The following is a 72089-nucleotide window of genomic DNA, read 5'->3' on the forward strand; positions in this document are numbered from 1 at the left end:
GCTTGTACACTGAGAGAGCAGTTTCAATACGGTCTCCTGATACCGCGCACACTTCTGAATGACCTGGAACTTCGGCCAGTCAGCCTTGCTGACGCCTGCTCTTGAATCACCGACCACCAAGTCCGGTGGTAGTCTGACCTTCGCCAGACTTTCGCGAATGCTCTTAAAGTCTGTCTGCAGATCACTGCTCGCGCCCACTTCAGACTCACCGAGCGGCTGCGGCTGAGTGTCTGCGCATTCTTGAGTGTCGACCAGCCGACGACCGGCGGTGTCGGTCTTCAAATGCTCACTGATTGCAGCCACTGAGCTTTCCAACTTGTCAAACCTCTCAAGAAGGTTGTTGAACCGTTCCTCCATGAGGAAACAAGCCGCCTCGAAATACCGGCGGCTCGCGCAACACGGAGCGTCGCGGCTCGTGCGGAGCACCAACGCAGACTGACCCCGCCCGCGACCTCGGTCACGGGCCGGGGTCAGCCCCTGGCGGCGAATGTCTGTAACGTTGGTTTTAAGAAACATTTCAATACTGTCCCAAAATATATTTCAAAACACTTATTGCATGGCTATACACACCAGCTTACTCGGTCACCACACTCAAACCAAGGCCATATAAGTATACTCATACAAACGTCACTGGTCTCAAGTCTGTGCTCAATGCACCAGCTGTACACTACTCACAATACGTAAGGACTCAACGTCAGCCACCAATTTTCTACATCAAATTCACATCAGGTTTTCAAAGTAACAATGTATGTGCCACTTCTGTACTTTGTGCTACAAACACAGAATAAATGATATCAGTCAGCAATGCATTGCTCATTGTCAGCCAGTCTGCAAAGTCAGTCCGCAGGCTTTGCAAGTAAGTGCAAAGTCTGCGGAGATCAGTTGATTTACACACCACCAATATCATGCTGCAATGTGCTCAAAATATGCCCATACACCAACAACAAAGCACAACCATGAAGCACCACTGATAACACTTAACCTCAAAGCACACAACATGATAATTTATTTATTTTGAGTACCTACAGAAACAGAATGTCTCAAGGCCACTCGTGCTCACTCCGAAATCTGCCAGTCGCTCAGCCTTGAACATTGACATTATTTCATCTGAAATATATTTTCTTCACTTGATCAAAGTTGATCTGCGTCATACATCTTACAACGGATGTCTCGAATTATTGGTAACGTTCAGCACTTAGCATTAACATTACAAATGATAGGTAACTTTGGTTCAACGTTCCATCCAATTGCTTCTTCATTGCTGGAGCTATATCACTTTCAAGTTTAATTGCTTGAACTAAGACATTCTTGAATTACACTCGGGATGAGCTTAGTTTGAAAGCACACAACATAATTTTTTAATTATTTTGATTTTTGATAACCCACAGGATATCTAGAAGCTACACGCACTGGCTACAAACAGGGGCGGCGCCACGGGTTTTCGATAGGGGGGGGGGACGGGGACCTGCCTGACCGAAAATCCCAAAAGTAGATACTGATCGTGTATGCAAAAAAAAACGAGGCACGTAACGCCGCGAAACTTGGTAAAGCCCAAAACACATCGAATGGTGCATCCCGTTTCCAAACTTATCCTAGCCCGGCAGTTGCTGGGGTATTTCGCCACCCACCGTTTGCTGGGAGGGGGGGGGGGGCGTTAAACGCCCCCAGCCGATATCTCGAGAACCAATAGGCGCAGCGAAACGCACGAGGCGGCAAACGAAAGAACGCGACGAGACGCTTCAGATGAGTACTTTAAAGTTGAATTTTGAGGTCACAGGTCGGGTCAAGGTCAGGTCAAACACCTGAAATCGGGCTTTCAGTAGCATGGATTTGAGGACTTCGTAATGGGCGCCTCTCGTCATAAACTCTGTCAAAACGGTGCACAAGCCATCATATAAGGTCTACAAGAGTGTCAGCTCCATGTAGGGGTCAATCAAACATAGGTCAGGGTCAAGGTCAGGTCAACCGGGTAGGCACATATCCCCGAAAATCAAAACTGATATTCGCAGCCTGTGACACATGTTTTATGGGTAATTTGGGGCGTAGAACACGATGGTGACATTCATTTTATCATATGTGTACGTGTTTGGCTCAAAAAGTTCAATTTAAGAAATGCATGTATCATTGTCGTGAAGTAGTCACGAGAAATTGCCAAGATTTAGTTCAAGATTTTGGAAAATGCGGAACGATAATCAATAATCGAAGATAGCCATCTGATTGTGCATGGTATTTGCAGTCTAATGGCGTTTACGGCATGTCTGTATGTCTATTCTGTGATTTTATATGATTTTTTGAACATATGCCGTTTTTGGTCGAAAACTCAGAAATCATGACGTCACTAAAACCTCGATATCTCAAAAATTTTCCGATCGATTTTTTTGAAACTTTGGCACAATAAACTTCAATTAATTCCCTACAGGTAGCCAAAATTTGGCGTGCCTGCGGCGCGCCGTTTTTATGCTATGGCCCGGCGAAAAAAGTGGGGGCGTTTAACGCCCCCCCCCCAGCAACTCGCGGGCTAGGACACCTAAGAGCGATCACCTTTTCAAGCATAAATCAAAATTTGCAGTCTTGCCAACTCAAAGCTGGTTTCCTACAAGCTGCGAATTACTTAGGTATGATGAGTAGCAGTGCCAACCATTCTTACGTTTCGTACTTTCAAATTTTCAATCTTACGTCTGGTCAGCTTCATGGCTTCACCATCATATACAGTCATGGAGGAAGTCATATGTAGTCATGGAGGAAAAGTGGGAATGTCTTCGGCTCTGACAAGTGCACCAAAACTGCAATATAATTTCAGAATCATGACATCACCACCACCACCTGATCCATATGCAACGGGCAGGGTGCAGCTAATGGCTAGCCGTCAGTGGTCATGTCATCGGTGGTCACTCAAAAGGTCATGCTAGGTCATGGAAGGTCACCAGCCATTATTTGATCACACTTTCTGATGGATTTTACTTACCAAGAGCTTCGCGGGAAAAACGAGCGCATGCATCGTTGAAAAAAAAATGAGTGAAAGGGTCTCAGGTCCGGCGACCTCTGCAGGTGAAATGCCCCAGGGTAGGATTCCGATTTTCACAGCCGCTGACGTAAGAAGGGGAGTGGGGGGGGGGGTTGGCTCGATTAGACCCCCAGCCGTTCGGCCGCCGACCGAACTTAGTTTTGCAGAAAAAAAAACGAGTGCTATCGAACCCCTTGACGAGAGGGAGCCGATGCTACCCAATTATAAGGTCTTGGGCTACTGCGTGCTTTTTTTTTGGTCCTGCCTGTGATCTATCCGAACACTTCTCCCCACAAGTGCTGGGGTTAAATGGCATAGATTTCAAATGGTTCCTGTGGTAGAACTGCCATGCTTGAATTCGACTAATTAGGAATGGAAAATATCCATATAGTAGCGGAAATCTATGGAATTTCAGTAAACTTGGTTTTGTCGGCAATGGGGTCTGGCAGTGGGGTGGGGAGGTAATAACCCTGCCTGGCGCCCAAAAAAGGGGGCACGATCCCCGAGGCCCTGCCGATCACCTTATAACTACAGGCATCACAGCTCCACACCTTTTGCAGATGGCCAGGACCCCCTGCGATACATCACAACAGCAATCTTTATTCAGAACCTGCCTTGATTAACCAACGATGCATTAAATGCGACGGATAACTCTACAATGCATTATTATCAACTATTGAACGGGCCTCGCCGATAGGGGGGTACTGTACCCCCTAACTTTCGATAGCGGGGGACCTGTCCCCCCCGTCCCCCCCGGTGGCGCCGCCCATGGCTACAAAGCCCACAAGTCTTGAACATTCAAATATGAATAGGAACAGCTTTGTTTCGCACAGATTTCGCACATGGCGGGATGGCGCCATTCCGTCCAACTCATACAGCCTCAGAAATTACAACAACACACTCAACTTACGGAATATCCGTCAAACAAATCTTATTTACGACGACACGAGCCAATGCTAACAACGCTTGCCAGTTGCGCTAGAGATATTGGAGTGGAGACGTCAGAGAAAAAAAGTCTTTAGATTTCTCCCATTTCCCCACGTAACGTTGAACGGCCGTTGCGGCCTTATCTGGTATGCGACGGCCTTATCTGGCATAAAAATATCTCTAGAAGTCTCTAGCTAGTGTTAAGCCTATGGACTTATAGGGAAATGTATCCGAGTACTTGGTACTGCCTCCTCCAGGTTCTGGCTGGCAGACGGATCAACTTTGGAGGCCCACCATTTGGAAATTAGGCAATTTTGAGACGAATGACTTTGGATTGGGGCCTCAGCCACCTTCTTCTACACGTTTCACTGAGTAACTCCGAAATTTCGGAAAAAAAAACCCTGATAATACCTTTAACAAAGTTGAAGTTTTAACAGCTTCGCCACTGTATCCATCGTTACTACCTTTTTACTTATAGGCTAAGCACATTTTTTTCATGAAAATATTACATATTGTTAACGGTACTGCCGATTGCGTAACCCATTGTCTCAGAACCCCGATGATGCCCACCTGGTCAAACTTCAACGGATATGCCAAATAGCTGATGATAACGGTGATGCGATGCACCCGAGAAGACCTACCGCCATCTACTTGCAGTGCATTGACCGTTCGACATAAGCAACACCGGTGAATCGGTCGTGGTCATAAACGTGCAGTGGGTTCATGGTATAGGTACTTTTAGCAGCAAGCAATATTTACATGTTCGTAGTGTAACATAATAACCCTTTAGCTGGTGACCAAACTAGTTATTCTGATGAATATGTGCTAAAAATGTGCTTCATCAGTCACTGACTCATTCGACAATCAACATATGTCTACCTTGGTTGACCAAAAAACACCATTGAATGTTACTTAATTAACACATGAACGTACTGTTAGGTGAGCCTATCCAAGTACATACACATGATGTGGTAGGGCAACCGGCCAATTGATACAACATGCAGCGATCGAGGAAAATCGGCATAAAAAAAATCGGCAATCGTCTGCGCCGCAGTGGCACTTGCACGAACCGAGCTCCTTTCCAGTTACTGGTCTATGGCGAGATCATGTTCCATGCGTCAACTTCCAAATCCATAAGCACCAACGCAGACTGACCCCGCCCGCGACCTCGGTCACGGGCCGGGGTCAGCCCCCGGCGGCGAATGTCGTAGCTACGGTCTATTACAGTGGCGACGAGGGAACTGCCGCGGGCCTTTCGGGGTCATGGCAGCGCTGTGGGGCCGTGCCCCGGAATTTGACCCGACAGTGGAGGGCTCAAAGTGGTGTTTTGTGCGTCGATTGGAGCAGTATTTCATCGCCTGTGATGTGGCAGACACGGACGCGGTGAAGCGGCGTGCTATACTGCTGAGTGTTTTGCGACCTCAGTGTTATGGGCTGCTCGAGGATTTGGTTTCGCCGAGGAAGCCAAGTGATTGCAAGTATGCAGAGTTAGTGGAGGTACTGTCCAATCATTTTGAGCCCACCGAGTCGGTGATAGTGGAACGGTTTCGGTTTCACTCGTGCCGCAGGGCTGACGGCGAGTCGGTGACTGAGTTTCTCGCCCGGCTGCGATGTCTGGCAAAGCGGTGCTCGTTTACACCGGAGGCGCTGGATGACAACCTGCGGGACAGATTTGTTTGTGGCATCGGTGACGGTTTAAGCCGGCTGCCGCTACCATCGGTGACGGACGGCTCGTCACCGACTCCTGCAGAGGTGGTAAACATGTTGCAGTTTCTAGACGCAACGCCTGTCACGGCAGCTCAGATTCGTTTGTGGACGAGCCGAGACCCAGTACGATCAGCGGTTTTGCGTTATACGCAGCACGGTTGGCCGCGTGACGCGGCACTACCTGCCGAGTTTCGGCCGTACCAGCAGCGTATTGGGGAGTTGAGTTGTCAGGATGGCTGTGTGATGTGGGGCGGACGCATGGTCATCCCGCCGCAGGCCCGGGAGAAACTGCTCAAATTGTTGCATGATGGACATGTGTGGGAGAGTCGAATAAAATCTCTGGCTCGAGCGTATATGTGGTGGCCACGAATGGACGACGATATCGTGCGCGTAGTGAGCGGTTGTCGAGCGTGCAATGAGCGACGAAACCAGTCCGCCAACGTCCCCATTCACCCTTGGGAATGGCCTGTTCGTCCGTGGGATCGTGTGCATATAGATTTCTGTGGTCCTCTGGAAGGGATGATGTTTTTAGTTACGGAGCGAGCGAAGCGAGCGTAGTCTTTCCTTAGATTAACGGAAATTTCTGAGTATGAGCGGCCGGCCGTGGTCACGCTTTTGCGAGGCTTATATCTCAGCAACCACTTGACCGATTTACACGCGGTAATTTTTGTAGGGTAGCTTCATTCCTTCTACCAAGTATTGGACTATTCCTGATGCATGTGGGTGACCCCTTATGCACGTGCCACGTGCAAAACGAAGAGGTGTCCGTTTTGTAATTGTTGCAATATCTCGGTAACTACTTGACCGATTGCGCTGAAAGTTGGCATGTAGGTAGGCACTCACTAGGCACTGCATATCCATGTGCCAGAGTTGGGGTGCTGCTGCACGTGCGCACGTGCAGGGGTCGTTTCCAGATCTCGAGAACGGCTCGACCGATTGCGCTCAAATTTGGTACACAGTTAGGGACCGGTTAGTAGGGTGCCATGCACAAGCCAGTTGGGACCCATTTTGCACGTGCGCACGTGCAGGGTGCCGCTTCCAGATCTCAAGAACGGCTGGGCCGATTGTGCCCAAATTTGGCACGTCGCTAGAGACCGGTTAGTAGGGTGCCGTGCACAAGTCAGTTTGAGGTACCCCCTCGCAATTTCGCACGTGCAAGGCCCACCCTCTCGCTCGCTCCGTTAGTCGCCCCAAAAGGCGTTATGCTGGTTATTATTGATGCGCATTCCAAGTGGCTTGATGTTTATCCAACTAAAGTAGCGACCACCGCTGTGACATTGGATAAACTGCGAATGCCGTTTGCGTCTTGGGGTCTGCCACGTGTACTCTGTTCTGACAACGCGGCATGTTTTACTTCTCCTGTTTTTGAACAGTTCTGCGTTATGAATGGTATCCGACACGTCACGTCACCGCCATATGCCCCCAAATCGAATGGTCTGGCTGAACGATGTGTGCAGACCTTCAAACGGGGCTTTAGAATGTACAAGGGTTCCGTATCAACCAGAGTGGCTCGTTTTCTGTTTCAGTACCGTGCTACGCCGCACACGACCACTCAGAAGTCGCCAGCGGAATTGTTTTTGAACCGGCCGCTTCGTACCCATTTTGATGGACTACGGCCGGATCTCTCTTTCGAGATGCAAAGTCGACAACGGTCCCAAAAACTATATCGAGATAGAGGTTCCCGATCCCGACATGTGAATGTTCGGGACGCAGTGTGGGTGACGGCAGTAACCAGGTTACAGGGGACGGGCGGCGCTTCCTGGTTGCCGGGTGTTGTGTTAGAGGTGACAAGTGTGAAGGTGACGGTTTTGTTAGACTGCGGTAGAGTGGTGCAGCCGCATCTCGACCATGTTCGCCGTGATTGTTCGGGTGTGCGCCGGCGGCCGGGTGCGGATGAGGTGTCGCTGGCTGATCCTCTGCCGGTGGTCGCTCCGGCCGCGGCGGCGGCTCCGGTGGAGTCCGAGCGGCCAGCCGGCGGGCCGGGCCATTCTTACAACTTGAGGCCACGGCCTACTCAGGGACCGCAGCGGCTGTGAGAAGGATGTTTAGTGCGCTCTGTTTTTGTTATGCCAATGCTTGTTTGGTTCGTTCCGGAGGTACCCCTAGTCCGGAACGGAGGGGGAAGTGTTATAGGGGAAGCTCCCTTCGTATGGCAGCCGTTGTACCGCTGCCATATCTGTGCCCGCTCCGTTGGTCAAGGCTGCCAACAGGGCCTATTTTAACATGTTAACAGGGGGGCTCAACAGAATTGCCCCCCTAGTCGTCGAGATTTGCCCACTATAAAAATGGGCATAAAGGAACAGGGTGACAAACATACTACGTAACTACTGTGACTTGTTTTGCAATGGATGTCAAATGAGTCAGTCTGTAAGTAATGACCAGTGGTGTATCTAAGGGTGGGTCATATGGGTCATGACCCCCCACCCTCTTGGGGCCCGGGGACACCACAGGCCTGCCAGGGGCACCACCGGCCTGTCAGGGGCACCACAGGCCTGTTGGGAGCACCATCAACCTAGCAAGAGCACCATAGGTCTGCCAGGGGCACCGCAGACCTGCCAGGGGCCCCACCGGCCTCGCAGGGGCACCACCTTGGGCCTGTCAGGGGTACCACCACAGGCCCGCCAGGGGCACCATAGGCCTGCCAGAGGCACCATAGGCCTAGCAAGGGCGCCACGGACCTGTCGGGGACACTCCAGGCTTGTCAGGAGCACCACAGTCCTGTCAGGGCCCAGGGGCACCACCGGCCTCACGTGGACACCACCGGCCTCGCAAAGGCATCATGGGCCTGTCAGGGGCACCACGGGCCTGTCGTTGGAACTTCAGGCTTGTCAGGGGCACCACAGTTCTTTCAGATGCACCGGCGGCCTAGCACCATGGCACCATGTTTGGCCGAGGTCGCGATTCGGCGTATGTCGCCTCGCATTAGCCGCGCGTTTGCAGTCTTTTCGTGGTTTCAAACGTTCAAACATGGGATATGATGTTGCTCCCATGCATTAGGGTGGGTGTCAAGATCACCGGAAGGTCAGGTCAGATCATTTACCTTTGATGACCTCGGTTCACATTTTCGAGTTTTATATGTTTCTAGGCTAGTTTTTGGAGCTGAATTCGAATTAAGCAACAATTTGACCATTTACGAAGTAGTTTTGGTGCCTTCGTAACATGTTACGAAGCTGTCAGAGGCGGTTGCCACCTACTACGAATACCCGGCAAAACCCTTACTGGTTGACCTGACCTGACCTGACCTGGCCTAAATGCATGAAGACATCATCTATGATCATAATTAACATGATATTCGTGATCAGCATCCCGAAAAACCATGGCAGCCACTCTTTACGACGCTCTAACAGGTCCCGATTTTCCCGACTTTTGGGTCAATGACCTGACCTGGAAGGTCAACCGATGACCTAGGACCTTAAAATTGGGTATAATCGGCTTCCTTTCATCACGGGCAACACGGTCGTTTTTTCCGCGAAGCTCTAGCTCGATCAGGGGCGAAACGGCAAGGGGGAGGGTCCAACGGACCCCCCCCCCTATACGCTCGCTACTGGAAACACCAATACGGGCGAGGGTTAATGGATTATTAAAGACAATTTTCCAGGTTGCCCCCCCCCCCAGTCAAATTCCCTTAAAATAGGCTCTGGCCGCCAATAAACAGTTCGTGCCCAGAGCCCGTCTCTGATCTATTACAATCAGCATATAAATTTGTACCTGTGTGCAAAATTTGAGGTAATTCGAAGGGGTTCGCTCTGAATGACCTTGAACTTTGACCCCCTAATATCACAGCCCACGGGGTTTACCGAGCTTAGATAATTAAGACGCGCAGTGGAAACTGGAAGGGGGGCGGATTTCGCCCACCCCTCCTGTTTTTCGCCAATAACTCGCGCCGCAAACATAGTATTAATTTGAAATTTTGGCTACCTGTCCAGAACTGAATTGCGGATCTTCTCGTGCAAGAAATAAGAAAATAAGTTCACAACTTTTCTAGAAATAGCGGTGTAAAGTCAAACATCTCGCCGCCGCGGCAGTGCGGCGCGGCGCGCGGCGGCCCGCGGCGCTAGCCGTTACGCGCCGCCTGAATTGTAGACTGCGCCGGGGCGGGACGGTTCCGTCTTTACATCGCGCTCCTTACCACTGATTATATTCGATTCGTGTCAGATCATGGGTGTAACTTTGTATACTTTCGAGGTCCCATGTGGGACCCCAATGCGAACATTTGGGACCCCAATTGTCATTTTGGGACCCCAATAGTGGAGGCCCCCGAGACGCATCAGCTTCTTTGCAAACGGAGGTCCGATATTCATATAAAAGGTTCTCTGTTTAAATAGGAGGCCCCTTGGATAAATCGGAGGCCCTGTTGGACAAATAGGAGGCCCCCTGAACAAGTAGGAGGCCCCCTGAACAAGTAGGAGGCCCCCTGAACAAGTAGGAGGCCCCCGGAAAACAGGAAGTCCCCTGGAGAAATAGGAGGCTCTCTGGACAAGTAGGAGGCCTCCTGGACAAATAGGAGGCCCTAGACAAATAAGAGGCCCCTAGACAAATAGTAAGCCCCATGGACAAGTAGGAGGCCCTCTGTACAAATAGGAGGCCCCCCTGCAAAAATAGGAGGCCCCCTGGACAAATAGGAGGTCCTAGACCTAGACAAACAGGAGGCCCCTTTCACAAAAGGAGGCCCCTGGACAAATAGGAGGCCCCATGGACAAGTAGGAGGCCCTCTGTACAAATAGGAGGCCCCTGCAAAAATAGGAGGCCCCCTGGACAAATAGAAGGTCCTAGACCTAGACAAAAAGGAGGCCCCTTTCACAAAAGGAGGCCCCCTGGACAAATAGGAGGCCCCTTTCACAAAAGGAGGCCCCTGGACAATTAAGAGGCCCCCTGAACAAGGAGGCCCCCTGGATAAAGAGGAAGCCCCCTAAAAATAGGAGCCCTCTGGATAAATAGGAGGCCGCTTGGAAAATAAGAGGCTACTTTAACCAATAGGAGGCCCCTTGGACAAATAGGAGTCCCCCTGAACATGTAGGAGGCACGCTGGACAAATAGGAGGCCTCTTGGGCAAAGAGGCCCCCTAGAAAAATAACAGGTCCCTTGGACAAATAGGAGGCCCCCTGGACAAATAGGGGACCTCTTGAACAAATAGGAGGCTCCATGGACAAGTAGGAGCTAGAGGCTCTCTGTTCGAATAGGAGGCCCCCTGGACAAATAGAAGGCTCCCTTAACAAAAAGGAGTCCCTTCAAAAAAAAGGAGGCCCCGGGACAAGTAGGAGACCCTTGGACAAATAGGAGGCCCCTGCACAAATATGAGACTCCTAGTCGAATAAAAGACCCCTGGATAAATAGGAGGCCCCTGGACAAATAGGAGGCCCCTGAACACGTAGGAGGCCCCCTAGATAAAGAGGAGGCCCCCTGGAAAATAGAAGCCCCCTGGATAAATAGGGGACCTTCTGGAGAAACAGGAGGCCTCCTGGACAAATAGGAGGTCCCATAGACGAATAGGAGGCCGCTTGGACAAATAGGAGGCGCCGTTAACCAATAGGAGGCCCCCTAGACAAACAGGAGGCCCTCTGTAACAGTAGGAGGCTCTCTGTACGTACAAGAGACCGGCGCTCGACCTGTAGAAGCTTAGCCGTATGTACGCTAGGAGGCTCTCTGTGCAAGTAGTCGAAGTAGGAGGCTCTCTGTACTGTACCTACAATTACAAATAAGAGGCCCCCTGGGTAACTTAGATGCAACACAAATCGGAGGTCACCTATAAAAAAGCGGGACTCTGTTGGAATACCTGATTTAATAAATTATTTTCCTGATATTCAAATTACTTAGGTAATCCTCGTCCGCACATGGGGGGGGGGGGGGGGCAGTGGTTGCCACACCCCCCACCCCGACCTAGGTAGTTTTTTCTGCTCTGCACTAAACATTTTGATTGCTAGAAGTCGGATATTTCGTATAGCTGCTGCTCTATCCTTTTTTAGCGTCCACTGAAAATTTCAAGTTTCTGTGGTTTTTGGTTTCGGAGATATGACCTTATTCTTCAGGTAATGTCATAACCCAAATGACAAATACCCAATATCTTGCGTTGGCGTTGGGTCTTGTGAGCTTTTGACACCTTGATTTCGGCCTTTTTTGTCAGTCTTACCTCCCACCTATCATGGAACATGTTGTTCAATGATGTAGAGATGCCAGGGTCAGGGTCAAGGTCAACCTAGGTCGTCTAAAAATATTGCGTTTTAGGCAAGCTGAATTTACTTTCGTGAAGTTTCTTTGACTGTATTTTTGGCAAAAGCTTCTCAGTTCATGATCTCATGTAATATGGACACATTCACAGTCGGTGCACACATCAGTATACTCGTACACACAGACACACACAGACATACAAACACATGTCATTGACCTTGAGCTAACTTGACCTGAAATGACCACAGCCAGCAAAAACCTAGTCGGATAGTGTGACAAAGAGGTTCTAGCTGGCTTGGCACCACAATACGGCAGCGTCATCGGTACATGATGAGCAGCGCACGTGATATTCCAACGGGCAACGGTGACCCCAAACAGCAACATTCTTTAGTTTGACCTGACCTGGAAGGTCAATGACTGACCTGATGAGGTAAAATTGGTATCATTGGATTCGTCACTTCCCAAAGAATCTGTTGCTCTTGACCGCAAGGCTTAAAATCTTGTAAGAAAAAATTGTGGTGATGTCGAATAAGATACCTACACAAGGAGCGGGCCAACCCATCATATACCGATGACGCTGCCGTATTAGTGCCAAGCGAGCTAGAACAGCTCTTTGTCACACTATCCGACTAATTTGCTGGCTGTGGTCATTTCACGTCAAGTTAGGTCAAGGTCAATGATATGTGTTTGTATGTCTGTGTATGTCTGTGTATGTACTGATGTGTGCACAGATCGGTTTGTGTGTCCCTATTACACTTGATCATGAAGTGAGAAGCTTTTACTAAACATACAGTCAAAGAAACTTCACGAAAAGTAAATTCCTGAAGCGCAATAATTTTAGATGACCTAGGTTGACCTTGACCCTGACTCTGACATCTGTACATCGCAGAACAACATGTTCAATGATAGGTGGGAGGTAAGACTGGCAAAAAAAAAGCCGAAATCAGCGTGTCAAAAGCTCACAAGGCCCATAGCCATCGCAAGATATTGGGTATTCGTCATTTAGGACATGACATGACCTGAAGAACAAGGTCATATCTCCAAACCCAAATGCCGCAGAAGCTTGAAATTTTCAATGGACGCTGAGAAAAGATAGAAAAGCAGCTATACAAAGAAAATCAGGTTTCTAGCTTTAAAAATGTTAAGTGTAGAGCAGAAAAACTAACTTGGGGGTGGCGACCCTCCCCCCAGGTGCCGGCGAAGGTTAACCCTCACACTTTCTGGGGTCGGCTTACGGCTAGATTCCTTGCGCAATGCTGTGCCGTTAATTTTTTTTCTATTATAAAGGCATTGTGTTTTAATGTCAAAAGTGAAAAAGCCAGAAATTTTCGTCGATTTCGGATGCCGCGGGGGATATTTACATACAATGTCACCCTGCTGGCCTGGATCCACCAGTAGGGTCAGGTGACCTACCATTTCTTTATCGATATTAAAAAAAAAATCATGGCATCAGAGCTGTGACGAAAAATAAGTGGCCTAAATCCGATGAGAAAACTGGATTTGGGGGTACCCCATGTTTGGCTTCTGAGCCTCTGGTCCCCCAATGAAAATTTCTTAGAGGAGGCCCTGGCGTGGCTCGTAAATTACCGCTTCCGCAATTGGAGGCCCCTAATTGCTTGGAGGCCCCCACTAAATGGAGGCCCCCTTGGACGTTTGGGACCCCAATGGTGATGTCAAAGTTTCACCCATGTGTCAGATTTTGTGAGAAGGCTGAGAAATGTACAGGCAATCATATGATCAAAGAATTTTGAAAATCGACCGATAACTTGAGCTATGAGTGTGTAAACACAAAATTGTGATTGCCGCGTTTCCCGCGTCGGCCGATCCGGCTTCAGTCGGCGACATCTTACCCCTAGCAGGCTTCTAACTGCCATATTTGTTGTTGAATTAATTAAAAATTCACCATACATTCTCAAAATATATGTTCTTTCGTAAAGTGAAAGAAAAAAGAAAATCGGCCGGTAACTTTTTGAGTTATCGGCGTGTAAACGCAAAAAAGTCGCTCATATGGCAAAATTTGACTACATTTGACCTCATTTGACCTTGAAGATATTGACCTAGGGTCATGAAATTCACACACAACAGAGCTCCCCAGGGCCCACACCTACCCTCCAAATTTCGTCTTTCTAGCCCCAGTGGGAGCTATCTTAGGGGGGGGGCGACATCCGCCCCCCCCCCCTTCCACTGGGCGTAGTGCTCGAAACCCTCCCACTGCGCGTGTTAAGCATAATGACCAGTGCATCTAGATGTATCAACTCACAGAATTTCATTAAAATCTGAGGGGTCCGCTGCGAATGGGTCACGTGACCGCCACGTGGCTGCAACATTTGACCTGCCCGATCTCCGAAGTGAGGGCTTGCCGAGCTAAGTTTTATGGACAAGAGACTGAGGAGGTCAATGCCTATCTGCATTTAATTTTTTTTTAAAGGAATTTGAAAAGGTCCACTACCAATGACCTTGAACTTTGACCCGTCATATATCCGTAAGTAAGGCTTGCCGAGATTACATTTTGTGCTTATCGTACTCAGCAGGTCAGATCTATCATTTTTCAGCCAGACCGAAGGGGTCCTCTGAATGACGCTTGTTCAAACTGATGCCGAAACGGTTATAACGATTGGCCATCGAACAACGCAAAAAGGCGCATTGTTGTAGCGTCACGGCGGTAGCGACACGACGTTCTTGCTGGACGCACTGCGCTGAATCTCTGAGCTGCCGCGCCCTTCCAAATGTGATGAGCAGGCAACAGGCCAGTGTGTCTCACTGCATATATTATGAATCTGTTGGGCGTTGGCAGAGGCGCTGGGAGCCCCGCCGTCACAGCCTCTGTCTCATTGGCTCCCTGGGGCCGGCCGGCCGCGACACTGGACCGTGCCGGCCCAGACACTGGACCGAGCCGGCCCAGAGACTGGACCGAGCCGGCCCCGACACTGGACCGAGCCGGCCCAGACACTGGACCGAGCCGGCCCAGACACTGGACCGAGCCGGCCCCGACACTGGACCGAGCCGGCCCAGACACTGGACCGAGCCGGCCCAGAGACTGGACCGAGCCGGCCCAGACACTGGACCGAGCCGGCCCAGACACTGGACCGAGCCGGCCCCGACACTGGACCGAGCCGGCCCAGACACTGGACCGAGCCGGCCCCGGCACTGGACCGAGCCGGCCCCGACACTGGACCGAGCCGGCTCAGACACGCGCACCAGCGCGGGCGCCTATAGCGGAGCTCGGGCGCAGCGGCCGAGCGGCGCCGACCGGTCCGCGGCGGCACAACAGCACGCAGGTGGAGACAGCGCTATGATGCACAACGCTCGGCTTACAAAATGAGATTACAATAGACGCGTTTATGGACAAGAAGAGGCATACAAACTGGCTTCAAAACAACCCGCTCTACCATTCATAATTGCATGATGCATTCGGATATCAAATTGCTCCGCCAATAACTGCAACATGGCGATGAAAATATATGTTTGACACAGTATATACGTAACGATACAGGCAAAGCATATCCACAAATTCTACAAGTACGCTGAGCCGCAGCCGTGGCGCTCGGCTGAAGTATGGGTGCCGTGCGTCTCTCGGCAGTCACCGAGTGGGCGGACTCGTGCCGAAGGATCGGCTGACAGGGGTCGGCTCGGCTGCGCGCCGCGCCGCCACTCGCTCCACTGCCGCCACTCGGCCGCTCACAGCGGCGGCGCCGGCGGCGGCGGCACCGCGTGCGCGTGCGCCGCCTGCTTGTTGGAGCGCAGCCGGTCCAGTCCGTGCTTGGAGCGCGCGCCGGCGGCGGCGGCGGCGGCCGCCGGCTCGTCGTCGTCGCTGGTGCAGCCGAAGGCGGCTGCCGGCCGGCGCGCGGTGGCCTGCATCAGCTCGGCGTCCGGCGAGTCGCACGCCTCGTACAGCATAATGTTCAGCGTCTCCTCGTAGATGCGCGCCTCGTGGCACTCCACCTGCGCGCGCACGGTCAGACGGGTCGCAGTGTCAGACGGGTCACTGGGTCAGAAGGGTCGCAGTGTCACAGTGTCAGACGGGTCAGTGTCACTGGGTCAGACGGGTCACAGTGTCAGACGGGTCGCAGTGTCACAGTGTCAGACGGGTCGCAGTGTCACAGTGTCAGACGGGTCGCAGTGTCACAGTGTCAGACGGGCCACAGTGCCACAGTGTCAGACGGGTCAGTGTCACAGTGTCGGGTCACTGGGTCAGAAGGGTCATTGGGTTCACATGACAAGGTAGCTCCAATCGATTCAACACATGAATGGAGTTTTCTTGAGTCGATTTAACCTTGGACTCAAACTGCTTATACGTGTAGGGTAGACCGGGGCAAGTCGCCCCGCCGAGGTAAAACGCCTCACCGATGTTTCTCGGAACTGACAAGGTTCTGGGGAAACATCCTCTCTTCTATAAAACGTGCACTATATGATCATTATATGAGCAGACTGGAAAGAAATTGTGATGACTCTTTACGGAGATATAGCCAAAAATGTGTTTTTGGAGTGATTTTTATGTTTTGTTGTCAAATTATGCATCATGGCGTTCTTTTACAGTCCACATCAGGTTAACAACTTTTATGTATTTTGAACAACTATTGTCTAACGCTTAGAATGCCGGGTTGGTTCGTGTTAAATTATGTCTTGCTGGAGTGCAATGCGTTGTTCTCTGACCGAACTACGTGATGGGGTAAAACGCCCCAGTAGGTCGCGGGGCAAAAAGCCCCATGGGGCGTTTTACCTCATGTGTTGTTCGGACTACCCACTTCCTAATGTTCGGTAGCTGGCGGACAGTAAGTTTCTGTGCATTTATATGTACTTTTCTCAGCAACGGAATGGCAAAGGAAGTTTTTGTTAACATTTGCGTTGCAATAATTTCTTAATTTGCCTTATGAGGCAGGTGAAAAACCTGTTCATACAATAGTGTCATAGCTGAACTCCTGATAGGATGGAAGCTGTTAACGTCAGTGCCGTGCCTCCCGAGGTCTAACGGACCTCTGATATAGGATTTAGTCAACTAGCATGTTTAATCATTAATCTAGAGTATGGGGCTTCTTGCCCCAGGCCGTGGGGCGTTTTGCCCTGGGGTTGGGGCAAAATGCCCCATTTGCAGTTGCTTCACAAATCAATTCCTAGCTGGGAGTCCGATCATAAGTGAATGAATTTGAGGGGTGGAATTTAAAGTAAAATGTCCAAAGAACGCATTGAGCACAAATTTGGCCCTCCAGGTAATGTGGGACAAAAGTTATGTAGCAAAATAAATTATCTGGGGCGTCTTGCCCCAGGCTACCCTACATAGGGGAGACCGGGACAAAGCGGCCACCCTAATGTCTGTTTCTAAGCCGACGCTTCATTTTCAAACTTGGGAAGATTCTTCATTAAATTGCCTTTCATTTTAACTTCTTTTTATTTCTAAAGGCGTTCACATTAGGAGATATTGGCAATACTTTACACCTATGCATTTTGGCCACTTTGCTCCACCCCGCGGGGCAAAGTGGACACCAGCGATTTATTTGCCCCGACATGAGCAATAGGATAGTTGCCTCATACACGACTAGACTTGTTGAAGCTTGATTTAAACGAGGATGGATGTTTATTTTGTCATCTTCCCATCTTAGTTAAACAATGCAAGGGCATATTAGAAAAAAACAGTGCATTTTTTTTAACTGATGTAACCGAAAAATTGCCGAAATAAACGCATGACGATAGATTTAAATATTAATAACGTTTTATGTCCAGATGGAAACAACTTATGGCCAACTGTGGGCTGGCCACTTTGCCCCGTCCACTTTGGCCCGCGCATACCGTCCGAGACAAAAATATTTAAGCTCAGCTATTAGAGGGGGCAAAAAGCATTAAAATTGGTAGAAGATGATAGGTACGATAACCAAACAATGCATGAACGAGATCGCTTAAATAAAATTCCACACGGTTGTGGAATAAAATAACATTTAAAAATAGTAAAAATAGAACGACACCAGGGAAGAAATACCTACTTTTCCGTGTATCACAGAACAGTGGCGATGGGCCGGAAACCACAGCTTATCCGAACGACCATGAAGCGAACTATAATTGGCAACCAATAACTGGTGTTGACACCAGTTGTGAAACTGAAAGCTTCAAATACGGGGTGGCCGCTGTGCCCCGGGTGGCCACTGTGCCCCGTTCTCCCCTATGTGAATCAAATCGACTTATGACTCATTCAGCTTTCAAAGCATTTGATTCGATCCGACTCATGACTCAAAGTAAAATGAATGATTCTCAAATCGACTCATGATTTGACTTGTATAGTCGTACAAAGTGTGGAAAGAAATTACGCGAATACACTGTTCTCGTAACAATAAAAAAAAAAACGATGGTGACATGACGACTTCATCGTCTACTATATCCTCATCTCAGTGGCGGCGGAACACCTTCAAGGGAGGGGGGGGAGGGCACTGCCGATTTTTGGTCCCATTCTTTCCATGCAACGCCCATAGGGCTAATGTTAACCCTAGAACGCCTAGGGGGGGGGGGGGTTGTATCACCCCCCCCTGAGGTTTTTTCGAAGTGCACGCTAAACGGCTTGTCGTAGCGGGCTGAAATTTTCAATACCCTCTGGGGCAACCTTTGCGCATCTTCTGCCGAAAAAAATTGATCGGGTCATGTCAGGTCACGGAGTTATGACGTCATAAGAGGTACAGCCTCCGGCCGACAGTTACCAAACGTGTGCGCCGAATCCCTAGGTTTTCTGCCGGTGATACCCACATTGTTTGATGGATCATGATGAAACTTCCCATGCATGTTGGGGCAAGCATTGGCTATCGTGTGGTGCAAGAAAATTGACCGGGTCAGGTCAGGTCACGGAGTTATGACGTCATAAGAGGAACAGCATCCGGTACTATTTTTGAAAAGCGCCCGAACCACTATTTTTGCTAATTCTTGTCACCTCAATGGGAATATGCAGCAATATTAGCTTCTATAGGGAGCAAATGGACCTCCCAAATCCGAAAACACAATCAGATTTCAAAAATTTAAATTTTGATTTTTCGAATTTCTGCCGCCGACTGTGACCTTGCCGACTTCCGGCGCTCCCAACGCGCCATTTTTAGAGCTAGGGAAACGAAATACATACCAAACGATAGAGAATTGATCAAGGAACACGATAGTGAAGGTTTCAAGTCGATATCTCTCACCGTTTTGCCGCAATCGCCGCGGAAAGTTGAAAAGTCTATTTTTCCGAAAATTTGACCTTTGACCGGTCAAAAGTAGGTCAAATGTTGACCTAGGACCAAAAAAATATACCACCAATCGCGAGATCTCGTTGAGAGCAATCCGTTGGTTTTTTCCGCTAAGCTCTACGACCTTCCGTTTCGAAACGCCAGGGGGGGGGGTCGTAACAACCCCCCCCCCTGGTCGTTCGTGTTATGAGAAATGGCCTGGTCGTGCGAGGGTTAAATTGCCAAAATCAAAGGGGGGCACGGTGGCACGGTGTCCCGGTGCCCCCCCCCCCCTCCCCCTGTTTCGCCGCCTATGCCTCATCTGTGTGCGATACACTGATTAAGTGTTCCAGCACAATTGACATCAGGATCTGAAGCAATGCTGATGAAAGCTTAGCCCACGCCTTCTCGAGCTGTCTGGTGAGGCAATCGGTGCTGGTGGCTCCTAGCAGATCTCTGACGTTATCCTGACGAATCATCCCTATATTTTTGATCGAATTAAGCTCTGGGCTATTCCCAGATACGACATTGTATGCTCAGAAGGACAGGTTCCCACAGCACCAGTCTTTCATCTTTTGGCGGTGTGAGGAAGGACTTCAGCAATCATGAAGAAGATTTTCTTTGCGTCGGGCACAAAAATGGCATTAATCATCTGGCCGGTTTTTCCCATCGGTGGACTAGACTAGAGACTAGAGAGACTCGTCTGGAATGATGTTCCACTGGTTGCACCCTTTATTTTTGGTTACCTTTTGTCGCGCTATGTACAATTTTATTGACTCAGCAGTCGGGCGCTCATAAGCCCTTGGTGTGCACCTTTGCCGGATGGTGGACGGCTGAGACGGGCGGGACATCGGATGCATCAGCAGCCTCCACGCAGTTGTTATGCCGTTTTGACGGAAGAAACAGCACAAAAGATGTCTCACCCAACCACAACACCAGCTGCCGGTCCTCCTCTGTCCAGGTTTGGCGCTCTTTGGAAAACTTCATGCGACAATCCTACTGCTATTTCGTGAATGTTGGTCATATCGAGGGTATGTACAGTTAAATTTTCGAATTTGAATTGATATATGTGCGATTCGTGAGATGTTACATCGGGTACCCGGCCGCAGTAAGCCATTTAGCTGGTTTTGGGTCGACTGCCGCCGTTTTGTCACCGACTTGGCGCCCAGCCAGTCGGTGACCCGGTCCCGGTGAACCCTGTTCGCCGAGGGTTTGCTGCGGCAGACAGAGGCAGCTTTTTAACCGGCGCCGGGCCGGTGCTCGAAGCGAACCGCGCCGGGCCCGGGAGGGTGGAACACCCCGTCTAACTTCGCTCCTGGGCCACGTATAGCGACATGCGGTAAACAAGCGGCAATCGAAATCGAGCGTCAAAAATCATTCTTCGGTCATTTTTTACGGCGGGTCAAAGGTACGGTCACCAGAGGTCATTAAAGGTAAAATGTTACCTATTTAAACGTTTTTCATAAAAAAAAACCGGCGCGTAACTCGGGAACTGATAGAGCTAAGACGCCACGGAAAAGCGCATTCGATAGCCCTTTTAGGGCTTTCTGATCAAGTTCTTTAGATGTGACCATTTGACCTAGGACCAACGGTTTAGCCTCCAGAGGGTTAAAGCTGGAAAAATAACAATTTTTACAAAAAAAAAATGTAATACTATTGACTCAGGAAAAACACAACATTGATTTTGCCCGCATCGTGTTTCCCCCGTCAAGACGCGTCGAATGAGCTGTAATCTAAAAATGAGCATTTTCAAAACTTAACCTAACATCAAAGTCATGACCTGACTGGAAATGTTAATGTCGCATATCAGTCGATCCGTATCGTCGACCTGAACAAATTTAAGGTATTTTCATCGCTCTAGCATCTGTTTGTCAAAAACTATTGCCAAACAAAGTATTTGGGACATTTTATGGTCAGATATGACCTCGGGAACATAAGGAGGAGTGACGGGCGCTATTTTCCTATTGGCTATTAGGTGTTATGTTTACATGAATCACCATGTTTGAGAATGTCTAGAATGGCGTTGGTCCAAAAGAGATGCCGTTAAATTTTCTCTTATTGATTTATAATGGAGAAGGCGCAAAATTGACCTGACCCTAGGTCACCGATATCAAAATTCCGAGACGCATTTCATACATATGTTACTTTTATAAATCGCTGAAATTTTCAAGGCGATCGTTCAGTCGGTGTAGCTATGACGAGCATTCTAACCTTTTCTGAGGTAATGTTACTTGACGTGAGCTGGTGACCTGACCTTGAGCGACCTGGGTCTGAAACTTTCACAACATGTGCGGAAAAGATGCATGAACAGGTGTGCTCAAAACGACTTATCTCCGAAAGACCGCGATAGGGATGTCTAAACTCCCCCCCCCCCCGGCCCGGCGCGGGTTAAATCCTCTCAAGTCGTATTATGCTTTAACCAAATGCATGTCTGAGTATGGCTGCTGCTGCTGAGACCGTTGCCATTCCCTTCCGCTCCAGCCCAGCCAAAACCATCTCCAACGCTTTCTCTGGCAACTCCATATCGTGCTCTTTAGTATTTGCCGATTTTGGTCTTGCGCAGCGTACGACGTGTGTACCATTCAAAATCGAGACGTCCTTTCAGGTCATCGTCCAAAGTCAAATCACTTTTGGTAGATAAGGCGACAACAAACACGACCAATCAGTTCCATGACAGCCGGCGTTCATACAAATATCCACAGACGGGCAGCATTGTAAGAAAGTACATGTTCTCGTAATTGCTTTCCACTCTGTACAACCCTGCCGGATACACGGCAGCCATGGCCGCCCGGACCGTCTGTATCAGAGGCCAGTCTCGCTGAGTGGGGCCGTCTGTATCAGAGGCCAGTCTCGCTGAGTGGGGCCGTCTGTGTCAGAGGTCAGTCTCGCTGAGTGGGACCGTCTGTGTCAGAGACCAGTCTCGCTGAGTGGGGCCGTCTGTGTCAGAGGCCAGTCTCGCTGAGTGGGGCCGTCTGTGTCAGAGGCCAGTCTCGCTGAGTGGGGCCGTCTGTGTCAGAGGCCAGTCTCGCTGAATGGGACCGTCTGTGTCAGAGGCCAGTCTCGCTGAGTGGGGCCGTCTGTATCAGAGGCCAGTCTCGCTGAGTGGGGCCGTCTGTATCAGAGGCCAGTCTCGCTGAGTGGGGCAGGGGCCAGTCTCGCTGAGTGGGGCCGCCCGCGGGCCAGATGAGCGAGTAATAGGGCTGCTATAAATCACAACCCTACTACTGACTCGTCGCGCTCGCGGGCGCCCGAGCCGAGTCCTGGCGAGTCCACCGGTCCCGGTGAGCCGAGTCCTGGCGAGTCCACCGGTCCCGGTGAGCCGAGTCCACAATGCCTGGTTAGCCGAGTCCTGGTGAGTCCGGCCGTCTGGGAGCCAGCATAACGACTCTCTTCTCTGTGCGCTTAGCGGGCGGTACCTGGCGCCAGCGTACACGATGTCCAGAAATTATTTGCCTCTTGATCATTCAGCTATAATCCCACCGTGCGCTTTAAGAACTGTTGAAAATTTGCTAAGACCGTGCCTCAGGCTATCCACAGCTGTCCGTTAGTCACATGACCTAAGTCGGTCACCTGAGCTTGACACTTGCGAGGCGCCAGGGGCCAGTGTTTGATAGGCGTAACTCGCACCTGAACGTGGTATCTACTTTGACGAAAGGAACTCTTTGACAGAGCGTCCTGAAGTTATGGTGAAGACTGGAATGAAGTAGAAAGTCAAATCGAATCCTCTATCCTAATCCCAGTCGAAAACCTATGGGGAATCATGAAGGAGGAGTTCAGCAAGATTGAACCAGCTCCCATAGAAAACGGACTTTAGAAAGGTGTGGCATAACATCATAACCTGTGAAAGGTGTGGCTGAACATCAGCGCGGATACGCTGGACATCTTGATCTATGGAATGCCAAAGCGGATGAGGGAATGGGTAGGGCAGGACAGGAGATAAATCGGTAAATGACCCGGGGGTAAAACCATGACCCGGGGGCTCTTTGTTTATTTATTATGGCGGCGATTTGATGGAGGGGCAGATAATTTCCGGACACCCTGTATAGCTCGACAGCAATGGACAGCTCTGTCGCCGGTCGGGGGGGCTGTCAGCTTCGCATAGTGCAGCACGAGCACGGGTGGCAGATATTTAACTGAAGCACCTGATCTAAAGCTACAATAGACGGCCAATAACTGTCCGGCTGATGACATAGGCACTGGACGACCAGTCAATGAGGACTGTGAGGACCAGTAAATGAGGGCCAGTGCACGGCGACTGTGAGGACTGTCGCTCCGCTCCATACCTTGGTGTGCTTCTTGTCGGTGGCGTACACGATGGAGGTGCAGCAGACCTCGGCCACCTTCTGACCGCGGCCGTAGAAGGTCCACATGCAGATCTCGTTGGTGGCCGTCACGTCCTTGATGAAGAGCACGCGATGGCTGAAGCGAAGGCTCAGCTTGTCGAACATCTCCAGGTTCTTCAGCATGTTGTCGTCGGACGCGCTGTAGGACACGGGGCCGGTCAAAGGGGCGCGGCGGGACACGGGGCCGGTCAAAGGGGCGCGGCGGGCGCGGCGGGACATGGGGCCGGTCAAAGGGGCGCGGCGGGACACGGGACCGGTCAAAGGCGCGCGGCAGGCGCGGCGGGACACGGGGCCGGTCGGTCAGAGGGGCGCGGCGGGACACGGGGCCGGTCGGTCAAAGGGGCGCGGCGGGCGCGGCGGGACATGGGGCCGGTCAAAGGGGCGCGGCGGGACACGGGACCGGTCAAAGGCGCGCGGCGGGCGCGGCGGGACACGGGGCCGGTCGGTCAAAGGGGCGCGGCGGGACACAGGGCTGAGGGCCGGTCAGACGGAGTGCAGGTCCGTGACGCGGCGACGGCAAGTCACGCGCAGAGCGGTTCAACAGGCGTTCGCTACTGCCGACCGCCGATCGCTGTCTGGAGTCGAGTGTAGGTCCAACCCGCCTCTGCAGCGGCCAGCCGCGGCGCTGGGCGGCGGACCGCGCACCGCACCCACCTGGTGTACGAGTACTTGTTGTTGTGCCGGTTGATGAGCAGCTTGACCACGGGCTTGGTGCTCTGGCTGATGAGCTGGTGCTCCTCGCGCGAGCTGGTGATGAGCGGGATCCGACAGATGGGCTGCACGTCTCGGTCGGTGAGCTTCTTCAGTGCGCTGTCGCACGCCTCGCCTGCAGCAGAGGGCGGCACGGGACACCCAGTGACCGACAGGCAGCGCGCGCAGAGCCCGGCCAGAACCCACTTCAGTCGACTTATTGCATTCGGTGCCCGGTAAGGGGTTTTCAGAAGAAGGAAAAAGCATAACAATGCGTAATTAAGAACTAAATATTCCATAATCGAAGAACAGGTTGTTTACGGGCGTGCGGAGACAAGGCGGGCGTTTTTCATTGTTGTTTTTTTCCGCGGCGTTTGTGTTGTCAATGTTGCCGGCGTGCGTGCGGACGTTTCTTTGTATATATTTACATACTTTAATTTATAAGTTCTTTTTCCTTTCTTTCAAACCTTCGGTCCGGCGATGCTTAGTATTGCATTGTTATCGAAGTACAGGTTATGAGCATATTGAATTGACCGAATACTCAATATAATCTGAATAAAATGACAAAATAGCAAAAAATTCGGGTATATCCAAGATCGGCTGACAAAGATATGTGATCGATTATACCCGAATTTTTGCTATTTTGTCATTTTATTCAGATTATATTGAGGACTAGGTCACTCCGTAGCGCCTACCGGCGTTTATTCTAGGTCACCCCGTACCGTCTTCCTCCGCTATGTATTGATATACCTACTCGTGAGTAAATGAGTGAGTGAGTGAGTGAGTGAGTGAGTGAGTGAGTGAGTGAGTGAGTGAGTGAGTGAGTGAGTGAGTGAGTGAGTGAGTGAGTGAGTGAGTGAGTGAGTGAGTGAGTGAGTGAGTGAGTGAGTGAGTGAGTGAGTGAGTGAGAGAGAGAGAGAGAGAGAGAGAGAGAGAGAGAGAGAGAGAGAGAGAGAGAGAGAGAGAGAGAGAGAGAGAGAGAGAGAGAGAGAGAGAGAGAGAGAGAGAGAGCGACAAACAGCAAGCTGATCTCGGGCGGGTGAGGCGTAGGCGGGTTTAGTCTGTGTGTGCGTGTAACCCGGTCTGGTGGGGGTGGCCGTGGGGAGTGAAGCTGGATTCTGGAGTGAATTGTGAGAAGTGACAATAAATAACCAGTGGTTGAACTCAGTGGCTGTGAGAGAAGTGAGAGACGGAAGTGACGGAAGTGCGAGGACTGACGGCAGGCCACAAACGCGTGGACTGTGACCCGTCCCGTCCTACTTCCGGGGACCTCGGCTCTTCTCACCTCGTTGGGGTGTGCGAGGGGGCGGCCACCGGTGTGTCGCCAGCGAAAACCGAGGGCTTAACTCTTTTCCCGTGTTTCGCCATCGAGACCGGGGAAAGGGGCCTCTTTCCATACAAGGGGTGCGGCCAGTCGGCTTCGGCCAACCTCGCTATCGAGGCGTCGAAGTATCGGTAGATCCGTCTGCTCACAGCGCCCTCGCCACTGAGGAGCCTTGATCAGGCAGCGACTGTCGCCCTTCTCACCGATCCTGTCCCAATTTCCGACCCCCTAATCCCCCTCAGCCAGTCACAAAACACAAGTGTCGTCCGTGCATGTAAATCAGAGGATATCGTGGCGACAGTCAGGTCATCACAGGTCACGGAAATATTATATCATGCGTCGGTCACGTGACACATGTTTTATGGTCCATTTAGGCCATAGATTTCGAATTTGATGTCATTTGTGTCATTAGAGGTCAGTTTAAGTTGAATAGCTTAGGTCAGGTCACTTTCAGGTCAAAAAAGGTCAAATTTTTAAGTTGAAATTTTTCAACAAAAAAGGTGTCTATTGGATGAAGTTGGAGCTCAGGAACACGATGGTGCTATTTATATTGATGAAAACGTACTGAAAAATTAATTTCAAAAATTTATAATTATGAATTGTTTGCTATAATGCGTATGACTTGGCCATTTTTGAAGATATTTAGCTAAAACTTGCTACAGTAAGTCATAAGCATGTGTTCTATCACACATTCCGTTTTTTCTTCGATAAGTCAAAAAGTTTTTGTAAAAAATATAAAAATATAAATTTTGAATTTTATCATATATTTTCAAAATTTTAAAAATCCGAGATAGCAGTTTGATAGAGGAGTATATTCTGAGTCCTTTCATGGAAAGAAATTGGATCTAGCTTAAAAACTGAGCTCTTGGGAGCGATTGCCGTGGTTCAATGTTTCGCGTCGAAATCGGCCGAACATGACGTCATTTCCGGCCGACCTATGGTAGCTACGAAGTTGATATTTTGACACAAGCTTAAACGGGAGAAGGGCTATGAAACGGGGGGGGGGGGCTCAGTGGGGCGCGGGTTACCGCGCAATGTGACGGTGGATCCATCAAGCTTGACCGAGGAAGGGCCTGCTATAATTTGAAAGTCACGGAACCAACTGAACTGGGGAATGGACGAAGACAGTGTGGCCAAATTGGCAATAGTGCGGGAAAATCATCCCCTAATGAAAAGGATGGCATCCTCAAAATTGGGGAAAAGACATCCTCACGACTTTTTCGCTGAAATATGTCATACCTACTGTTCTGCAAGGCATCAATGTGTTTGGCAACTTCTTGCTAGGTCATAAAATACTTCTGTCTGAATAAGCACCCACTTAAATATAGGGATACACAACGTTAAAGGGACCCTCCCACCTTAACATTAGATTTGAGTTGAGATAGCCAAAATGGGGTCCCTGGCTCACAATTACCGGTTTCGGCACTCACAACATCGATAAATGCCTTAAATCGGAAATATTGAATTTCAAAATTGCAGCATTTTGATTCAGAGGGGCTAATGCATAGGAATACCCCTCTGAATGTGTGACGTCAGCGCAGATATCTAACGATTTTTAAATGTTTGACTAAAACGTTTTGTAGCACGCGGTGGTATATGCTGCTTTGCGCGCAACAAGTGCCGCACTTTCAGCTGCCAAACTATTGCTTCCAAATAAAGTCGCTAGGAACAGCGGAGATCCCAAAAAGTAAACAAAAGTAAAAGTCTAATATCTTGAAAACCGGTGAATATTTTTCGGTGAAATTTGGTAGATATTCGTTTCCGCTCTTTCTGAACCGAGCGACATCACTTTCATGCCAATTCATAAACTTTTTTGAAGGTGGGAGGGTCCCTTTAAGCAATATTCATATTCCTATGTTCTGGCAATATTGATATAAAATATAGGTTGAGGTATGTATGCAGCAAATGCAAGACGTATGGAAGAACACAAATGCAAGACCAGAGACAGCATGACATCATGCGCCTCGATAACATCTTTCGAATGTTATCCAAATTTTTCTGATCTGACTATTGGTTCCGGGAATACGTGGGCCTTTGCCCCCCCCCCCCCAACAGGACCTGGGGGCTGCCAGACCTTAACGGGGCGCGGGTTTAATATGACAACACAGACTACGTCTGACTGATATCAAACCTGAGCCTGTGTGTTCAGAACATGGCATTTATCTGAAAATATATTGTCAGGCTAACCAGGCGTTAATAGCAAGTTCATTTGATAAGACTCAATGAAACAAAGCGATTCTAAAACACCTAATTAGCATGCTACACTGTATCAAAGACTATTACAGGATAATGTGTCCTGTAACGTTTATTTTGGAGCGTGTTGTTGACGTACCGAGCTCCTGTATGCAGTAGTACTTGGCCTCCGTGTATAGTTCGGCCAGCTCGCGGGCAGTGTCCGGCAAAGTCACAGTGCCGTCCCTCAGGTAGTTGAGCACTGTGCCAAAATGCTTGCCACAACGGTCAACCAGAATCCAGCCTGTCAATGACAGCAAACAAGAGTCATCAGACATATGTCATGCCATTTTTGGGTAGGGGCTCCATCGGCATGGGTATGAGGGGTGGGGGGAGGGGAATCTGCATGAGGGGGCCAGTCTGGAGCCCCTTCCATTCATTAGCCTTCCACTCCAGACGGTGGGTGGGGGACATTTTTTTGCCCTCCCCTTTAGTCTTTTTTTCGATATATCTCCAGAACCACTGCGCCGATCGTCACCAAACTTTCAGTACCCTCTCGTGAATAGCTATTGCAGATTGTGACAAAAAATCCAAAGGCTATGATAGGTTGGCCGCTAATGACGTCGGAGTGACGTCATTAGCCTACAGCTTTGGAGATACAGAAAAATGTTTCAGACATAAACAGTGCAAAATTAATAGGGCTACAAAACTGCCATCTCGGATTTTTACATTTTGGATTTTGACCCACAAAAATCAAATAAATAGATTTTTTGAATTTAATACCTAGCTGAAAAATCCACAAAAAAACGAATTTCGAAAAAATACGGAATATGTGATAGTCCTTACCGCCTTTTATCCACATACCAAATTTGAGATCGATACGTCTTTTTTTAAACTGTTCAAATTGATGACGTCAAATTTTCAAACTCAATTTTTAGCAATTCTAGACCACGTAGCGCAAAACAACGACCACCATTAGACTCCCCGTGACGAGCTGCATCAAATCAATGCCCATTTTATGCATAAATATCAACTTTGAAATTGGACCTTTTTTACCTGACCTTGGCCTGACCTCCATCCAGAAGGTGACCTAAACCGTACCTGATGGTCTTAAAACCAACATCATTAAGTTGGAAATGAAAAATTGGCCATAAAACATGCATCGCATAACCTCAGTAAGGTTGGGTTCATGTGCTGACCCTTGGTGACCTGGTATTGTCAGTGACCTCTAATAGCAACATATGTGCTAGGCAACTGACGCCCTATCGCTGATTTTCGACAAAATGCGTTTTCCTCGGTGTTATAGCGTATTACCTAGAAGACCCGTGAACGGTGAAACATTTTATCTTTGACCTGACCTGTGACGTCATCAGTGACCCCAAGGTCAATGAAATTTGGTTTCCATCGACAAATTTGACAGGGCTATCGAACACCGTTTAAATTTTACGGATCCGTCCAGTAGTTTCGGAGATACGGGGGGGGGGGGGCAAAAAATGCCCCCCCCCCCACCGCGCGGAAGGTGGCCGGGAGGCCCACCGCCTGCCGGGTTAATCCTGTGCCCAACTCATAGGCGTCGTCAGACATTTTGGGTTAAGGGGGGGGGGCAAAATAAATTTGGTGCTGCTGTTTCAGCGGCCAGCGCAAGATATTTTGAAATATCATTCCATGACGCATGCGCAGTAGGCATCAGGGGCGGAGCAAGGGGCCAAGCTTCCAACATGATGTCACGGCAGAATAGCATGACAGATTTTCATGATGCCAATTGTCTTAAGCTACTAAATGATGCCTAAATTGTTTTGCTTCTCAATGAGAGATTGAATTGTGGTGCATTTCTTTCTTACATGGATGTGGAAGCTGTAATAGCATGAATTGGTGAGTAACTACCCTACAGAATATGTAAGAAACACAGTAATATGTTGTTTTCTATTCTTTTGTATGAAATCGTTTGGCATTGATGGTAGGCGATTACCACATATTGCTGGCCATGTTTCACAAAATATTTTGCATCAAAAGTCTGCAAGGTCATTTCTTTCTTGCGGTCCCGTAGCTCAGTTGGTAGACCATTGGACTCCGCGTGGTGAGAGCACTTGTTCCTTTCGAACTTCGAAGCGCGACAGGCGCTTGACAACTATGGGCCTCCTGACAGGTATGGTTGTGGTTGGTGGCAGGCCGTAGCCAGGCGAAGTCAGTGAGGGGACCGGCCGTGGGCGGCTATGTGCGCACGTTAAACTTTGGACTCTAAATTCTGCCATAGAACTGGAATTGCACGATCGAGGGTAGGTAGTGGGCAGGGTCACCGCAACAAGCTTCGCTTAGCGGTGGCTCTTTCCTTGTGAATCCTTCTTATCAAAAGGTTCGGACTAAATTTATAAAAAAAGCTCACCAGACGTGTGATGTCATCACACCCAGCAGAATATTCTGCCAGCCACGTTGGTGTCCCAGCAAACTATTTTGCAGTGTGAAGTCATTGCATGCGATGATTTCAGCCGCCTCGCTCCGCCCTCTCTCTGCCGGCCCGCAAAGCCGAGGGCCATGTCAGCATTATTTGACACACAGCGAACCGTGGTGCGAATTAACTGATGGTTTTTGTTCAACAATTGAGTAAAATGTGTTCAAATGTGGTTAATAGCAATGTGTCATTGAAAAGAAAGAGAATAATGCCCAAAAAACAACATACTAACCACTTACAATAAGCAATACAGGAAGGTTAACTTAAATCTGCACCACTTTCGCCTCCTGCAGCTATTTTGTCCTTGTGCAAAACTTGAGTTTGCACGAGCCTACGTCACATGTGACATGTGTGACATCATACACCAACACCGAAGGGCGGAGCTTGGCAACCGATGGACCCCAACTGTGCATAAGTGGTGCAAAAATTTTCAATGGTATGTGCTCCCTGACCACAGCTCAGGCCTGAACTGGTCCTCAGAGCAGATTCACCACAGAGCCAATTGTGTAGGAACCCCACTGCATTGTCCAAATGTCTCTGCATCCCATGCCTACAAGACTTTGCAAGATTGCCATGTTCTGCAGTCTGGGGCATATGAAAGGTCTAGAATGTTACAACTTAGGGGAAATAAGACAATGTAGGTAGGTACCTACCTAGGTACGGCCCTCCAGGTATTACATGGTTGGTTGCCGACATCACATTAATCGATCTACATTGACGAATACATCTAATGGCTGTTGAAAACCATTGCCGAAGTGTGTGCACGAACCCTCTTCTCAGTTCTATTGAGTCATATTACAGGTGTGTCTCTGTCATTCAAAGTTATTACACCAAAAGCACATAGGCTAACCACCCACTCTTTTGCTGAAGGGCCGTACCTACATGTCTATAGATAGCGAAGAAAATACCAACCTTCTGAATCTGTAAGAACCTCCATTCTTCCACTAAACATTGCCTTCAACATGTTATCATATTTTGTAAGAGTTGCTATGGTTGCGTAATATAACGTCCCTCCAACATTGAGCTTCACATATTGGGAGGGACTACCTTTGATCATAGTCCTTTGGTCCCCAGACATTTGATGACACGAAACACAAAACGACGTAGATAATTAATTTCCAGCGATATTGAAGTCTAAGCAGCTACATCTAATAACCGCGCGGCATAAAATAGTGAACGACTAGTCTCCACCGATCCACACCACACGCAGCGATCAATACAGACAGATACTCTGATTCATCCACCGCCCTAGGCTTTCAGCAAAATCAATACACAAGAGCATCAAGAGTTAAATAAATTCGTACTTCATGTTCGGAAACACTGCATTGTTGTTTTGAAAAGGTTGGTATTTTCAAACAAATAATAAAGAATACTTAGCTTTTGAAATCTAAAAAATCGACAAAAAACTTCCATAATTGGTATAACCCTCGCCGGACCTATTGGTTTTCTACATACGCGCCGGCCGAAGGGGGGGGGGGCGGGTACGACCCCCCTCGCCGTTTCGCCCCTGGTGGAGCTAGCGCATCGCGGAAAAACGAGCGTGTGCGCCGTTACGAGACGCAGAGATTGGTAACCGATTTTAAGGTCCTAGGTCAGCCGGTGACCTCTGAGGTCAGGTCAAGTGCCCCAGGGTACGGCTCAGTTTTGATGAATAACTTCGCAAAAAACGGCCGCAGAGCCGCGATTTTGGCAGCATCGTGTTCGCCTCGCTCAGGCGCGTCGAATGATATACTTTTTCAGGGTCAGGTCAACTTAGGGTGTTGACCTCCCCAGCAAACATGCCCACATGGTTCCCATATGGGGCCCACATGGGCCCCCCACCTCTTACATATGGGTCCCACGTGGGCCACTCATGTGGGCCCCACATGGGAATGGCAGTGGGTGACACGTGGGACCCATATGGGCCAGCCCACGTAGGCCCCATATGGGACCCATGCGGCGCCCACATGGGACCCATATGGGCCAGCCCACACTGACCCCATATGGGACCCATTTGCCACCCACCTGGGAGTCCACATGGGACCCATTTGCCACCCACATGGGACCCATTTGCCACCCACATGGGACCCATTCGCCACCCGCATGGGCTACCCCACACTGGCCCCACATGGGACCCACTCGCCACTCAGCACCCGCCCTGTCCTACAATGCCTGCGCCACCCGGCCCCATTTACGCCACCCACCTGAATCTATGTAAACCCAATCCGCGTTACGCTCCCATTTGAAAGTGCCCCTCCCAGCCTGACGTTCAGCGGTGCTCTCGCACTGTCCGTCAATGTGCGATGTCATGCGAGACGAAATATGCTTCCTTCCAGCACTTTATTCCCATAAAAACAACATACATCAGGCACAGTCCTGTATTTCTTTCTGCGCTCATCGAGACACAAGTCACTGGGCGGGCGGACGGCCTCGCCCCCGGTCTGATCGCTGGCCGTCACGGTCGCGGCAGTTTGTCAGCCACTTGCCGACGGCCTTTTCGAGATCCTTTTCTTGGCAGGTCACCGTCGGGTTCAGGTTGACAGCGTCTGTGAAATAAATAGGGCACACTAAGAAAGCCACAATGTAAGCACATTATCTGATAAGCGTTAAATGGACAGTCATTATAAAAAAAAAAATGGAAGCCAGGGAGCCTCCTTATTTTACTACCGTTGCTGAATTTCCATGAATCAAAAATGGATAGTTTGAGGACCAAAAATCGGGGAAACATTTTGCAAGAGCTTTTTGAACGAACCGTCACTATCAACTTGTTAACTTTTTTGCGAAGTGAAAAGTCCTGGGAAATACCTACGAGTATTTAATGGAAGTGAACGTTGAGGATAATGTGGGAAAAACGTGTTGACTTTATAAAGTTTAAAGAAAAGATCCAGGAAAGTTTTGTTATTGGAGGCCAATTCGAAACGGCGCACACATTGAAACATTGAGGATATTGATGCGATTTTTGCGATTATGCGATTATTGCGATTATTGCGATTATTGATGCGACACATTGAAACATTGAGGATATTGATGCGATTCAAAGCGTGCACACATTTCGTACATTGAGGGGCGATAGCGGGAGAACGGTGTCGAACTTCGAGAATCGGTCTTCAGCTCCTTGAACAGAAAGGTGGGGCCTACGAAATATCAAATTTAAACATGACATTGTCCCTTTAACTAATATTCGAAACAAACATTAAATGTTTCCCGTAATTTTCGCAGCCACTTCAAACGGAGGACCAGAGACCGACATTGGCTAGTTTTGATACAGACGGTGCGGAACGAGGAGCGCGATGTTTACTCATTAAATCGAATATCAACGCTGGTGTCAAACCATTTGTGACTGATGTCACGCATGGAACCTTTATTATGCTTTTCTAATTGACAAATTACTTATTTGAATGACCCATTCCCATGGTCGAACAGATTGGTGTGACCACCAAACTGTAAGGTACTCACGGAAGATCACCCGGAACAGCTTGGTCTTCCCAAGGCCGACCTTCCCGTGGCTTAATAAGGCTTTATTGGACACGCACACCACTCAGAGTCTGAACGCCAACTGGCCCGCCCAGACGCCGCAGCCCCGACAGCCGACCGGCCGGTCGGCCGGTCACCACCCCGGGCGGTGCAGAGGCGGCCCCAGGCCCCGTCCGGTGGGCCGAGCTCCGCCGGCGGGTCGCCCGCGCAGGGGCGGGCTCAGGCGACACAATGATACGACACAATCACAACATTGACTATCCAATATCAGCCGTAGCTGGTCTCACAAACATCAACTATGCGACTTCCTCACGTCGTCGAAGTGTATTTTGGAGGCATGAGACTAAACAGCGAGTTCTTGTTTCTTGTAATATCATACACATTGGACAATGAAAAAATAAATAATGGGTTGCCCACATCCAGCCCACCTACACCCCACTACATGGGCTGCCCACGCAGTGCCCATGTTAAGCCCACCATACAGGAACACCGCGTGAATGCCTTTGTTCACCAAAATTCCTGGATATGCCCTCGTACATGGTGCAGGCAATCTCATTATCAATCATTATGCCTGCCAAAAAATGTGGGCAGCCCATGTGGGGCCCACATGCAGCCCATCTCTAGCCCATGGCCCACCTAGCCCACCATGCCCATCAACTGCCCATGTGGGGCCCACATGGGCATGCTGGCTGGGCGTTTGCCCATTTGGGCCCCATGTGGGCCCCGGAAGGATGTGCCCAGCTTGCTGGTGCCCAGTCTGCCCACATGCTGCCCGCATCCAGCCCAGATAGGTGTCGGGTCAGTTAACAAAGTTTTGTAGTAAAGTTTGCCCATTTGGGCCCCATGTGGGCCCCGGATGGGTGTGCCCAGCTTTCTGGTGCCCAGTCTGCCCACATGCTGCCCGCATCCAGCCCAGATAGGTGTCGGGCCAGCTACCAAAATTTTGTAGTAAAGGAAATGTTCATATCCCAGCAAACATGCCCACATGGTTCCCATATGGGGCCCACATGCCCCCCCCACCTCTTCCATATGAGCCCCACATGGGAATACCAGTGGGTAACACGTGGGAACCACATGGGCCAGCCCACGTAGGCCCCATATGGGACCCACGCGGCGCCCACATGGGACCCATATGGGCCAGCCTACATTGACCCCATATGGCATCATGTATGAATTTGATATACTTGGAGTCCAAAATACACATGAACAACAGCCACCTTTTTTGCTTTTATGCACTTGGAGTAACTTAAATGGGGCCCACATGGGTGATCCATATGGGACCCACATGGGATGCCCATCTCCAGCCCACATGCGTTTGGCCCACCTGGCCCATTTATATCCCATATGGGGCCCATATGGGTAGCCCATCTGTAGCCCATGTCCCATGTGGGCCCATCTGGCCCATGTTCACCCCATATGGGACCCATGTGGGCATGTTTGCTGGGTCAGGTCAAGGTCAGGTCAGCACCCCCAGGTCACGAAGCTGGTCGAAAGAGGTCATGTCGCATATCATTCGATTCGGCAGGTCTTCCTGAGTCCATTGGTGGCTTTCCCGACTCGCTAGCTCAATTTGATCAAGAGTTATTTTGACGAAAAACTAATATGACCTTGATGACGTCATAAATGACGTCACGCAAGTTCAACATTGCAAAAGTGACGCATCTAACCTTGCAAGGAGTGCATCAAATCACGATTCTGTATGCTTGAGATAGTTGGAGATCGTTCCCGGCGCCAGAATAGCAGTTTTCATTTTTCCCCATTGATCCTTATAATGGTGAGGTCACGAAAATGACCTGACCTCATATGACTTTTAGGAAAAATCCGAGATATACAAGTTGTGAGACTCATAATGGATACTAGATCCTGCAAGTTTCATGTCCCTGTGACATCACCTCTGGCAGTGAGGGCGTTGCGAAGTTGCGACATCTGAAGACCGTGCAGAGGTTCACTTATGACGTCATAGGTCAGTGACCTGACCTGACCCGAAAATGCGGTTGGTGTCAAAAGATCCGGCTTGAATCAAAGTCAGGTATGCCAAGTTTCAGCTCTCTATCGCCAGCGTGTTCGGAGCTATCGCGAAAAACCCTATGGGGGGCGGCACCCGCCCCCCCCCTCGGCCGGCGAGGGATAAGCGTGGGATAAAAAGAGCGTATTTGGAAATTCCGACCTCGACGAGCATCTGCGGTAGAAAACCACCACTTTGGTAGGAGAAACTACTGCTGTCCGCTACCAATTGCACTGCATGTGTCACTGCCTATAGCTGCGACATCTATGCCTATACATGTAGGTAAACCGCGACATCTGTGTGCGCTGATTCTATTTCGCTAAATATTTAGCGATTAGCTAGGGCACCAGGGTGGATCCAGACTTTCAGTTTGAGGCAGGGCCGGAGTGCAGAGCCGGAGCCAGAGCTGGAGCCGGAGCCGGCATATTTTGCTCGGAGCCGGAACCGAAGCCGTGAAACAATATAGCCCGGAGCCAGAGCCGGAGCCGGAGCTGTCAAAACAGGGGGCGACTCCGGCTCCTTTTTTTTGAAGAGGAAAATTTTTTGACCGTTTGATTGATTATAGTTCGGTTCGTCAAACCGAACTGCCTTGAACTTGCAGTTCCAGGCAGTAAAACGGGTGTAAGTAAAGTTCCAGGCAGTAAAACGGTTAAAACGGTAGCTCCGGCTCCGGGTAAAATACCGGGTAAATTTTTTACAGCTCCGGCTCCGGCTCCGTCTGCGGGTTATATTGTTTCACGGCTTCGGCTCCGGTTCCGGGCAAAATATGCCGGCTCCGGCTCCAGCTCCGGCTCCGGCTCCGCACCCCGGCCCTGCCTCAAACTGAAATGTCTGGATCCACCCTGGTGCCCTAGCTAATCGCTAACGAATCAGCGCACAAACAGGGGCGTAACTTTATATCTCTTTGGGGGGGGCTTGAGCCCCCCCCCCCCCCCTTGTGCTAAACTGAGCCCCCCTGGGAAGCTTAGAGCCCCCCATGATTAATTTTCAATACTTGACAATACACGCAAATAGAAAAACAGTAACATGCAATATGTCCATAAAGTTAGCGTCGTATTCGTATTCGGATTCAAATTCGAGTAATGATTTCGAATCCCCTCGTGATAGGCACTCGAGCGATTCTATCCATGCAGTGGACACTAAACACTGTCACATCATCGGAGGTCGATGAAGCACTTGCTAGGAGAGAGGCATCCACTATGGCGTCATCCAGCCAGCTGTTGGCGGCAAGAGTCTTCCAACTATCATTGGCGACGACGATGTTTCCCACATTCAGCGGAGCAGCAAGTTCTTTCATCTGTTTGGCGTCACTGGAAACCAATGGTGATGATGATGGTTGGGACTCAATTTTTGGCTTCGTCACCTCCTTCAGTATATCGGGTGGGTCCCTCTCCCTGTACGGCCGCTTGCTTACGTTCCGCCTCCTTCGCTTTGGACCCCATCTTTCCCTCGCTCTCTCAGGAGAGAGTCCACATGATGCCTTTTCATGAGTCCTTTTCCTTCCTGTACATGATGCCTTTTCATGAGTCTTTTTTCTTCCTGCTTTTTTCTCGTCAGATGCTTTAGCTTTCTCGACTTTCTTGGACATGATATCTGCTTTCACTCTGGCTGACAGATCATTCAAAACCGTACGAACAAAGTCTCCTGCCAGCAGACCCGTGCGAGATCTTAGCAGACTTTTCTTCATTGTCTTGAAAAACGACTCAACTGCTGAGTTGGACGGCAGACGCTCATCGCCGACAAGGAGCTTTGTCCATAGTGGCACTAGCGGCATGAATGTCACTTGGAGCTGCTTCAGGAAGCGCGGTGAGTAAAACCTATTGGCAACAGGTCCACTCATCTTAAGCTCCTTGCGAACGTCTTCCTCCAGTTTGCTGAAAAACCGCCCGAAAGGTGTCCCTGTCCGCAAAGTTGTCTTTCCTGCTGGTATTGGATACGCAGTGGGCTCGGTGCTGAGGTTTTCTGGCTCCGCGACATGCGGGATGTCTTCACTCATCTCAACAGCTTCGTGTGACAGTGCCAGTATGCACACTTTCTTGAACTGCTCTGACAGATCGGCTAGCTCTCGACACCCCATAAGATGGGTCAGAAGCCACATGTAGCTCGCACGCACTACTTTTTCACGGACATGTTCTCGAAGAACTCGGGCGAAATTGTTCGCAAGATGGGTCGTACACAGAAAAACCAGGGTTTTTGGTTCATTTCCACGTGATTCTTTCTCCGACATGTGCCTATCCCCCAGACGCCGCCACGCCTCTTCCAGGTACGCCCTGATGTCCACTTTGTCGAAGGCGGCCAATGCTGAGTGGATTAGCGCCCAACTAAAATCCACAACAGCCACTGGCGGCGACATTGCAACATTGTGCACCTTTTTGAAGTCTTCCGCGAGTCTTGTGAGGAAGTACGTGATCGTACTCGTCGAGTGTCCGTTGGAGAGCATAACACCAAGTGGCTAGCCGCCACTCTCGCTGTCAGCGATTACAGCGTAACAGTACACAGTTTTGCCCCTGACATGACGTACCACTGAGCCGGTGGCGTCAATGTGTATAGTGGTAGGGTTTAACCGGTACTTCCGTAGCATATGCTCTTTATAGATATGAACAAAGAACGGTTTAGCGCCGAGGGCATGGATGGTACCAGACAAAACTGTCGAAGAAGTGTCGCAGCATTTCGTAGTCCGCATCGTAACGTCGATGTTTTCTATGACGTCTCTGCTGAACCGGTCATTTCTCCGAACTTCGCTCGCTGCCTGGCGGAGGACTCCTAGATTGGGGACACTGGTAAAGTTGCCTTCTTTGAGCGGTTCCTCTTTGGCATCATTGAGCATTGCCCGTCGTGCGTTGTACATGCCTTCTGACGCCTTACGCGTTGTGCCGACGCCTTACGCTCTGTACGCCTTACGCTCTACGCCTTACGCTCTGTACGCGCCTTCTGAGAGTGTCACTTTCGCGGCGGCAGATCTAGCACAACCACTTAGGTGCCTACTACTCGGCGGACCTTCATGAGCTGGAGTGCCGCGCCGAGTAACAACCAGTCTCAGCTCAGTCTCATTTTCTTTCGGGGAATCTTGAGCTTTGAGTTCCACTGTCGTAGGACATCCTTTCCTGGTGCATCTCGCGTAAGCACGGAAGTAATGCCCACGCTTCCGTTTGCTTCCTTTTGGGGTCACACATGAATTAGTAAACGCCCAGGTGCAGTGATGGGGCAGCGTAGGGTTCAGTTTTGCCGCAATGCTGTCGGTCCAGCCTCTGCAAAGTGTTTCACCATTTTTGGTCAAAAGGCTTTTCCATTCATCCAGGTCTATTCTCAGGCGGAAAATAGACTTTGACCTCCTATCCTTAGTTGGAGGTTTTAGTGCACGAGAGCTGCCGGCCAGAGACACATCATCCAGGTCCTCATTTTCTCCACCTTCACGCAGAGAACCAGCCGGCGAGCTCTCCACCTTCACGCAGCGAACCAGCCGAAGAGCTGCCGGCCAGAGACACATCATCCAGGTCCTCATTTTCTCCACCTTCACGCAGAGAACCAGCCGGCGAGCTGCCGGCCAGAGACACATCATCCAGGTCCTCGTTTTCTCCACCTTCACGCAGAGAACCAGCCGGCGAACTGCCGGCCAGAGACACATCATCCAGGTCCTCGTTTTCTCCACCTTCACGCAGCGAACCAGCCGGCGAGCTGCCGGCCAGAGACACATCATCCAGGTCCTCGTTTTCTCCACCTTCACGCAGCGAACCAGCCGGCGAGCTGCCGGCCAGAGACACATCATCCAGGTCCTCGTTTTCTCCACCTTCACGCAGCGAACCAGCCGAAGAGCTGCCGGCCAGAGACACATCATCCAGGTCCTCGTTTTCTCCACCTTCACGCAGAGAACCAGCCGGCGAGCTGCCGGCCAGAGACACATCATCCAGGTCCTCATTTTCTCCACCTTCACGCAGAGAACCAGCCGGCGAGCTGCCGGCCGCAGACGCAGCATCAAGGTCCTTTGTCCAGCTCGCTCTCACGCAGAGACGAGCTGCTGGCCGGAAACGCAGCATCGAGGTTCTCTCTCTGCTTTCCTTGGCGCAGAGAGGATGACTGATAACCAATGATTATATCATTGATTTCCGCCGCGAAAGCTCTATCCCTTGTGTATTTAGCTTGTAGTTTACGACTTAGGAGGCGTGCTTTTTTTTAACTGCTTGCCGCCGTTGGACGGAAGGACTGCAACTGAGACGTTTCTCCAAAAGATGAGAGAGGACGGGCGCTCTCTTTGGACTTTTCTGGCTGATAGGACGGTCTGGAACAGGGAGAGCAGATCAAGGTCTGTTACACCTCAACAATGAGCTAACAAAGTCACAATGGCAACAAGCCAAAAAGAACAGCAGTGGCAAATGGCAATTGGGAAATGTTGTTATGATGCTGCCAAGAAGTGGCAACACCTTAGGTAATAAATGTCAAAGACAGTGCAAAAAAAGTTTTAAAAAATCGGTGAAAATCAATTGAATTGGTGATCGACGCCGTCACGCCGGGCAGCGCCAGTTCGGCGTGACCACGTGCAGCGCGTGCTCGCTGGTCTACAACATCGGAGACCCGGAGGACGAGGCGACACGCGCGCCACCACACGGGCTACGTCAGCGCGCTCAACTACCCGGGCTGGAAGAAGGAGCGCGAAGTAGGCAGCTACGGTGACGGCCGGATCATCATGGTGACTCCCAAGGACCCGCCGCACGCCTGAAGGAAGGTGGACAGCGTGCTCAGCATCGTGGACGGCGAGCTCGGCTTCGTCGGCAATCGGAGTCCGAAACCAGGAAGAGACCAAGGTTTTCTACTACGTGGTGGGCGGCAGATCGTGGGCTGCCTGGTGGCGGAGCCGGTGAACCGCGGCTTTCCCGTCCTGCCCAGAGAGGGCAGCACGGGCGCGCATGCATATGCATTTTTGGACAGAACTCACATTGAGTGCCCCGGAAAGGCTTAACAAAGGTATGAAGTGCTGACACGGAGTCTTGCTAGCATTACCTTGCGTGCTGAGTTTGGACAGAAGGTGAGCTCAGTTGGTGATCGCTGGCCGATTAGTGTGGTCCGCTAACCCAGCTGCTTTATGTGCGGGCTCTCGATTTCGAGTGGTCCGAGTAGAGGGGGAGCGCATGTGTCTATAGCGGCGTAATAAGTGCCTTAAGAGTTTGTATAGCACCAGCACATATATTCCCAGCGTGTCGCCACGGGAGGGGGTTGTGTCTGCCAGTGGTGCAGCCTGCCAACGAGCTCGGAGCGGCCCCGTCCCCACACCGGGGCCCTGTTTCACGGCGGAGCGCTGCAGTGCGCTGCGCGCGTCGGCGCGTTGGGTTTCCATGGCAATATCAACAAACTTCCCTCTGACGCTACGCTATGACGTCATCGTAAAACGCTAGCACCCAAGCGCCAGCACCATCAGCACGCTAGCAGCATTCGCACTCAAACTTCTGCTCTCTCTGTACTTAGTTCTTTAGGACCTCTGTTCCAAACGTGATTCATCATAAGCTAACGGATCGCACGCAACGTCATTCGAGTGACGTCAGGGGTACGCCTCAGCTCCCAACGCGCTGCAGCGCGCGCAGCGTCGGGCGGTGAAACAGGGCCCTGGCCCATTACCGCGGCTTTGTGACATAGGCTGCGAGCGTTTGGATGGCCACGTTCTTTGATGAATAAAAGCGAAAGGAATCTAAATAAAGCCTTTTGTACCGGAGCGCCTCTGAAAATTCCGAGCAACAGCGGCGACCAAAAGCAGTTTGTCGGCAGAACGGTACAGGAGATGCGGCGACGCCTGCTGACGGTAAGCATCGCTGACATCGTGACGCTATGCATTGGATGTGGGTCTAATTGTCTTAATTGATAAATCGAAATTTCACGTGCGTTTTTCACAGATACCTTATGAAAACAAAGATCGTATATATGGTTTTAACTAGCACCTAAATACAGTGGATTAGGGTTTTTGTATGTGCTACTGCTTCTCGATGAGACGAACACAGTGGTGGCCGAAATTTTCCGATAGCTCCAAAAATGAAGATTTTATAGGGTACGGCGACTAAAATTTACGTTTAAAGTGACCTTTACCTTGACCTTTGACCTTGACCTCGGATTTTTTGAATGTGCTACTGCTTCTCGATGAGACGAACACAGTGGTGGCCGAAATTTTCCGATAGCTCCAAAAATGAAGATTTTATAGGGTACGGCGACTAAAATTTACGTTTAAAGTGACCTTGGCCTTAACCTATGACCGTGACCTCGGATTTTTTCGAATGTGCTACTGCTTCTCGATGCGACGAACACAGTGGTGGCCGAATTTTTCCGATAGCTCCAAAAATGAAGATTTTAAAGGGTATGGCGACTAAAATTTACGTTTAAAGTGACCTTGACCTTGACCTATGACCTTGACCTCGGATTTTTTTAAAATGTTCTACTGCTTCTCGATGAGACGAACACAGTGGTGGCCGAAATTTTCCGATAGCTCCAAAAATGAAGACTTTATAGGGTACGGCGACTAAAATTTACGTTTAAAGTGACCTTGACCTTGACTTTTGACCTTGACCTCGGATTTTTTTTAAAGTGCTACTGCTTCTCGATGAGACGAACACAGTGGTGGCCGAAATTTTCCGATAGCTCCAAAAATGAAGATTTTATAGGGTACGGCGACTAATATTTACGTTTAAAGTGACCTTGACCTATGACCTTGACCTCGGATTTTTTTTATTGTGCTACTGCTTCTCGATGAGACGAACACAGTGGTGGCCGAAATTTTCCGATATCTCTAAAAATGAAGATTTTATAGGGTACGGCGACTAAAATTTACGTTTAAAGTGACCTTGACCTTCACCTTTGACCTTGACCTCGGATTTTTTTTAAATGTGCTACTGCTTCTCGATGAGACGAACACAGTGGTGGCCGAAATTTTCCGATAGCTCCAAAAATGAAGATTTTATAGGGTACGGCGACTAAAATTTACCTTTAAAGTAACCTTGACCTTTGACCTTGACCTCGGATTTTTTTGAATGTTCTACTGCTTCTCGATGAGACGAACACAGTGGTGGCCGAAATTTTCCGATAGCTCCAAAAATGAAGATTTTATAGGTACGGCGACTAAAATTTACGTTTAAAGTGACCTTGACCTTGACCTATGACCTTGTCCTCGGATTTTTTGAATGTGCTACTGCTTCTCGATAAGACGAACACACTGGTGGTCGAATTTTTCAAATCGGACCATAAACAAAGATTCTACAGGGTACGCAGTATTTTGACCTCTCAAGGTCAAACGGTTTGACCTTGGAAAAAAGGTCACCATTTTCGAACTCAGCGTGCCATGGGCTATCTGTATGCCAATTTTGAGCGAAATCATTACTCGAATTTGAATCCGAATACGAATACGACGCTAACTTTATGGACATGCCCCCAAAGGAAGAACCTCTTCTTGCAGCCAAAACCCTGACCCAAATGACCTTTGACCTACTTTCCGAGACCATGTTTGGCCAGAATCGTGATTCGACGTATGCCGGTTTCAAGTGTTCAAACATGTGAGTTAATGCTGCTCCCATGCATTAGGGTGGATGTCAAGGTCACCTGAAGGTCAGGTGAGGTCATTGACCTATGATGACCTCGGTACTTTTTCGGATTAGGTATACGTGTTTCTAGGCTAGTTTTTGGAGCTGAATACGAATTTAGCAACCATTTGAACAGTGGCGGCGGATTCGATTTTGGCGTGGGGGGGGGGGGGGCAAGATCCCAGTCGAGATGATGTCATAGGCGGATCCAGAAAGGCGTTTTCGACGCTGTAGGGGACATACCCCCCAAAAAAGTGTCCAAAATCCAAAAACTCCTCGGATTTCGATTTCTTACGGATCTACTGCTGAACGGTATAAAGCAAAAAAAAAAAAAAAATCCTGATAAAAGTGTTATCATTAGGAAACATAAGGCACCACGTTCTGTCTCTTTCAGGCGATGCAGGGGCCAGGGGAGGGAGAGTAAATATTTGCTTTAAATGCCCGCTCCCTGGATCCGCCAGTGGACGATGTAACGCTTTTCGTATTGCTGTATTAGAAAAAAGCTCCAATGGAAAAAGTTGTGCTATAACCCGATCGCATATCAGATTTTGAAGAACGGTTCCAAACCTTTTGAAGTAGGCGAGCGCTATTCTTCAATGAGGTAACTCGTTACCATTTCCTCTGTTCATTTTACGTTCGATTTCCGTTTAACCTTCCTTTAAAAAGTATTTCTGAGACAGATATCAACTGAAACTAGCTCACAGCGGGAGGAGACCGCTCAAACATTCAGAGACAGTCGGTCGCATCTAAACCTATTGGGACAGCGATCCGCCAGAAACCCTCCCCAAGGCAGTTAGTTCGCCAACTAAGCTCACCGAGACGGGCTGTCTCGATGGGTTTATACAGTTAGCCTACAGCAAGGCTTAACTAAGGCCCAAACGCTCGTCAAGCTGGGAACGGAGGGCTGAGGTGAGGGAGCGTGGCGATGAGCTGGGGTGAAGGAACGGTGGACTGGAACGAGAATCCAGAAGTTCTGGGTAGGGCGTTTCTTTATTATGGCTTTAGGGTGCGCTGACTGCGGTAAGGTCCAAATTATCACACCAAATTTTGCCACGACATCTACCGGTTCAGGCACTCGAGAATCAGCGGCCAGTGATACCTGCAAAGACGAAGCATTGCCAACCCAGCTTCAGCCTGGTGTCAGGGACTCAGGGTGCCTCAGGTGGCTTTAATTACAGTTGCACATACCAAACGACTTCAGTGCAGCCAGTCTGTGGCCGAAACCATTCGGAACAGACTTCAACAAAAAGTGAGACAAGGTTAGTGCTATCGTTAAGTGCCATTATAGACTTGGGCCCGTTGGCTTGATCCACTGGAAGGTAGTAGTTATCGGACGCTGCGGGGCATACTCATTTTTCCAAAATGTCTCAGATTTTGCTTTCGTGTTCATAGGCGGCGGAACGGGGAGGGCACCGGGGCACCGTGCCCCCTTTGATTTTGGCATTTTAACGTTAGCCCTGTGAGCGTTGCATGGAAAGAATGGGACCAAAAGTCGGCAGTGCCCCCATCCCCCCTTAACCCGCGCGGGACTGGGGGGGGGTAAATTTTACCCCCTCGCGAATTTTTGCGCAGCGCCGCCAAACTTTCAGTACCTTTTCTTACATCAATTTGACACGTTCCCTGAAAATTTGAGCGAAATCCGTCGGAAAATTTTTGAGAAATTGACGTTTTAGTGACGTCATGTTCGCCATTTTCGCCTCAAAGACGGCAATATTTCAAACGCCGCTAACATCTTCATTTTTTAAGGAATCATGACGTAACAAAAAAAGGTTATACGTAACTCTACTTTGTCTATCAAATGGCTATCTCGGTTTTTTGAAAATTCTGGATTTTGGCCCAAATTTTTTTTTCTCGAAAAACTGAATTTTTTGGGAAAATAACTATAAAATCCAAAATTTTGAGTGTATTGAAAAAACCGGAATATATGTCAGAGTATGTGCACCTACATACCAATTTTTAGATGAATCGGTTCAAAAATGTGGGAGTTATTGAAAATTTGATGACGTTACGACACACAAAAATTTTGAAAAATGATTTTTTGGAAGTTCTAGACCTCGTGCGGAAACAAAAATAGCACCATTCGATTCGCTGTGAAAAACTGCATCAGATAGACACCATTTTAGGCCTTAACAACCAACTTCAAAATTTGACCTCACTTGACCTGACCTTGACCTGACCTCGACCTGAAATTCATCCAGAGGTGGTCCATATCACTTATTGAGTGTGCCTATTGAATTCTATGAGTAAAATGACCCATAAAACATGTGTCGCACATGCCCTTTTCTATATTTTGTTTTTGGTGACCTGACCTGACCTGACCTGACCTTGACCTTGACCTCTGAATGATATTGTATGCAACGAATATTGTCTTGGTAGCCTAAGAACACGTTTTGGGCAATCAGTTTCAGTCCATGACTGATTCTTCGGCAAATACGGTGCTAGGCCGATACTGTAGAAACTTGCAATTTGTACCCTTAACCTGACCTTGACCTTTACCTCAAAATTTAAATTAAGTACATGTTTTTAGTTATTCGTGATGAGATCTTTCGATTGGAGTTTGAATTTTCCAAATCGGACCATTAGTTCGGGAGATAACAGGGGGGTAAAATTTATACCCCCCCCCCCCAGCCCCGCGCGTTCGGCTGGAGACCCCAGCCCCGCGCGGGTTAATTGAAGGTGTTCCGCTGCTACTGTTCGTGTTTGATGCTCTTTATTTAAAAAACGACAATATATTCAAATACACAATTAAAAAACAGAGCTTTCGGTAACAAATACCTTGATCACTTGGAAGTGATCAAGGTATTTGTTACCGAAAGCTCTGTTTTTTAATTGTGTATTTGAATATATTGTCGTTTTTTATATATATCTGTCATGGATAACACACAATGCTCTTTATTCTATAGTCAGCCTTTAGACAGAGGGGGCCACTAATGATCAGTGCCCTAACCCTCAAAAGTTTCCAACATTAATTTTTACTTTTTTAATAGTGAAAACTGAAATAAAGCGGATACTGAACTGTGAACATCCAGTTTTCACACTGGCCCCACACAAGCCTCCGAATGCCCAAAGCAGATCTCTGATGACTGGCCTTTGGGTGTCATACCATACCGTGCATGGGTCAATGTCATCGATGTGTACTACCTCGGCGTTTACCATTTTATGCGCTGGAAACTGTTGCGCTCGAAAAAATCAGGGGAGTGGCTTATTATGAGCGCTCATCAGTCCTAACTACCCGCAAGCGAATGGCTAGCCCTTCCGTCTCCGCTCGCTTGCGATTTGGCACTTATGTAGGTACAAAATAGAGGCAAACGACCACTGAAGGTATGAGTTGCGTCTCTTGCACACATCTATAAATCGAATCTGAAAAGACCGTATGATGAAGTATATGGGCATCTGGTTACATCTTCAGATGATCGAACAGAATAATCAGGCATATGGTTTCTTGTCTAAGCTTTGTCACAAATTATGGGGGGTGGCAAAAAGATACTTTTGCCCCCCCCCCACGAGTTTGCCAGGGGGGGGGGGGCAGCTCCCCCCCGAATCCGCCGCCCCTGCATTTGAACATTTACGAAGTAGTTTTCGTGCCTTCGTAACATGTTACGAAGCTGCCAGAGGCGGCTGACAGCTATGACGTAGGTACACCTTTTTGCATTGTTCGATGGCCAATCAGCAAAACCCATTCGTCTGATCTGCACATAGGTGGCGCCAGTGAGTATAATGTGTGGATGACTCTTTGTTGTGGGATCAAACGCTGGAAAAATAATTCTGGCATACAATGAACTCCTACACCAGCATAACGCCTTTTGGGGGCGACTAACGGAGCGAGCGAGAGGGTGGGCCTCGCACGTGCGAAATTGCGAGGGGTACCTCCAACTGACTTGTGCACGGCACCCTACTAACCGGTCTCTAGCGATGTGCCAAATTTGAGTACAATCGGCTCAGCCGTTCTCGAGATCTGGAAGCGGCACCCTGCACGTGCGCACGTGCAAAATGGGTCCCAACTGACTTGTGCACGGCACCCTAATAACTGCTCCGTAACCGTGTATCGAATTTGAGCGCGATCGGTCCAGCCGTTCTCGAGATCTGGAATCGACCCCTGCACGTGCGCACTTGCAGCAGCACCCCAACTTTGGCACGTGGATATGCATTGCCTAGTCACATTGCCCCAAAAGACGGTAAATAACTTTTGAAAATACCTATCTCCAATTTTGGTGTTTTCTGAACCAAAATTTTGCGAGGAATCCGATGGTGTGGTCCCCGAAATCTGAAAAATTTCCATTTTCGAGATAGCACCTATTTTTTGAAAAGAAAATATTCGTCATGCACAAAAGTGAAATAAATTGAAAATATAATGAGTGAATATTTATATTAACACTAGAATGTATCGAACATGAATTAGTGATATATTTTAGCTGAGATGATACTATATCTGCGCATACATGTACATGAACTAGTACATTAACCCTCGTCGGCCGAGAAGGGGGGCGGGTGCCGCCTCATAGGGCTTTTCGCGATAGCTTAACCCTCGCCCGTAAACGGCGATCTGCCACCTTCGCCCATGCAGGGGGGGGGGGGGGGGGGTTGGTGCGACCCCCCCCCCCTTGGCGTTTGAAAACGGAGCGTCGTAGAGCTTAGCGGAAAAGACCAACGGATTGCTCTCGCCGAGATCTCGCGATTGGTGGTATATTTTTTGGTCCTAGGTCAACATTTGACCTACTTTTGACCGGTCAAAGGTCAAATTTTCGGAAAAATAGACTTTTTCAAATTTTCCGCGGCGATTGAGGCAAAACGGTGGGAGATATCGACTTGAAACCTTCACTATCGTGTTCCTTGATCAATTATCTATCGTTTGGTATGTATTTCGTTTCCCTAGCTCTAAAAATGGCGCGTAGGGAGCGCCGGAAGTCGGAAAGGTCACAGTCGGCGGCAGAAATTCGAAAAATCAAAATTTAAATTTTTGAAATCTGATTGTATTTTTGGATTTGGGGTGTCCATTTGCTCCCTATAGAAGCTAATATTGCTGCATATTCCCATTGAGGTGACAAGAATTAGCAAAATAGTGGTTCGGGCGCTTTTCAAAAATAGTACCGGACGCTGTTCCTCTTGTGACGTCATAGCTCCGTGACCTGACCTGACCCGGTCAAGTTTCTTATACCATATGATAGCCAATACTTGCCCCAACATGCATGGGAAGTTTCATCACGATCCATCAACCGATGTCCGTACCACCGGTAGGAAACCTCGGGCGTTGGCACTCAGTTTGTGAAAATCCGGCCGGAGGCTGTTCCCTTTGTGACGTCATAACTCCGTGACCTGACATGACCCGGTCAATTTTTTTTTTATCAAAAGATGCGCAAGGTTTGCCCCATAAGGTACCCAAAATTTGGCGGCGCTGCGCGCCGCCGTTTTTGCACTATTTCCGAAAAACCTCAGGGGGGGTTGCACCAACCCCCCCTACATGGGCGAGGGTTAAAACTCGCTTAGGGTAGACAGCTGAAACTTGGTATACCTAATCTTTTATTCAAACTGGATCTTTTGACCTCAACTGCGTTTTCAGGTCAGGTCAGGTCACTGACCTATGACGTCATAAATAAACCTCTGCGAGGTCCTCAGATATTGCAACTTTGCAACGCCCTCAGTGCCAGAGGAACTTTCACAGGAAGATGAAAGTTACAGGACGTAGTATCCTTCTGAGGTCTCACAACTTGTTTATCTCGGATTTAACCTAAATGTCACATGAGGTCAGGTCGGTCACGTGACCTCACCATTATAAGTCAATGGGGGAAATATTGAAACTGTTATTTTGGCGCCGGAAATGATCTAAAACTATCCCAAGCACATGAAATCGTGGTTCCATGATCGGACCTTACAAAGAGTGCATCAAACCACGATTTCATGTGCTTGGGGCAGTTTTTAGACAATTTCCGGCGCCAAAATAACCGTTTTCATATTTCCCTCCATTGACTTATTATGGTGAGGTCACGTGACCGAATTGACCTCATGTGACATTTGGGAAAAATCTGAGATAGGTATACAATTTGTGAGACCTCTAAAGGATACTACGTCCTGTAAGTTTCATCTTCCTGTGAAAGTTCCTGTGGCACTGAGGGCGTTGCAAAGTTGCAACTTCTGAGGACCGTGCAGAGGTTCATTTATGACGTCATAGGTCAGTGACCTGACCTGACCTGAAAACGCAGTTGGTGTCAAAAGATCCAGCTTGAATAAAATATTAGGTATGCCAAGTTTCAGCTGTTTTCCCTCAGCGTGTTTTGAGCTGTCGCGAAAAAACCTATGAGGCGGCATCCGCCCCACCCTTCTCGGCCGGCGAGGGTTAATGTACTAGTTTATGTACATGTATGCGTAGATATAGTATCATCTCAGCTAAAATATATCACTAATTCATGTTCGATACATTCTAGTGTTAACATAAATATTCACTCATTATATTTTCAATTTATTTCACTTTTGTGCATGACGAATATTTTCTTTTCAAAAACTAGGTGCTATCTCGAAAATGGAAATTTTTCAGATTTCGGGGACCACATCATCGGATTCCTCCCAAAATTTTGGTTCAGAAAACACCAAAATTGGAGATAGGTATTTTCAAAAGTTATTTATCGTCTGTTGGAGCAATGTGTAGTGTGGGTGCCTACCTACATGCCAACTTTTACCAACTTTTAGCGCAATCGGCCCCGTAGGTACCGTCTACCGAGATATTGCAACTATTACAAAAGTGACACCTCTTCGTTTTGCACGTGGCACGTGCATAAGGGGTCACCCACATGCATCGGGAATAGTCCAATACCTGGTAGAAGGAATGAAGCTACCCTACAAAAATTACCGCATGTAAATCGTTGCTGAGATATAAGCGTCGCAAAATCGTGACCACGGCCGGCCGGCCGCTCATCCTCAGAAATTTCCGTTAATCTAAGGAAAGACTACGCTCGCTTCGCTCGCTCCGTAACAACTCTGTGCGGGACGAATGGTGTCGTGTTCAACCCGTCCAAGCTCATTTTCGGGGCAGACACTGTCGACTTCGCGGGCTTTACGGTCACCCCAAGCGGGCGCGGCTACAGGCCGACTGCGCAGCTGCTGAGTGCCATCCGAGACTTCCCGACACCGACCGATATCACCGGGGTCCGCAGCTGGTTCGGGCTAGTGAACCAGGTCTCATACGCCTTCGCACAGTCAAAAGTAATGGCGCCATTCAGGGAGCTCCTAAGAACGAAAGAAGGCAACAAGTTCTACTGGGACGACACCCTGGACCTGTTGTTCAACCAGTCGAAAAATGTCATCACACAACCTGTGGAAGACGGAGTCAGGACATTCGAAATGAACTGTCCAACTTGCCTCTCCACTGACTGGAGCAAAACGGGCATCGGGTTCGTCCTGCAACAGAAGCACTGCAGCTGTAGCCTAAAGGATGCCCCTCACTGCGGACCCGGACATTGGAAGCTGATCTTTGCTGGGAGCCGCTTTACCACTGAGGCGGAGGCTCGCTATGCCCCAGTCGAAGGAGAAGCCCTAGCGCTGGTTTACGGTCTCCAACAAGCCCGGATGTTTGTGCTGGGATGCCCAGATCTGATCGTTGTTGTAGACCATAAGCCGTTGATGAAGCTCTTCTCTGACCAAACACTTGAAAGATAAAAAAATCCCCGTCTGTTCTACCTGAAAGAGAAGTCTCTGGATGTTCCGGTTCAGGATAAAGTACGTTCCGGGCAAACTGAACTCTGGCCCTGACGCTACATCCAGGTATCCAACGTCAGGTGGAAGGGACGCGCTGCTGGCAGCTCTATGCGTCACTCCCACAAGTGAAGAAGCCGAAGCCGCTTCCGGAATACACCAATCAATGGTGGCCGGCGCTCGAGTCGCGGCGTCTTCAGTACCGTCGGATGACTTCCGCGCTATCTCGTGGGAGATATTGAAAGCGCAATACGCCGCCGATCACGCCACGCCTCTGACTACGCCTCTGCCTGCCAGCTCCTCAACCTCGAGACGCTGAGTGAGCGTCGCGAATCGCGATGCTGCTCTCTGCAAGCTGGCGGCCGACGTACTCGCCAACCCCGCCCACCCACTGTACCCGGGCGAGCAGCTGGCAAATGTGAGGCGCCCTCTGCGCCGGCAGCGAAAGTTTATTTATTTATTTATTTGTTTATTTATTTATTTATTTATTTATTTATTTATTTTACATCGTGAGCAATTCCGTCAAAACAAGCGGCTATTACATGCTCGTGTCAGCATATAGCAATGGACTGGGAAAACGAGACTACATAACGCACATACTTGACACATGCTAACAGAACAGGAACAACACTACATCATCGCAGAATGCAGCATCACATTCCATGGTTGACATGCTGGGGCTCACGCTGGTGTTCTATCAAGAACTTCCTGAGCGGGGGCTTAAAGACAGCCGGAGTTGACTCTCGCAATGTCTGGGGCAGCTCGTTATAGTCAGATACCGCCGAGTAGAGAAAGCGGCGCCTCCCGAACTCCGACTCAGGGGTGTCGTTTTCCAAAAATGATTGGTAGGGCCCAAAGGCGGCGGCCGGCCATATGTGACGGGGCTTAAAAGGTAGGGTACCCCCATATCTGCCTTTCTCATCGGATTTCGGCCACTTATTTTTTCGCCCTGGTCATTGACAAAACAAACCAAAATCTAAAAAAAAAACATTTTGGAAGTCTAGGTCCTCACCGAGCTCCATGCACAAAACGTGCAGTTAAATAGGCAGTTATGATACTGTCGGAGGAATGCACGCCATTCTTAAAGAGGCCCACGCCGACTTAAAAGCACGGCTGTGCAGAAAGGGGCCAGGAACGGTTTTGATGGCCCAAGCCGAAGAAAAAGACGGCTGCGGGGCCAGAAACGGCTTTGAAGGCCCACGCCAATTGCAGGGTTCGACAACTAACGAGGTCTCGAAACACCACGATAGTTAGAAAAACCTGCTTGCCAAAATAAAAGGATGACAGTACGAGCCGGCATTCCGAAAGTTACATGCCCGACCATGATGAAGCAGAGAGATACATCATCGACTTATTAGACCAAAAAGTTCATTTATTCAAATAACCACCGCTAAGGCCGCGTTCCCACTACGACCGTTCAACATCGTAAGTTGCAACAACGGGAGGAAATGGACGAGATCGTTGATCTAGAGACTTTTCTAAAAAAGTTGAACACTTCCCTAGATCTGGTATACGGGGCAAGATGGGGAAACATCGTGAGACATCGGCAAACGGCTTGGACAAAGCCAGTTGAGAGGAGCGATGATGAAGGAGGGATCGGCACAGTAAGCTATTGTACAAAAAAAATCAGAATATAAGTATTTGACGTGGTAAAAGATCCCATGCAACTGAATTAATGATAAAATTAGCCCGGACTGTCATAACCGGGAACGCGTGCTCTCACCACGCGGAGTCCAACGCTCTAACCAACTGAGCTACGGGACCGGCGAGATGCATGTCCCAGCATCCAAATCGACCCTCCACCAGTATTTGAAGACTATCTTGAAGCTGAAGCTGCTCAGCTTCAGGATGCAGACTTGGCCTACCGTGGTCCAGAAGTGCAGGCAGCTGGATTTCGCGAAGACCCACAAAAACTGGACCATTCAGGACTGGAGATGCGTCCTTTTCAGTGACAAGGTGCCCTTTGTGGTCTCTAAGCCCCTAACTGCCAGAACGATCGAAATGTGGGCCAACGGCAGCTCTGAGGAGTCCGCTGTCGTCTGTCGAGAGTCGAGACGGTGAAACGTCTGCTGAAGAATATCATTTGGAGCATGATGAGCTACAGAGGCGCTCTGAGCTTCACGAGGTGCCTCGGGGACAGACCGTGACTGCGTATTACTATGTCAACGAGGTGCTGAAGAAGACTGATGCCACAAAGATGCTGAGGGAAAAGGTAAATGGTTCAAAAACCAGACTCCAAAGTCTCGGCTGGGGGGATCCAGAGCGTCGTAAGCCTCGTCGTAGCTGCGACGTGTCGCAAGTTGTGTAGTAAGTCGTTTTTGAACGGATCAATCGATGAGTAGCGTTACTTAAGTAGTAAAGTCTATCGCAAATAGCCTGATTTGCGACACAACTTACGAATTTGAAATAGCAGTCGTAAGTTGTGTCGCAAGTTGACCTTGCCTTGAGGAAGAGGTCACAGGTCACAGGTCATTCGGGTCATGGTCACGAAATTTACATGGTAGGTGTAAAATTGTTTAAACTTTAGATCCTAAAAATTTGGCTGCAATCCGTTGACGCTAACGCGAGTTATAGAGCTTGAACTGACGGGTCGTCTATGAGGCCTCAATCCGTGCCAGCGGGAGTGTTGAAAATGGTGCATAATATGTTATATTCACATTTATTGGGTATTCGGGGATATGAAGTAGCCTAACACCATTCCAGCAACTACTGGCGAATCCAGAAAGGCGGTCTTGGACGTTGCAAGGGGCATCCCCCAAAATATTCTCCCAATTCCAAAAACGACGTGTCCCAGCTGACCTCGATGACCTCCAATGAGCTCTGTGATGACCCCAAGTTGACCTTTTTTGACCTGACCTGTCCCAGATGACCTCCGTGACATCCTTTTGAGCTCTCTGATGACTCCAAGCTGACCTCTGTGACCTGACGTGTCCCAGATGACCCCATGACCTCCAATAGAGCTGTGATGACCCCAACATGACCTTTATGACCTGACGTGTCCCAGATGACCTCCGTGACCTGCAATTGAGCTCTCTGATGACTCTAAGCTGACCTCTGTGACCTAAAGTGTCCCAGATGACCTCCATTTGAGCTCATGTGATGACCCCAACTTGACCTCTGTGACCTGGCGTGTCCCATATGACCTCTGTAACCTCTAAGTGACCTCTATGATGACCCCAAGCTAACCTCTGTGACCTGACGTGTCCCAGATGACCCTCATGACCTCCAATAGAGCTCTGTGATGACCCCAAGTTGACCTCTGTTACCTGACGTGTCCCAGATGACCTCCGTGACCTCCAATTGAGCTCTCTAATGACTCTAAGCTGACCTCTGTGACCTGACGTGTCCCAGATGACCTCCAATTGAGCTCTCTGATGACCTTTAGTTGACCTCTGTGACCTGACGTGTCCCATGTGACCTCTGTGACCTCTAAGTGACCTCTCTGATGGCACCCAGCTGACCTCTGTGACCTGACGTGTCCCAGATGGCCCCAATGATCTTCAATTGAGCTCTGTGATGACCCCAAGTTGACCTCTGTGACTTGATGTGTCCCAGATGACCTCCGTGACCTCCAATTGAGCTCTGTGATGACCCTAGGTTGACCTCTGTGACCTGACGTGCCCCCAAGATGCCCTCTGTGACCTGACGTGTCTCAGATTACCTCCGTGGTCTCCAATTGAGCTCTGTGATGACCCCAAGTTGACCTCTGTGACCTGACGTGTCCCAGATGACCTCTGTAACCTCCAATTGTGACCTCCATCTACAAATTTCTTACCTCTCTGTGACCTCAAACTCTCGGAACTCATTTCTTCTAAAGCATCGATTCTAGATGCCCTATAGCAACGAATCTCCTGTGATCGATCCCAAATTTTATGGCAAATCACGTGAGCGTTAGCAACCACAAGTCACCCAGTTAATAGAAAGCTTCAGAATCAGAGAACATGCTTGACCTTGCTGTCTCATAAGCTCGCAAACCAGAAAGGCGAATGTTCCCTTATGCGTGATAGAGTTTTCGACTTTACTGACGTTTACTACGGGATCAGCTGATCGTGTAGCCTTTTAAATTCTCCAGTAAAGCGGGTATTTAAACCTCGTCGCAGCTACGTTCTGTCGTATCCTCCGACAAACCCCTCTTTCCTCAACATCCCTCCTTTTCCGCTACGACACAACTTGCGACGGCATATGTGTCGTAACTTGCGACGTGTCGTAGATGGACTTGCGACGCCCTGGATCCCCCCGGCATCAAACTTTTGTCGGACATGTCCAGGGCCATTTTCCAGCAAGAAAGGGCTCCAGCTTATCACGCCAGGAATACCCAGGACTGGTGCCGAGCGAGGCTCCCAGGCCTCTGGGAGAAGGGAACATGGTCTGTCAACAGTCTGGACCTGTCCCCGATCCAAATTATCTGGACGATCGTCAGAAAAGAGCTCAGCAAGCTTCCACGGGCTAGCTCAGAGAAGAGGCTGTTTCAGAAGATATAAGCGGCATGGGGTTGTTTCAAAGGAGAGACTCTTGACAACCTGAAACGTGATACGCTAGAGTGCAATAGGCCGTGTATGCAACTGAATGGGGGACTATGATAACATATAAGCCGTGAGATAAATTCGAGCACTTTATAAGTTATTGAAGATAGAACAACCGCGCATCAATTTCGGGACACCCTGTAGAGCAATATTGGGGTCACCAGAGGTCATCAAAGGTCAAAGTTTGCCAATGGTCATTATATTTTTCAGAAAACATGCCGTTATCTCAGGAACTATGGTAGCTAGAAAAACGCATGGTAAAGAAATCGATAGCTTTTGAACTCTTCTTTTCATAAGGTCATTATCAATATTGACCTCAGGTCAACGGTTTAGCCTCCAGAGGGCAAAAACTCCAAAAATAGCTGTTTTTACGAAAAGTGTTTTTCGACAATAACTTTCGACTTAAAAAAGCCACGACATTTATATTGCCAGAATCGTGTTCCTCTCGCCGAGACGCGTCGAATGAACTATAATTTGACCTTGAAAGGTCAACTTGAAAATTTGACCTCAGGTCAAGGTCATGACCTGACCGGAAAAGGTTATGTTGCATATCAATCGATGCGTCTCAACAAGAAAAACACAATTAGATCATCCCCAGCGTTCTATCTCTTTCCAATCGCGAGTTATTGGCAAAAATCTGTTTGTAGCCTCAAATGACCTCGGATGACCTTTCTAGAGGCTATCAGCAAAAATGACACCTTAGTCATCACGGGTGGCACCTTGGGTCACGGGTGATTCTGAAATATTTGGACCGTTCCTATGCGTACACACGGATCTAGAGGCATTTTCATTTTTCTCCATTGACTTGTAATGGAAAGGTCACGCCACTTACCTGACCTTAGGTCACGGATATAAAAAAATCCGAGATATACAAATGGTAGGCGCCCATAACATCATGCAATCCACCAAGTTTAAAACCTTTCTGACAAACACTGCAGGCTGGACATGATTGCAAACTTTTTTAGGCTTGGTCAGTTAAACTTGACCTGGTGACCTGACCTGACATGACCTGAGGTCAAAAATTTCACACATTGTCCAAAATTGATGTACCAAAAGCTACCCCAAGCGGCGTGGCGCTACGCGCCGCGGTTTTTTAGTCACACGTAAAAAAACGCGACAGGGTGGTAACATATGCCCCCCCCCCCCCCCCACTGGGGCGAAGGTTAACGATTTGGAAAATTGTTTCGTCATTCGTTTATATCCCTTCGTCATTAACCAAAACACCAACATAAAGCTGCATAAAGCTTATGACCGCGTTTTTGCAGTGCAGTGCGAGGCATAGGTGGCGAAACTCGTAGGTCATTTGTCCACATAAAAATCGGTAGATGTTCATGAGCGCTATAGGTTCAATGTATGTACATGGACGCAGCTGACATGTTATCGGCTGATTGAACAGTGAACAGGCAACAGAGCGTTTGTAAGTCAGCCCCGCCACAACACCAAGGTGTTGGGCGGTGGGCCGGCCGGGCCCGGCTCGCCATCTGTCAGCCGTTCCCCGCGAGTCCGACCGGGGCGCGGCCGCTCGAGGCGTTGTCCCGTGACAGCGCTCGGACAGTGACGCGATGATGACGGCCGGCTTCGTAGTTTGCACCGAGGCGCCTAGGAGTCTGACGCTCGACCGTCTTCATACCTACTCGAAATTGCGCCGGTAGTCTCCTCGTAGCTATCGCATACTGCCTTTTTCGGAATCCAATGGTTGATTAGTTAATTGGTCAGAGGCCAATTAATGCAAATTGCGCTGGAACACGTCGCAAGCCTCGTCCATGAATGTGTGATAAACGTTAAAGGTAGTGTGCCAGCTTTCTTGGACCGTATGGAGTTAATGGCCCAGATAAGAAGAACCGGATTTTTAGAACTTATCCATACCTTCAAAACTCATGGAAACGTCTTAAATTCTTCAAATTTTGAGTACCCCAGTGCGAAATTCGCCCCGACGGGTTGTCGGTCGTACCCCAGCCACATTTCACACCACTATGAACAATAAATGCACACACTGAAATCGCTATTACCGATATGCTCATCCAATCAAGTTTCGATAAACCCGTTCATCATCATCTCCTGCGGTTTCGAACACGCCTGTTAGGTGGCTTCTGATGCTCGTCGAGGTCGGAATTTCCAAATACGCGTGGTGCGTCGGGCCGCGCGCTCTGACTTCGGCCAAGAAAAATGCGTCAGCTGATCATTGTCATTTCTGCCACTTGCGTGTGGTGAAATGGGGTCATAACTTATAAGACGGCTTTTTCATATCAATTATTTTACATAAAATCATATTTCAAACCATAAATAATGTTCGACAGCCAAATAAAAGAAACAATACCAATACGGGCTTACAGTTTAAGGCTCGACATTGTGTTGTCTACGATTAGACAGCTGATAACTCATTCCCGTACGTCGTATGGTCGTAACACTATAATGACCTTTGCTTATTGTCACAAGTGCGCCGCATTCGCGATTGTTGCCCGACGCCTGTTTGCAGGTGAGCCCGTGCTACAGTTGTTATACATATCTAAAAACCGAAAAACTTTTAGGCGAAAAAGGCACTATTCCAGGCCCATTTTTGATTTTTTTTTGCGATATTAGGTAAAAACAGAAGCTTCTTATCCTAGGACAAATAAAATGGGAAATCTTTCAAAGGTGGCACACTACCTTTAAACATTTAATATGACTAGATAAGCACTACATCATTGACATTTTGATCATTGACGAAAGTTTTAACCCTCGCCGGACCTATTGGTTTTCTACATACGCGCCGGCCGAGGGGGGGGGGGGGCGGGTACGACCCCCCCTCGCCGTTTCGCCCCTGGTGGAGCTAGCGCGTCGCGGAAAAAACGAGCGTGTGCGCCGTTACGAGACGCAGAGATTAGTACCCGATTTTAAGGTCCTAGGTCAACCGGTGACCTCTGAGGTCAGGTCAAGTGCCCCAAGGTACGGTTCAGTTTTTGGTGAATAACTTCGCAAAAAACGGCCGCAGAGCGCCGATTTTGGCAGCATCGTGTTCGTCTCGCTCAGGCGCGTCGAATGATATACTTTTTGTCCGGGTCAGGTCAATTTGGGGTGTTGACCTCAGGTCAAGGTCAGGTCAGCACCCCCAGGTCACGAGGTTGGTCGAAATGGGTCATGTCGCATATCATTCGATTCGGCAGGTCTTCCTGAGTCCATTGGTGGCTTTCCCGACTCGCTAGCTCAATTTGATCAAGAGTTATTGACGAAAAACTAATATGACCTTGATGACGTCATAAATGACGTCACGCAAGGTCAACATTGCAAAAGTGACGCATCTAACCTTGCAAGGAGTGCATCAAATCACGATTCTGTGTGCTTGAGATAGTTGGAGATCGTTCCCGGCGCCAGAATAACAGTTTGAATTTTTCCCCATTGACTTATAATGGTGAGGTCACGAAAATGACCTGACCTCATATGACCTTAAGGAAAAATCCGAGATATACAAGTTGTGGGACTCATAATGGATACTAGATCCTGCAAGTTTCATTTCCCTGTGACATCTCCTCTGGCAGTGAGGGCGTTGCGAAGTTGCGACATCTGAAGACCGTGCAGAGGTTCACTTATGACGTCATAGGTCAGTGACCTGACCTGACCCAAAAATGCGGTTGGTGTCAAAAGATCCGGCTTGGATCAAAGGTCAGGTATGCCAAGTTTCAGCTCTCTATCGCCAGCGTGTTCGGAGCTATCGCGAAAAAACCCTATGGGGGGGGGGGCGGCACCCGCCCCCCCCTCGGCCGGCGAGGGTTAAATCAACAGTCATTGTTTACGCACAGTAACGATGAATTTTGCACATCGAGTAGCCATTTATTGAAATGTCAAAGCATTATCACAATCTGACGGAGTGTTTTGCCTGTGACGAACATTGTGCTCAATGACAAAGAGTTATGCAGAATGGTTAAATGGAGTCCAGCCTGTTTTGCCGACCGTCAAACAGCGATGCACATCGCCGATGGGTTATTCTGAAATCTGAGTGACGCTTGTCCAAACTGATGCCGAAATGGTTATGACGGCGCCATCGAACAACGCAAAAAGGTGTACTACGAATACCCGGCAGGACCCCTACTGGTTGACCTGACCTGACCTGACCCGACCTGACCTAAATGCATAAAGACATCATCTGTGATCAAAACTAACATTATAACTATTCGTGATCAGCACCCCGAAAAACCGTATAGCAGCCACACTTACGACGTCCTAACAGGTCCCGATTAGCATCATAAGGATTCAGATGGATAAGGATGCAGATGGAGTACGGATGAATTTACCGGCCGTGCTGTAGGCAAATTTTATTTACATAAGGTTCTGAGCGTGATTGGGAGCGACTGGGACCAAACTGGGACGACCAGCATCCAACAGGTCTTTCTTCTTTATTATTCAAAAATTGCTTAAGCAACGATTTTTGAATACGTAAGCAAGGTCTGAATCAACTGAGTGATGTCGATTTTAATTGTAAAATGACGAGATTGAATGTCTCCTGTTCAAATCCATGTCTTAAACGACTAAATGTAAGGGACGCCGGTGAAAACAGGGCGCCGGAGGGCATATTATTCACGTGACATTTGGAGCTTCTCCCCCTCCGTGGGCCTTCTACATACAACACGGCACGTGTGAATTTCACGAACCTTGATCAAATCGCCCCAGGCGCCCTGTTTTCACCGTCGTCCAATGTAAGGCCTTGTCGAAATTGAATGCCCCTTGCCGAAATGTTTACCGGGGTTAGTTAGTTAGTTAGTTTATTGACACTTGATAAAAGTTACATGAGCAAGTAAATGCGTATCAGGAACGGATTTTCCTATTCGCTCACCATTGTAGTCCGTTTGTAACAGGCACGTACCCAGGATTTCGCCCAGGAGGGGGCCACCTGCTTTCGAAGGGGCCCCCTAGGTCACCCGGGGGCCCCCGGGAGTCATGCAGAACCTTTCGATGGTGGGGGGGGGGGGGGCATAGTGGGTCCGGTCTCTCCTGCAGACGTAGGTGAGAAAACGCCACGTGTGTGGGAAAACGCAATTCAGTTCTTTACAACCTAATGAAGCATACATTTCGTACCCGCAATCCTCGCTTCGCACCAACCGCCGGCCCAAATCCCTATCTTCCAGCCAACTATCGGCTGTGTATGTACCGCGTGTACCGCGTGCACGACTTTCTGCTGCGCCGCGTTATGATTGTGCCAAAATAGTCCATTAAAACGCTGCAGTATTATGATTATCATTATATGTTTCACAAGGAATCGAGCGCAATTGTACTTTTAGCCAGAAAATAAATGCTTGGGTAATTCTGGGACATCCTGTATTAACCCTCGCCCATGTAGGGGGGGGGGATGGTGCAACCCCCCTCCTGAGGGTTTTCTAAGCTACACGCCGAACCGTTTCAGATAGCCTGCTCAAATTTTCAGTACCCTCTGGGGCATCCTTTGCGCAACTTTTGGTATTTTTTGTCAAGGTCATGTCAGGTCACGGAGTTATGACGTCATAAAGGGAACAACCTCCGGCCAGATTTGCGCTAAATTGGAGATTGCTTCACATTGGTATAAATGCCGACTGACCTGACACACTGATGGATTGTTTTAGAATCACAACTGGCTGATTTGACATTGGCACGCACAATGTCCGTCGACATTTTGAAGGTTACTAAAGGTCAAGGTAAGGTCAGTGACTTCGGTTGACCTGTAATGACTTCTTGCACTTGTATGCCTTTTCGGGGTATTTTGATGCCCTGAATTCGAATTTGCTATCCATTTCAGGCATCGTCGGTTGTTTCTTGTAGTTCATTTTGGGTCGGGGTCAGGTCAGTGACGTCACACGCCTGACGTGACCCAATGCACAAATGACCTTGCAGACTTCCGATGCTCCCAACGCATCATTTTTAGAGTTATGACATCGAAATACACACCAAACGATAGAGAATTGATCAAGGATCACGATAGTGAAGGTTTCAAGTCGATATATCTCTTACCGTTTTGCCGCAATCGGCGCGGAAATCTGAAAAAGTTAGATTTTTTCCGAAAATTTGACCTTTGATCGGTCATAAGTAGGTCAAATGTTGACTTAGGACCAAAAAATATACCACCAATCGCGAGATCTCGTTGAGAGCAATCCGTTGGTCTTTTCCGCTAATCTCTACGACGCTCCGTTTTCAAACGCCAGAAGGGGTCGCACCAACCCTCCCCCCTGCATGGGCGAAGGTGGCAAAACACCGTTTACGGGCGAGGGTTAATTGGAGGAATAGGACTTAGCAGGAAATGCGATTGCAAATCGACCCACATCCCTGTGTTAGCCAATGACGCCTTTGGGGCCAAGGTTAGGGGATATTCAGTTTAGCCTTTTTGTTTTTCTGTGATATCTCCGGCACCGTGAAAGATATTGGCTCCTTCATATAAGTGCCTACTCCAGTCTCTACCTATATCCAGTAGCCAGTAGCCACTCAGATGATTTGGGATCAATCAGGCGATAAGCGTTCTTTCAGACGACCAGGGGCCCCAGGCGACCAGGGGAGCCCGGACGACCAAGCCCCCTAGGCGACCAGGGGGCCCGGGAGACCAGGGGCCCCTCAGTCGACCAGGGGTTCCCAGGCGACCAGGTCCCCCAGATGACTAGGGGCCCCAGGCGACCAGGGCGACCAAGGGCCAATGCGATCAGGCCCCAAAAGCGATCAGGGGCCCCCCAGGCGACCAGGGGGCCCCATGCGACCAGGCCCCCGGCTACCAGGGGCCCCCAGGCGACCAGGGGCCCTCTAGGTGACCTGCAGCCCTCAGGCGATCAGGGGCCCCAGGCGACAAGGGGCCCAAGGCGACCAGGGTCCCCCAGGCGACTAGGGGCGACCGGGGGCCCCAGGCAACCAAGGGCCCCCATGCGACCAGGCCCCCCGGCTACCAGGGGCCCCCTGGGCGACTAGGGACCCCCAGGCGATCAGGGGCCTCATGCGACCAGAGACCCCCCATGCGACTAGGGCCCCCTAGGCGACTAGGGGCTCCCAGTCGATCAGGGGCCTCATGCGACCAGAGGCCCCCCCATGCGACCAGGGCCCCCTAGGCGACTAGGGGCCACAGGCTATCAGGGGCCCCCATGAGACCAGGTCCCCGGCTACCAGGGGCCCCCTAGGCGACTAGGGGCCGGCCCAGTCGATCAGGAGCCTTATGCTACCAGAGGCGGCCCCCATGCGACCAGGGCCCCCTAGGCGACTAGGCATAGGCGCGGGAGCCGGGGGGGGGCAGTGGGGGCAGCTTGCCCCCCCCCAACTCTGGGGCCGTGGGGGCGGTGCCCCCACAGCTTTGAGACGGAATACCACACTTTTTTGCAAATGTTTTCTTTTTTTGTTGAAAAAGCCGAGGGGTGAAAAATAAGTGGCCTAAAACCGGTGAGAAAGCTAGATTTGGGGGTACCCTAGGTTGATCTCTATTATGGTGTGCCCCCCAGTCGGAAAGTAGTTCCCGCGCCCCTGCGACTAGGGGCCACATGCTATCAGGGGCCCCCATGAGACCAGGCCCCCGGCTACCAGGGGCCCCCTAGGCGACCAGGGGCCCAGGAAACTGGGGGCCCTTGGATGACTGCAGGGGCCCCTCGGGTAACCAGGGCACATACATGAAACTTTAATATCAATTTTTCTTCCGGGTAAAAGACGTTTTATCCAGTGTTTAAAGAAAAATATCCTGGGGCCTGAGGGGCCCCCTGAGCGCCGAAAGCGCTCAGGGGGGGGGCATGGCCCCCGTGCCCCCCCCCCCCCTTGGGTACGTCACTGGTTTGTAATGCTTTGTAACTCTGCTCATGTAACCCCGAGCGGCGAGCGTTGACTGATATCGATGGGGTGTGCCCGATGTCAAAGAAGAGCCCATATGACGAAATGATATGCCCCTATTCGAAGCAAATGCAAGATCGCTAAAGTTGAAAGCAGTTCGCCGAAATTGAATGAAAAAATGTTTTTTTGAGGTGCAAAAAGGTATAATTAGTACAAAAATATGAATTTTGGTAAACAAGAAATTATATGTAGAAAACATTTCACTTCACGGCAACGCTGCATACTTGATCAAACTTTGATATTGTTTACGACTGGTGTTTGGCTATGTCAGCTGGGGAGGATCCCCTGCTAAAGGCAGGACTTCACTTCGATGACCTCCATAAGTTACGTATCCTAGATCCTGAGATAGCTCAGCAGACTACACAGCTTAAAGATGAATGTGGGGAGTTCATGGAAAGTGAGTATGAACCCGTTTCCAACTATTGTCGTCTGTCGCATGTGCGCAGTATTTGTCAGAATTTCCGCTTTCTGCTAGAATCTCATGCTTGGAAGCTCATATTTTCTTTCAGGTCCTGGAATTCAAGGCTTGGAGTTTTTTATGTGGGCGAGGATGGATGACATGATTATGATTAATATAAGGAGGCTTGAAATGATCTCACACGTGTCAAAGTATTTTTATTTTAGGCAAAATAAATATCTAAAGCAGTAAAACAAGCTTTCAGCATTACGCCATTATCAAGTTTCAGGTTAAGTACGTAGTTTAATGGCATTATGCCATTAAACATGCGTGAGCTCATTTCAAGCCTCCTTATATTGGAGTTTTTTATGAAGTAATGCGAACAAAACTTTGTGGTACCTTAATCTGTAGATTTGTTTAGTCAAGCAGCGCCAGCTTTTACCCTCCATTGGCAAATCCCACCTCACAATATCATTTTCCCTACTGTCCAGTCCTTACTCCTGCTTGTCCTCCCTGCTTATGGTTTGTTTGTTATTCTTTTCGAAAGGACTCTGGCTCCAAGTATGTTTTTCAAAGAAGCATGTGTTCTAGTGGGCAAAAACAACCTGAGAAAATCGAATGTCAATTAATTTAAACATTTGATTTCTTCCCGATAATTTCCATGCGTGCGTTTTGGGATTTATATTAGAACAGTGGTGACATCATGCTGTCAAACTTGTATTGCAATGTAATGTATAAATACCTGTATTAGGAGAGCAGATGTCACACAAATATTTTCCAGCAAGGAGAGGCGCTATACCCGTAGGTGCTACTTTCTAACAAAACCTAAACAATCCTAACGTAACCTGACCTAACCTAACCTACAACCTACAAACCTACAAACCTACCCTACAACCCAGAAACCTACAGTGCCTCTGCTCAGTTGGAAAACCTTCGTGTGACGTCTGCTCTACTAATGTCTAAATATTATGGACGGAACCGCTTACTCGATTATAACCTCAGCAACAGTGAAAAACAGTTTTCCCCAATATCAAATTCTTATCTGTATTCAATGTAAACGCGTTTCGATTATTTCTTTATCAATACATTGATACAATACAGATAATGTCAATGTATTGATAAAGAAATAATCGAAACGCATTTACATTGAATACAGATAAGAATTTGATATTGTTTTTCATTAAAGTAAACATTTGTCAAAATGAACAATATACAGTTTTCCCCAAGTTTGTCGACACTTTGTTCCATTGAACGGACATTGGGCGCCTGCTGCCACCAGTGAGGTCATCATAATATGTTAATTTTTCAAGACACAATTTCAAGACTGACATCTCCATGGAAACCCAATTTGACTTGTGTAATAGCAGTGTGCTGCATCATCAGTGAAATACCACCATGGTTGCATTCACGTTGTGTGTGTGCCCATGTGTGGTACCTATAATAGCTGGTACCTATAGTAATATCAAGGGGTTTAATGGGTTACTATTTTCGTGTCTTTGTAAATTTATGCGACATCTAAGCATCATATACTGTATGTACAGTCATCAGCTGATCATTCACTTTGCTCTTAGTAATGGATTTCCTGGGCTGGCTGGAATTTTATTTGCTTCCTAATCCTATGTTACCTCACATAGCTACATATATAATATGTACTCATATCAGCTACCTGTATTGAATATGTAGTAACTTGATTTTTCATGCATGCTATTTCCCACTGGCCTCTATCAAGTAACCACACTCCTATGATAAGTTATGATGCCACAGGGTTCAGACCATCTACCTGTAGCTCTCTCTATATTCAGATCTATATTCCACTTATTGTATTCAGATTTGTGGAACTTCACAAAACTTATCACATTATATGTGATGTGTGGTATCATATGGACACCAGCTGTGACATCACTTGGTCTCCCTGCTGGATATCTTCATTTCATGATCATAATCTCTATGATTCAATAATGTGAGATTTAATTCTCACGCTGGCTCTGGTGAATGGCTGTGAAAGTGGCTGACCCTAATTATCATTCTCACATCTTGATGCATCATTAGGTGCCTGTGAGTGGAGTGCAAAGACTGTGTGGTGCATCTTTTGCATTTGCATGGTGTACCTCCTTGGTGCCTCTAAATGAAGCAAAGTGATTGGTGGTATGAATGATGAGCCAGTGCTTTGGCACCAGGACCAGCAATGGATTCCTTTTTAAGTTTTGCATGGATGGATGGATGAGCACCTCTGGTGCCTAGCCTTCATGGCTGTTTTATCAAGTTTTAATCTGAATGGAGTGTCTGAGCACTGCAGTGAACTGAGGAATGAATGAACACTGCAGTGCCTGGCTTGGCAGATAAGTCATTTTATCCTTTTAATCAGTGTGGGATATGGATGAGCGCTTGCGCCCAGGCCAGGCAGAATGGTCTTTTTATGTATGAGTGCTGTGATGAAGAATGCATGTATGACTGTGCCAAATGCCTGTTACTGAGACCCTGCTGGCTGACGCAGGGTCTCGGTGGCCTACCTATAAATGGGCCAAACTGAGAGGATAAGATGAGTTGGCCGAAAAGCATACTTGTCATTCACCGGAGCTAAATTGCTTAGTATAACTCAAAATATGTGACTGAAATGTTGACCTCCTGCGTCTGACTGGGTTTTGTACGCGGCTGAACAGTGCTCTGTTCTTACCAAATGTAATTGTCAGAAAATGGAATGCATTTGGCATGCCACCTCATAAAGCACATACCTATGTTGATAAAAAATGGTGAAGTTGTAACTTCAAATCAAGATTTTCTCACATGATCCGTTTTAAGAGAGCTATTGGGTAGCAAATGATATTCATTGTCTACTGTCTAGTACACCCACTAATGCGTACAGCTTATTCCAACTGTATGCCTACTTGTGTACGCAAGTAACGACCATACTCCCAATCCTGCACTGTTTTGTATCAAATAATCCTATCGTCCAGCCAGCCCGGGTGTCCTGAAGTATATGGTGCTTTACATCAGTATCTTCATCTCACCATGATATGTTTCGGTATTGGCCTTTGCTCTCTCCCGGTGGGGCGGCCTGGCGAATCCTCGGGCTGCCGTCTGGGGGCCTGGACGCTATTGGGGGGGGGGGGGGGGCGGTTGGACGGGGGTTGCTGCCCCTTTTCAGCTGCTGCCCCATCGTCTCGCTGGTCGGGTATGATCCCTCTGCCTCCTTCGGTTGGTGGTGCGAGTTTTTCTGCCGGCCGCCGGCGCGGCTGCTGCTCTCGAATCGGGCTCCTTTCCTTTTCTGGGTGTGCTGGCCCTGCCCGTTCCGGGGCCCTCCGGACCCGCTTGTGGGCGGCGGCGCCCTCGTGGTGCTGGCGCGCTGCGGGGGTGCCCCCGACCGTGGGCGGCTCCTACGGGGCTGCTCGTCGGGTGCGGTTTGCGCGCCTGGGGATGGTGGCGTCTGGGTGGGGGTGGCCGCGGTGCCGCCGCTGACGCGTGGGCTGTTTTCCGGACCACTGCTGGGTGGTGCTTTGGCTGGCTCATCGGTGCGGCTGCCGCTAGGTGGCGAAATGACAGCTATACAGATGGCGGTAATGTAGTCTAAAGTAGCCGCATCCTTGCACTCTGCTTAGCACTCTCATAATCATTGAGTTCGAGCATTGGGCCCCCGCCCCTATGACCCATCCGGGCCAACCTGGGTACCGGTCCCACTTGAAAGGGACCGGTCGGCCGCCCGGGCGGGCGGGGCGCCGGCCTGTCGGGTCGGGTCGGCGCTCCCCTCGCCCGGGCGGTGGCTAGGGGGCACCCCCGGGAAAGATGTTTTTCCGGGGGTGCGGGCGGGGGCTCGCGGCCCGTCTGCACCCGATGAGCCTAACACTTGCATTCCTTTCTTAGAGTGTTATGCATATACTTTATGCACAATTTATAAGATGCTGATTTACATTGTGAATAATGTAATGAGCACGTACTTAGATCCCGAGATGTTGACATAGCATATTTCTGCTAGTACCTACCTATACTGATATTCATATTACCCACTCATCCCAAGCACAATCGATTGCTTGCTGAGTTTTTTTCTTTCTAGTTACATACTCTGTGGTATAACCCTAGTGTTGTATGCCACTGACTAGAATTAATGACAATGAACTACCATTGTTATATGACAAGGTATTTCATCCATTCCAAGATACTGATACTTATCTTGATCATGATGTTAGTAACGAATTCGAATCTATACGAACCAACTGTAAATATTACACTGTCACAACAAATAACAACACCTTTTCTCAAGACACTGAGAAACTTTCTATATTGCACCTCAATACTCGTTCTCTTTTAAGTGTTGAGAAATATGAAGCCCTGAATACCTTTCTGCATTCAACTGGTACACAATGGGACGTGATCTGTGTATCCGAAACATGGTTACACGATGATGTTGATAAATATCGCAACATACCTGGCTATACAGCATTCTTTCAAAATCGCACAGGTCGCACAGGTGGTGGCGTGGCTGTATATGTTCGTACAGCCAGTGTAGTTTCTACCATGCGTGTTCCCATTGACTGTCCAACTGGTACGGAAGCAGCCTAATTCTGCAGTGCTGTCTACCTTATTCTAAGGTAATTCTTGCACAGTTCTACAGACCCCCTGATACTTGTCTAGGCTCTTTTTTGTGAACAGCTGTCAACTATACTCGACTCCATGGATATCTCATCCAGCACAATGGTCGTCACTGGTGATTTCAATTTTGACCTTTGCACGCTGGACAATGATCATGATGCGGAGATATTCTTTAATATGATGTTGTCCTATGGCTTTCTTCCTCTTATATCCCTCCCAACCAGACAATGTGAAACAAGACTATCTCTGCTAGACAACATATATTGTAACAACACATCACTTGCTAACGACACTGGAGTAATTTACGATGACCTATCTGACCACTTCCCAATATATGTCACCCTAAAAACATATAAACCAAGAAATACGAGACCGAAGAAACAAATCACATCATTTAATTATAACAGAATCACTGACCTACGAATGCATCTACAATCTGATTTACTACATCTCACTGATGTAACTGATCCTAACTTAGTTTGTGAAAAAATAATTCGAGCCTACTCAGATGGAATACAAAAGTTCAGCGCAACTTTTGTGCCGTCGCGGAAAAATACGCCTATAAAACCCTGGATCACGCCTGGTATCTTGGCCTCGATAGGCAGAAAAAATGAATTGTTTGTGTCAAAAAACAGAGAGCCGGTGCTTGAAAATGCCAACAAGTATCGCAGATATCGCAATTTACTTGTGAAAATAATAAGAGAGGCAAAGAAAGCATATATTGAAGCTAAACTTAAAACATCGGACTCTAAGAACACGTGGAATATCATCAAAGAATTGTCCACGGGCTCCACCGAAAACATTAAATTGCCTAATGCGTTCAAAACCAACAGAGGCGTAGTGCAAGACACTAAAGACATAGTTGATAAGTTTAACACATTTTTCACGAACATTGGAAAGGAGCTGAAAAGTAAAATAAGAGATACTGAATGCAACCCAATTGATAACCTCCCTAACTTTGTGGGAACACCACTTCATCGATTCTCTGCCACGAACGAAGATGAAGTAAAGAAGATCGTAAACAATATGCGTAATGTGGGAAGTGGCCATGACAACATTAATACTAAGATATTTAAATTAACGTATGCATCAATACTTACTGAGATTGTACACTTCATGAATCTCTGCCTTGATCAAGGTGTGTTCCCCACTCTATTAAAAAGAGCTGTTGTAAAACCAATCTTTAAGTCTGGGGATAAACAGTTATTCAACAATTACCGACCAATTTCGCTACTCCCGGTTATCTCGAAATTATTAGAAAAAGTGATTTATGCTCGATTAAGTGAACATTTGACTCAAAATAACATCATTTGCGACAATCAATTTGGTTTTAGGCAAGGTATGAGTACCTACATGCCTATCGTAATTCTCCAAGAAAAAATTGTAAGTGCTCTTGAAAACAACCAAAGCACATGTGGAATCTACCTTGACCTCCGCAAGGCATTCGATACGGTGGATATCGAAATATTACTATGCAAACTGTATAAATATGGTGTATGCAATGAAGCGCATATGATGTTAAAATCATACCTAAATGAACGCACTCAATGTGTACAAATTGATGGTACTCAATCATCTATTCTTCCGATAAACATCGGAGTACCACAGGGATCTATTCTAGGTCCACTTCTTTTTATATTGTACATAAATGATTTTATCTCCATATGTGATGACCACATATCTGTACTTTTATATGCGGATGATACTGCCATTTTTATAGAAGGTGAAAATGAAAACGTACTTCAAGCCAGATTAAATATACTAATGCCTAAAGTTGCTGAATGGTTCGCTTCTAACCAGTTGTCCTTAAATTCTGATAAATCGTATTATCAGATATATGCTAATAAACGAACAGATTCTGAACTAGCAATTCAAATTGATGGTGCTGGAATTGCTCGTACTAATACCGTTAAATACCTTGGTGTATTTATTGATGAAAATCTAAAGTGGAAATCACATATAGCCAAACTTCAAACCATATTGTCAAGGAACATCGGAATCATGAATAGGCTGAAGTACCTCTTGAGCTCAAAACACCTTTTGTTGTTGTATCATTCTCTTTTCTTGAGTTATATTAACTACTGTTGCTTTATTTACACAAATACATATCCAACTAATCTGAGTGAATTAGAAAAACTTCAAAAACGAGCGGTAAGAATCATCGATGGACAGCCGAGACTGGCACATACTTCGCCAATATTTAGGAAACTCAAACTCCTTAAAGGTAGTGTGCCAGCTTTCTTGGACCGTATGGAGTTAATGGCCCAGATAAGGAGAACCGGATTTTTAGAACTTATCCATACCTTCAAAACTCATGGAAACGTCTTAAATTCTTCAAATTTTGAGTACCCCAGTGCGAAATTCGCCCCGACGGGTTGTCGGTCGTACCCCAACCACATTTCACACCACTATGAACAATAAATGCACACACTGAAATCGCTATTACCGATATGCTCATCCAATCAAGTTTCGATAAACCCGTTCATCATCAGCTCCTGCGGTTTCGAACACGCCTGTTAGGTGGCTTCTGATGCTCGTCGAGGTCGGAATTTCCAAATACGCGTGGTGCGTCGGGCCGCGCGCTCTGACTTCGGCCAAGAAAAATGCGTCAGCTGATCATTGTCATTTCTGCCACTTGCGTGTGGTGAAATGGGGTCATAACTTATAAGACGGCTTTTTCATATCAATTATTTTACATAAAATCATATTTCAAACCATAAATAATGTTCGACAGCCAAATAAAAGAAACAATACCAATACGGGCTTACAGTTTAAGGCTCGACATTGTGTTGTCTACGATTAGACAGCTGATAACTCATTCCCGTACGTCGTATGGTCGTAACACTATAATGACCTTTGCTTATTGTCACAAGTGCGCCGCATTCGCGATTGTTGCCCGACGCCTGTTTGCAGGTGAGCCCACTACAGTTGTTATACATATCTAAAAACCGAAAAACTTTTAGGCGAAAAAGGCACTATTCCAGGCCCATTTTTGATTTTTTTTTTGCGATATTAGGTAAAAACAGAAGCTTCTTATCCTAGGAAAAATAAAATGGGAAATCTTTCAAAGGTGGCACACTACCTTTAAACTTAGGGATCTTGGACAACAACAAATGCTATTACTACTGTTTAGAAAACTCAATGGAAGCCTGCCTACTGCTATTGCTGAGTTATTTGTAACCTCTGAATCTAGTAGAACAATTCGCTCCATTAAACATTTCCAAGAATCATTTACATGTAGAGTCTATAAAACACACACTTTATCATGGACTGGGCCTAGAGTTTGGAACAGAGTAATGGTGCCTTTATTTCCTAGACTATCTACGGTACCCAATTCGAAATTCATTATCAAAAAGCTCTCTAAAGCTTTCTTCCTAAGTCAGTATGATTGATTCACTTAACCCGCGCACCGACGGGGGTCTGCGCCAACTTAGTACCGACGGGGGGGGGGGGCGGATGACCGCCCCCCCTGAGATCTCGAGAACGAAGCAAGATAGCGACAAGCGGTAAACGGCATCGGATACGCACGGCCAAGATCTACAATTTTTACTAAGGTCATTTTCAGGTCAGGTCAAAGATGACGTCACAGGGGTCGAAAAAGTCAAAATGGCGGCGCTAGATATGGAGAGAGTTTTTCTCGAATAACTTTCGAATTAGTCAAGATAGGAACAAACTAAGGGCATCATCGTGATCCTCTCGTCAATCCGCATCGAATGATATATATGTTGACCTCGAAAGGTCAAGGTCAAAGGTTGACCTCAGGTCACGTGACCTCGAGGTCATCATGTATATCATTCGATGCGTCTTGACGAGCTGAACACAATGAGACCATCCACGCGTCTGTATCTTGTTCCTGTACGGAGTTATTGGCCAAAAACCTTTGGTGACCTTTGATGACGTCACATGACCTCACAGCTGCCCAACAGCAAAACAGACCTCAAGGTAGTGAAGGTTGATCGTATATGAAGTCATGTATGGTATATGGGGCCATTCCGACCCGTTTTAGTGGTAAAAACAGGGAGTTGATTTTTCCCCCATTGACTTATAATGGGGAGGTCGCGAAATTGACCTGACCTTAGGTCACCGATATCAAAATTCCGAGATATACAAATTGTAGCTACTAATGACCTTATAATATCCT

The 72089-nt window shown here is 48.5% G+C and overlaps 1 protein-coding gene and 1 long non-coding RNA gene across 2 annotated transcripts; both read right to left on the reverse strand.

Annotated features, from left to right (window-relative positions):
- Nucleotides 1–14556: 14556 nt before the first annotated feature.
- Nucleotides 14557–31226, reverse strand: LOC122387623 (BTB/POZ domain-containing adapter for CUL3-mediated RhoA degradation protein 3-like). Its single transcript, XM_043377982.1, has 5 exons — nucleotides 30872–31226; nucleotides 27671–27814; nucleotides 23979–24150; nucleotides 23265–23463; nucleotides 14557–15745 (listed from the first exon to the last, which is right to left on the reverse strand). Exons 1-5 carry the CDS (start codon nucleotides 31035–31037, stop codon nucleotides 15482–15484), a joined length of 945 nt encoding a protein of 314 aa, XP_043233917.1. The 5' UTR covers nucleotides 31038–31226; the 3' UTR covers nucleotides 14557–15481.
- Nucleotides 31227–32264: 1038 nt separating this feature from the next.
- On the reverse strand, nucleotides 32265–33541 carry LOC122387624. The gene is made up of 2 exons (XR_006257634.1): nucleotides 33395–33541; nucleotides 32265–32484 (listed from the first exon to the last, which is right to left on the reverse strand). It is a non-coding gene; the product is annotated as an uncharacterized LOC122387624 (long non-coding RNA).
- Between the last annotated feature and the right edge of the window lie 38548 nt (nucleotides 33542–72089).

The sequence above is a fragment of the Amphibalanus amphitrite genome, unplaced genomic scaffold (genome assembly GCF_019059575.1).
Source record: "Amphibalanus amphitrite isolate SeventyFive unplaced genomic scaffold, NRLGWU_Aamphi_draft 000292F_arrow, whole genome shotgun sequence".
Taxonomy (NCBI): domain Eukaryota; kingdom Metazoa; phylum Arthropoda; class Thecostraca; order Balanomorpha; family Balanidae; genus Amphibalanus; species Amphibalanus amphitrite.

Excerpts from the sequence above, each read along its gene's own strand:
- LOC122387623 (XM_043377982.1), bottom strand. The coding sequence starts at position 31,037 with ATGTCTGGGGACCAAAGGACTATGATCAAAGGTAGTCCCTCCCAATAT. Across the intron at positions 27,815-30,871 it reads GGTTCTTACAGATTCAGAAG|GCTGGATTCTGGTTGACCGT; the intron begins GTTGGTATTTTC and ends TGTCATTGACAG. Across the intron at positions 15,746-23,264 it reads CCGACAAGAAGCACACCAAG|GTGGAGTGCCACGAGGCGCG; the intron begins GTATGGAGCGGA and ends GTGCGCGCGCAG.